We start from the raw sequence: 72,089 nt of genomic DNA on the forward strand, positions 1-72,089 counted from the left end.
ACCGGATCATTTTTTTTTATGTTGCTAATGACATTTAAATATTTATAACAAAATGATTTATATTTTTATATAATTGTGAATATAAATTATAATAACATTTGTAGAAATATAAAGCTAGTCATCAGACACTTTACATCTGTATCTGCATCAAACCATTTCCAAAAAGAATATATTATCAATATAATTTATATTATAAAATATTATCAATATACAAGTTGTTCTAATTGATTGAAATTTTGTTAAATAAATATTTTCTCTACTTACCAGCTACTCTTTACTATTATTTATTTATTTATTCATTTATTTATTTGTTTGTTTGATTGATTGATTTTGGTGAGGCGGGATTTGGCCTTTGAGTCTTCAGCTAATGTTTAGTTAGCAATATTGTATAGTTAGCTATGCAACACAAACCAACCTGTTCTTGCTGAAGTTAGTAAACTCACTTTATAAACTGGATTGATTCCTTCATGCTCCATGCACACACACATTCACACATAGGAGCAATTTTTTGTGGCCAATCCACTTCCTGGCATGTTTTTTGGTGATGGGAGGAAACTGGAGAACCCAGAGGAACCCCATATGGAACAAGGGGAGAATATGCGAAACTCTGTACAGACGGTAACATGAGCTCAGGTTCGAACCCCTGGAGCTGTGAGGCGACAATCTATACACTTTATATATTATATATATTATATACACTGGCCCTCCTTACCCTACTGTACTAATGGGCACTTCAGCAAAATATTGGCTAAAGTTAAATGTGTTCAGCTGTCAACAACAAATAAATAGCTATCTAGTTAGGTTTCCGAGAAATAGCTATAATTTAATTATCCTGGAAGAATATTGTAAAGTAACTGTTTTAAATATCATTGTAATAATATAAAATGACATTACGTTTTCTCGGACAGCTGTAAGTCATATAAGATCATGCAGCAAGGTAACTAATATCTGAATTAAATATCATATGTAATTGGACCAGGAAAACAAGTAGCGTCAGAACAAAACGATATTGTAATTCCAGACTCTAATCACACTGTCATTAAATTATGATTATGATTGTCAGAAGGGAGCGGGTTTATATGAGTGGCAAGTAGATCTGAGCTGTGGCACTATAGCTTGATGGAAATGTAAATCACAGCATGGCGTAATGATGATAATAATAATGATTAAACTGACATAACTGAGAAATGTAAGATCTGGCCACCGAACGACGGTTAGCTAAATTCAACCCCGAGGACAGAAAACAGAAACAGACATACTGAGAACATATTTGTCATAATATTGGTGTTGAGAACTCCAATTAATAACATTGTCACACCCATGAAAGAAGCAGAGCACCTTCACCTCCTGAAGCCCGATTTAACCTCTGGTGATAATGGGTTTTATTGCTGTTGCTGGTAGGGGTGTTTTTGCACTTTATTTTAGAAATCCGCATACCTCCAGTGCAGCTCCAGGATCAATCCAGAGCCTGGGTTTCTGTTTGTGAAGAGCTTCACATGTTCTTCCCATGTCCGCATGGGTTTTCTCTCATTCTGTAGGTGTGAATGTATGTGCGTGTGTGTTTGTGTGTGTGTGTGTGTGTGTGTGTGTGTGTATGTGCACGGCACCCTGAGGTGCACAGGCATCCCATCCAGGGTGTATTCCCACCTTGTACCCAGTGTTCCCTGGATAGGCTATGGATCCATCATGACCCTGACCAGTATAAAGCGGTTAATGAAAATGAATGAATGAATGAATGAATGAATGAATGGTATAATGCATCCCATTTAAGACCAGAGCAAAAGAATGTACAGTTCATACGACTGTACTCTCTAGTATAATGGGGATTCAAAATGATAATAGTAAGCATTTTCATAAGCAAGTCCAATCCCAAAGTCCCAGCATTAACATTAATTAAGAGTTGATATGAGCTGGATAAAGGTGTTGCCGTTGCTCGAGTGAAAGTAAATGAGTGGTGAATACGCAAAGAGTGGCTCGAGCAGGATCCTCACATCAATAATAAATACAGCCAGCCTCTGTGGGCTCTTAAATTTCTCCCTTACATATGAATTATGGATGCGCTTTAGTGTTCGTCGGTCCATTTTAGACTTCAGCACTGGTGTTTGTGACAGGAAAGAGCCAAACAGTCTGTGTTCTATTTGCTTGGGAAGAATGAAATGTTATTGAGGACACAGCCTGCACAAACCAGAGAGGGATGACACTCTGTAGGAACGTGGTTAGATAGCTTTGCTGTTGATATGTTCCCATACATACTATTTCACTTGTGTACACATTGCGGTAATCTCTTTATATAGCCAAAAGTGAGATAATTGGGCCTATTTTTGGCATAAGACTGAAGACAGCTCAAAATAAATGATAACTAGGGGCTGTATCACAACCTGCTGCACTTGTTCCCTTCACACAGCCCTCCTGAGGTCTCATGGGGAAACAATACTGGCTCTGTGATGGAATTTCTATAAGGGAAATGCAATGTGCTCAGCAGCTGCAGAACATTTTATGACTTTATGACTGTGAAGTTTCCTGAACAGTTTTGCCATCTCTCTTAGGGCTCAGCTTACTACTGCTTTAAACTTGGCTGAAATTCTCCTCATTATCACTTCCACAGCCCATAGGGGTTTGGACCGTGTTAATTACCTCAGGATACAATATGGATTCCAGTCTTGCTCATTTCAGAGTAGCATTCTGACCAGGGCCTGGAGCACATCACCTGCTATAATTGTGATCAATGGCCTGTGTCAACCTATTTCACAGACAAGTGCTTCTCCCTGTGGCCAGGGTCAATGGCACAAATACTGCTGATTTACATAGCCAATACTGAAAGTTGCAGAATCGCTAAGAGCAAGATGCCTAATCTATGAGATTAAATCTAACAAAAAGGCTACAAGACTGAATTAAAAAGGCAACAGGATTAGGCCACTTAGCTTTTAAAATGATCAATTCACCATCATAGTGACCGGGGTTCCCTATAAACCCTTGTGTGGGCTACTGCTGATGGTAATCCCACAATGCAGGCCTTTTGCCCATGACAATATACTGTAGCTTTATACGTGAAATGCTATATGTAGCTTGATAAAATTGTAACATGTATAATACTCAAGTAATAAATATTAAGTAAAAAATCAATAATACTCAAGTAAAATTTAGATTTATGCTGCCCACTGATACACTAAAAAAGCTCAGCTGTTGATATTAAACTAGTTTCTAGTTTTGAGTTAAACTCACAATTTTGTACCTTTTCAAATCCTTAAAGTCATATTTCAATATTTTTTGACTGAACTTAGATCTTTCCACTGTAACACAGTGCTTCCAAGGTGTTCTGTACAGGATCACATCATAAGGACATTCTGTACTTCCATAGAAATGACACTTCGATGAAGACCATCTCTCTTTAGATTTTTTTTCATGGAAAAAAATAGTTTGGAGTCGAAAATATAGTTTTTAACAGTGTAAAAAATGCTGGCAATCTGGCAATCCGACTTCAAATAGATGGAGAATTCACACCGCCTGAGAACATAATACTGCTGAATTATCCTTATGTTTCTAACATTGCTGTCTGCTTTTTGACACAAACTACTTCTGGGTGCACTAACAGCCCAGAGCAATCTAAAACCTGTGCAATATAGCCTCTTCTAAAGCTATGATTGTCTACAAAAAATAATAATAAACACCAGGACCATCTGGACACAACAAGAAGGAGGCTGAAAATATCTTAAATTTAATGCAAATTGACAGAATATCATTAAGATATAGGAAACAAAATATAGTTGTTTCCTATATTTTAATGCAAATATCCTAAAATAAAGAACTCTCATATTACTCTCATATTATAAATCTTATTACTTAAAAAAATGTTTATTTGCTCTATATCTAGCCTGCTCAGATTTTTTTTATAACTTCATTATTCCCAACGGCAGCTCTCCTTGACTTTTTTTTTTTTTTAAATTCCACTCATAATTTGACTACCTCATCTCATTTCCGCAAAACTGCCACAGTTTGTCACTCACTCACAAATACTTACGTACATTCAAAACTGGCTTACTGCACTTCTCTGCTATCTGGCACCCTACCAAGCTCATCAATAAACTCCATCTGTGCCTTTTCTGTCCACACCCACAGCAAAGTTGGTGATCAATTCAACTTTTTTTTCTCTACCACATCCACTGCTTCATGGTAAACTGCAGAATTTACTTCAACTTTCTTCTCCTTATCTTTAAAGCCTCCTGATTGGCCCCCTACCCACATCACAGATCTGCCCTAGTACTGCACGCTGTGCTTTTCACCGCAGCCCTCACGTATGCCTCCTTACTGCAGCAGGAGTTCACTTACGGTTCTTGAACTCTCGAGCATTACCATCTTCCGATGTCTCTTTTCTATCTCTTTTTCATTTTTTCACTTATGGCTTCTGTTCTTCTATTAGTTTTATGCTATGCCCTTTTCTCTATGCTCTCTGCAGCGATCACTTTTGTATCTTGAACAGTGTAATTTGAAATGACAAAAAAATAACTATTTTCTCTTACATATGATCAGAAGGACCATTAAGACACAACAGCTCCTTAAAGTTAAATAGGCATCCACATCGCCTCATTTTTTTTTTAAAACTCATTCTGAGCAAAACTAGGCAATATCTTTTAAACAGCATCCTTCAAATCTAATAATTGCTAATCTTTCCATATACACACAGGTCATGCACAAAGCTCATCTGGAAGTATGGAAATCAACAAGTACCATCTGCAAAGCAGGCATGAATGCCTTTCTAATCGTCACCCTGAGATCGGAAGCTGCCCTTCGGATCCATTTGCACAAGGCCAGATTCAGCATATATCACCGCAGGAATCATTTCCAGACTTGCCAGTGGAGGCTGGGTGATAGATGGCACCAATGAGGGGCAACTCTCATCTCTCCTCCATTTTGTTTGGATTCAATTTTGCTGAGCGCACGGAGTGGGTGACACTTCAGAAGGGGAGCTTCTTGTTAGCATGCCTTTCACAGAAGTGTCAGAGAGGCAGATGCTAAAACGGATATGTTAGATTGCAATGTAAAAAAGATGGGGGGAAGAGGTGAGAATGTGTTGAAAACATCATCACACCCATCTAGCCACTCTTATTTTTCTGAGGATTGGGAGCATGTGTGAGTGTCGTGGTGGGTGGTAAACAGTGCAAGATCTAGATGCATAAAATAAATATATATATATATATATTATAAATATATATATACATAAAATTAGCACACCTGCCATCCTAAATAATTGATATATTTCATCTACGACTCCACAACGAAGAGTTTTACATAAACACTTAATCGTGATGCATCTTGCACACAGGTTGTTTTTTTTTATCCCAGGTATGACTACCTCTAGTTTTCTAGACTGAAACCTAACAGTGAGAATGACTAATCACTCAAATGTGTTTAAATGTCAGATATACTTATCTGAATAAAGTTATGAGAACTCAGTAAGTGAATATTGTTTAAAGAGCTCAATTGGATTGAGTTACTTCATTTGGGTCTGAAATTTTCAATAAGCACAACTCACGTGACTCAAGTTTTAAAGACTCAAATAATATTAGTTTAAACCTAGATCAAACCTTATTCTCTTAAATTTCTCCTCAACAACTCATAGAAAAATTCCTTACTGGTGTGTTCTTGCACTTAACTTCAATTCACTTAGTTAACAATTAGTTAGAGTAATACAACCCAGAGGTATTCAGTGATTACTGTTTTATTTTGGTGACGCTGCGGCCGGCCCTGGGTTCGATCCTGGCATCAGGTGACTGTTTGTGTGGAAGTGTAAATTAGTGAACCATGCGTTTTAGATCCAGGCCTTCAACTTATTCCGAACCATTTAATCTCAACACTGCAGATTCCTAATGCACCACTGCCTTAAAATAAGCAAAGGACATTGGCTTTCGGCAAGCACTCATGCATAGCCACCAACAAAAATAATTACCAGAGAACCAGTGGACCTCCAGCCACCCAGATGGGAGTTAAATCAGGTTAATTAAAACCGTCTTAAGCAACAAATCTGAAAATCTGTGATCTGAAACATAAGAATGTGTAAAAATAGTAATTCACTAGTGAGATAATGCTACACTGCTTATCAAGTGAAAATATCTTGAATATAGTCAAATGTATCTAGTATTTCCTATTACAAGATTACAATAAACCAAATTATAAAATTATTAAACCTATTTCTAGGCATTTTTACTAATTTCAAGCATGAAATAGTCTTGTTCTATTGGCAGATACATTTGCTAATTTCAAGCATTTATTTCTAAAAAAAAAAAAAAAAAAAAAAAAAAGAAGCAAAATTATCTAGCAATAGTAAGAAAATATAAAGTTTGAAATTACTAAAAATCTCTAAAAGTAGGTTTGATAATCTTAAATGATCTTAAATCCAAATATAAGGTTTGATAATCTTATATTTGGTTTATTGTAATGTAATAGGAAATACTAGATACTATATTTGATACTATATTCAGGGTATTTTCACTTTCTAAGATGTAATTTTTTGCAGTTGTAACAGTGAATTAACAGTTTAGCATTTCCTAATTCCTTAATTTTTGAGGTCCTGCTAGATTTCCGCTCCAACTGCAACACTTTCATGGGTTAAATTTCTTTTACAATGGACACTATCTCTATGTAAAATGCATCACGGTGTAATACAAGGCCAGCCAGAGTTTGAGTTGTGCTCATGTTCGAAATCAGTGATGTATCTTGGTCCTCCAGAAAGCCTGGTGTGAGTTTTTTTCCCCAATGACTGTATATACTGTAAAGGTAAAGGTCGTGACAGGGATTAAGAAGTGAAGCCAAAATGTCTCTGAGGCCCTCTAGTGGCTGGCTGCAGTAATTTTTAACCCCGCCCATTCCCACATTAGTGAATGCGAAAAGACTCAAACTTACATTTTAAGTTACATCTCCACAAATTCTTTTCAGGAACAGTGTTCTGTCATTTTAATTTCGCTTGACCCTGATATCGCCCTCAATATTTCTCCTTAAGATAAATGTGTTTAATAGGAGTTATTTTGTCATAAATAAAAGGGCGTGGTTGATAAGGTGATTGACAGGTTTGGGTTGGGCTGGAAATGACAGTCATGAACACGCACTTTCCAACACAGACCTGAAGCTCTTACTGAGATTACAGCCCAACCAGCTTCATTTAACATCTTTAAGACATGTTTTAAACATGTTTGCAGACGTACAGTGTCGACAGCTTTGACAGTTCTGTAGCAAAGCCATGTCTTGTGCTGTAAACTGTTGTAACAGACCTTCAGAGGGCAATCCTTTGCAGTTCTTCCAGGCTGTTGCTCATTTTGATGTCTAAGCTAGTTTACTGTACTGGTATAATAACTAGCAAACTAACATGAGCGATGGCATAAACCAAGGCAGCTAACACTAGCTCAATTTCATAACAATTTACTATTGACTGTATCACCTTAATAGTCAAAGTAGCTTGGTAAGGTTAGCCAGTCACTCAGTTTTTCCTCAAAAAATATGTTGTCTTGAGTGTAAATATTGACTGCTGTTTAGCAGTATAGTTAAAGTTGGTATGTTACATTAGCTACTTACTGTACATTACTTTGATTAAAATGATGGATTGCTAGCTAGCGAATGGTAGCTCAGTCAGTCATGACTCAAAGCTCTAAAATCGTTTCCTCACCACGGTAAAATCAAAATACTTGCGAGCATTATACAACTACAATGTATAATTTAACATACTACTTTAATAACGCTGTACTTGCCACTTTGTGGTAGGTGATGCGCTATCACAAATATTTGTGGGCGAGAGATGGACCCGCTGTCTGACCAGCCACATCTACTGCACATGCTCTGGCTCCAATTTGCACAAGATGGGGATGCATTTTGACCAAAAAAAAAAAAAAGGCTTCAAAACAACACAATGGGAGTAAATGGTGCCATGTTGTCCACTTATAAATACAGGCATTGTTTATTTGCTCATGAATCATTTGAAAATCCAAACATGATTGGTTCATTCTACTGTCAAATCCTAATATATGTTGGTGGTTAATCAGAGACTGTAGACCTGGAGGCAGGCAATCAGATTACTGAATGTGACATTGCCCATGCTATGTGTGTGTCATGCCCATGCTCAAGTCAACCCACACATGAAAATGTGTAGTGCAAGATGGAAGAGCAACCAATCTATGATTACAGCAGCACAACAACACTCTTAAAGTCAGGTTTTCTAGCCCCTCAAAACAAGCAGGGAATAACTACACGACTAAATGTAATGTATTCAGAACATGAATGCTTGGCAAAAATGCAAATATATTCAAAATATGTGCAAATATTCAGCAGGACACTGGCTGTAGTTTAATCCATTTTCAGAAACACGAATATTACAAATCATCATCATGTCTGATCTGTCTAAACATCTTTTCTTGCTCGTGCACAGAACAAACCTACAGCTCTGCATGCACTTTACTCTGGATAGCTACACATGCTCGAATTTTAGCTACACACCCCAAAGCAGTCTGCTGCAAGAAAGTGAAAATGTTTTGCTTCACTGCAATGTGAAAGTACCACTGTGGCCTCTGGGAATGCACGCTCTGGGAATCTCATCTGATTAACTGATTTTACTTTTGATGTTTCAAGACTTTAACCCAGCCATTTACAGCTAAAAATTATCAGCTGAATGTAAGCATAACAATTCCAAGAAACACAAATAAACTAAAACTGTCAGACAAGTAACATTTTTATTATTTTTAGTTCCCAGAATTTCTCTGAAAGAGCCCAGAATGCCCTGAGGGTTCCCCTCTGGTAAGTTTCAGTACAAACTGGAACTTTCGGTCAAAAATAAGTCCACTCTGGTATTGTTTCCATAATCCTGGGTATATCTTCTATTCATCAAGCTAGCACATGTCTTCTTGTTCATTTATAGCCTAGCCTAAGGGTTAAATACATGTGCAATTCAAAAGGAGACAATAGATTGATTTATTTCACATGAAGATGGTTTTAATTTCCTACTTCTGTAGCTAACTCCTTTAATTATGTATCATACAAAACAAATTAAGATGCTTTCCATCACAGGCTTCAGCTTTATGAATACATTTGCAAATGTTTGCATATATGTATATATGAATATATATGCAAAAAAAAATCTAGACAGCACTGGTACTGCTGCAATGGGTCATTCATTTAAAAGACCAGCGTAAATATGACATTATGTGTAGTAAGGTATGAGACAATTTACCATAGACTAACTTCTGGTTACAATAGTGGTTCCAAAAAGGTACAGCTATAGACTAGGTGTACCTAATAATGCGGATGCTGAGTGTAATAAAATAGTGTCTTTGAAAAAGGTATCACCAGACCGAGCAGATTTAGTCATGCAAGAGCATTGTGAAATATTATTCATAGTAGCGTGCGCTGTACTTCAGACGAGAATCAAACACATGGCTGACACATTTGTGATGTATGGAAAAACCTTTACAACCCTGTAATAATATTTTACAGCAAAATGCTCAGTTCTCTGGCAGAAAGCAGCCCCAGACTAGATAAATTACACATAATTTCCAACTTGACATTTTTAGATAAAGGATCTTGTGTGCTGTTGTTAGTGTCACTAAAGCATCTATCAAAAAACATAATTCTTCCATCTCTGGCCACAAACCATTCACAATTGTGTAGCCATTATAAGGTGAAGTGTTGAGTCAGTGTTTGATATTCTTTCAGTTCTATTACAAAATTTAATAAAAACAGATATAGTCTGCCTTGTGATAGGTTCCCTTAACTGACAAAGAAGCCACATGAATCTCTCAAATCTCAAGCCCACATATATATCAGAGCAGATTTCCCCCAGGTTTCTCCACTGAGAGCTCAGGATATAAGTATCGGGAGACTTGTCAGGAGGAAATACCCCTCCCCGCTGAGCACCACGCTGACTCCTGCCAATACGGACTGTGGGACAATTACCAGGTTCCAAGCAACAGCTCCGGTGAGACAGCCAGCTGACGACCAAAAGGGTGACATTTCTAGCTCATGTCCCCTTCTTGTGAACAACATTAGGGATCGATGCATCAAAACAGTTCGGATTTGAACAACACAGGCGAAATGTCAGTAACAATTAGCCCAGTGGCTTGTTGGCAGGGGAAGAAATGACCTGCTGTTCAATGGCCTTTGGTTGGAGTCTGGCCTCAGCGATATTAATTCTGTCACAGAAGAAGAGGTAGTAAAAGAGACCATAAGATACACCACTGAAGAAATGTTTCTGGCTTTTAGCTTCCTTTAACGAAGGAGCAAGACTAATGTCTATGGTTCTATAATGAATGGTTTTGCCCTTGTGATTTTTAGACCTCTGAATATATTTTCTTATATCTTTGAGGCAAGTAGTGATGCATGCAGGCGAGGTCTGTAATCAAATTACAGTTGAATGATAGCATGACAACCGAATTCAGAGTAACAAACGGGCGTGCTACTGCGACTGAAGCCTGGAGGTAGGATTCTCAGCCCAGGCTGAAGAAGTAACACAAAGAGCATCCATCTTCATAACTCCGTTCCTGTGAGTCTGAGTGATGAAGCTCAGGAAAGCAGCAAAATGCAGGTGTTAATGAAATAACATGGTTAGATGAAGCTTGGTACGGTGTACCTTGATGATCCTAAAAAGCTACACTCTGGAACATTGAGACAGGAATGATTTTCCTACATCTCTCTTACTTTAAACATCAAGTTCTGTACAGTTACCCATACAAAAGAAAAACAGAGAATATATTCATTCAGCTTCAGTAACCACTTTATACTGGTCAGGGGTCATGGTGGATATGGAGCCAATCCCAGGAACACTGGGCCTGAGGTGGGAAAACACCCGGATTTAACACCAGTCTACCACACACACACACACACACACACACACACACACACACAAACCTAGGAGCAATTTAGAGTAGCTGTGTGCACCTATCGGCATCATTTTGGGAGGAAACCCACGTGGACACGTGGAGAATGCGCAAAAATCCAAAATATTATCCAACACCTCTGAGTAAATAAAAACAGCCAGGAGATATTTCGCTGTAAAAGACGTGCCTTTGTAATAACAGAGATCCAGTTTCGTATCTGTGTTGTACTAAGACCTTATCTTCTTGACGTGAGCTGCTCAACACTACTGGCTCCATTCTGAGACATACCTGAAATTGTATTTGTCTGCTGTCCTGCATATCTTTCTGGGAAAAGAGCTTTCCTAGAGATCCCTGCAGTGTAGACACATTTCAGCACTAGTTGTCAGCTCTCAGCTACAAGAGGCATTAAATATAATTTAGACAACAGTCATTCACTGGAACTTGAGTGCATATCAGGTTATTCTGACCAGACGAGACAGAGAAAGGATGAGGAGACTATAGCACTGTCTCTCCACCAAATACACAGATTTAAATGACGACGTGAACCACATCATCCTAGCGTTCCATTATGAGCCGGAGGAAGTTAATTGCAAGCCATATAAAAGTGGTAAATTGCACTGCAGCCAAAAGACACTGAAATCATACATCTGAAAATGAAGCAACACCTTTTCGTCTGACAGCTCCAGACAGATCCGGGTTTATTTCAAGCCGTTACGTTTTTTTAAGTACGACACTCCGTGCTACGCTCTAGAACCTTTGTGCAGACCCTTGAGAGTGGCGCCAGGAGCGTTTGGAGACATTGCGCACAAGGCTTTCTAGTCTTACCAGGATGAAAAGGTTAATGAACCCCCATTAATTGTATCAGTGTTATCTTGATGGCAACTGTTAACCCAATTGATCTCATCTCTGATTACATTACACTAATAGCAGACTCACGGTATGGTTCTGCTGATTAGAGAGACAGACTGTATGGGGCCTGGCTAATTGGGAAAAAATTGCATTTCTCTCTTTTTCCTTCTCTCTCTCACAACATTTGGGCTGTGCATGCTGCGTTCAGATATCAGTCAGCTATAAATACTTGATATGTTGCAAACAACAGAGCTGGTGACAGTGTTTGATGAGGTGAGGAGGAGTCGGGAATATTTTACATAATCTTTCGAAACAAATAGAAACAAAATGCCAACTGTATCCAAATGAGTCACAGTGACCGGATTTCACCAGAAAGTGCTCATCTCAAATTTCATCCAGGATTGTCATCATTTATATAAATATAATCTGCACATTCAGTGGTTTTTTTTTTAATCAGACTCGACCTGGTGAGAAAGGAGTTAGTCAGAATCGCTGACGGAAAAGCTCAGCGCTCGCTCAACAAGTCACTCGAGGTGCCATAAATCTGACATCAGGGTGAAGTATTCTCTCGCGATCACGCCAACTAAAAATGGACACGCTGAAGTGGAGCTTAATAAGGAGCGTCTGCTCTTAGCATCAAACCTCGAGGCTTCACACTAAGTCCTCCCAACATGAAACCCTTGTTACAAGGATGTTGCCCGTGCGAGCTTAAGCCTCAGCTGATACAGTCTTTCCACAGGGGAATGAGACCTGTCGACTTTAAAGCTCTAACGAAATACAATCCAGTGGAAAAGCAGCAGATTAGATCATGAGGATTAAAGGGTCTTCGAGCTTATTTGTCTTGATGTCTTGATGACTGTATTCGGAGACAGAGAGAGAGAGAGACAGAGAGAGAGAGAGAGAGACAGAGAGAGAGACAGAGAGATAGAGAGAGATAGACAGAGACAGAGAGAGAGAGAGAGAGAGACAGAGAGACAGAGAGAGAGAGACAGAGAGATAGAGAGAGACAGAGAGAGAGATAGAGAGACAGAGACAGAGAGAGAGAGAGAGAGAGAGAGAGAGAGAGAGAGACTTCCTTCTCTCTTTTCAATATCTTTCACCTTAAATGTCCTTTTCAGGACTTTCTTCTACTGTCTCATAGATTGTCTTCAGGGAGAGAGACAGAGTTTGATAGTACTCTCTCTCTCTCTCTCTCTCTCTCTCTCTATCACACACACACACACACACACACCTTACTGAAGATGTAGATTCAAAATGAAATGCCTCATCAGTAAGGGAACTCAGTGGCACTGATGATGTAGAGGCAGTTTTGGATAAAGATGCCAGGACACGTGTACAGCGTGTAGCTTTAAAAACACAGACAAACGCGCAAGGAATACGAGAACACGACGTGACGTCAGGCGTCGTCTTTAAGCGTGTGCCAGGCGGTGGACGCGTGTCGGAGCCGCTGCGGAGAACTTTGGAGGAGACGCCACGCAAGCCGGAGGACGCGCCGTGGCTTTGGGACGACATGTTTTGGGAAACTTTGAGGGAGAATGGTTGTTTTCAGAGCGGGATATTCCGTCCCCAGCGCGGATTGTGTGGATTATTATGCGTAGCAGGACGACGCGCGTGGTCGTACCCGGGGAGTATCGCGCATCTTGCACACGACTGCAGCTCACGTTTAAAAGTGCACGAGCAGAACTGGGCTCTCCTGCGAGCACATTTAAAGTAGACCGCTTTTCCTCGCGCGGTGCGAGTGCGCAAGACTACGTGAGTTGAAGTGCTTTCAGCAAACGTGTCACTTTGGAAAGGTTGCTTTGGTCCAGCTTGCAGAATGAGATTTAAGTTGAGGTGGCACCGCCGCGCGCTCGGAGTTTACTCCGCAGGGAAAATGTGGCGCGCGAGAATCAAGGAGCAACTCGAAGGCTAAAACCATGCTGCGCTTTAACCCATGGAGAAATGGCCTATAGGGTTCTGTCCATCCGCGCGGCGCCGTCCTCCAGCTCCAGGTTCAGCAGCAGGTTCATGTTCATCTTCACGCTCTCGCTGTCCTTCACGTACGTGTGCTACAGCGTGCTGTTCTGCTCGGCTCCGGTCATGCCGAGCAGCCGTTTCGAGGAGCGGCGGTGCGCGCGCGGAGAGAGCGCCGGCGCCAAGAAGCTGCTGCAGAGGTCAGCAGCGTGCACGGAAGCGAACTCGAGCCGAAGTGAACTCAGAGCCACGGCGGCTCCACTGCGTCTAGCCCTGAACCGGAGCGAGCAGTCGAGCACGCGGAGCTCGCGTGCGCGCGGTGCCGACGCGGCGCGCTCTAAACCGGCCAACGCTTCCACCATTAGCGCGAGCGCGCAGCGGTACGGCAACAAGAAGCTGCCCAACGCGCTGATCGTGGGCGTGAAGAAGGGCGGCACGCGCGCCGTGCTGGAGTTCATCCGCATCCACCCGGATGTGCGCGCTCTCGGCACCGAGCCGCACTTCTTCGACCGGAACTACGACAAAGGCATGGACTGGTACAGGTAAGCACTGAGAGCGCAGGAACCCATGCACTGCCCCAAACTGCCCCGTGAATGAACACTTGCACTGTGCGTTTGTTTGCTTGTTTGCTTGTTTATTCACTTGTAAAATTTCATATATTATAATATGTCTTTCTAATTACAGGAGGAAAGTCATGCACGAAAATAATCAATTTGCTGAAGTTATGAAATATTAGCACCATTTATTTATTTGACTTTAACTTTATTTAACTGCAAGTTAAAAGGCTAAGAATGTGCATATTTATATGCTCTAAAATAGGTAGTAAACTGTACCATTCCTTTTTGCAGACCTGGAAGCCTTTTCTGCATCTTTTACCTAGAAAAGTGGATTCTGTGTAGCTTTCAGGTAAAAGGTAATTACAGTCCAACTGTAAATCTTAAAGGTACACTATATCCACATTTCCAGGTAAAAGCTATATAATAAAGGTACAAAAGAGCAGTGTACTGCCTCAGCTACGAGGAGAGGTACCCTTTTTCCTGTGTTTTATACACATATAGATGTACATAGTGTATGAATAAACAGTTCGAAATGCATGAGCAGAAATGAAACGCAAGCTGAGCTGCAGCTGCTGAGGTGAAGTGACTCGTGTTAGATCATACCAGGAAAGGTGAAATAATGCCAAATTATTGCTGTGTTGGATGTCAAGAGGAAAATAACATTTTTTGCCCCAGTAGTAAAGTTACTGTCCATTAAACCCCACCCCGCAGTGGAAGTTGTTGAGCATCATTCTGCGATCCAGATCGGAGCCTTCCGTCTTTTGTGATGTGCGGCCATTGAATTGCACCTTCGGGAGCCATCGGGCGCGTAGCTGGGCCTGCCATGGCTGTGTGGTATATGAGGCTAGGGAGTATGATACTCTGCGAGAGTGTATCAGACCTCCCACTAGCAGTGCTGCCCATGGCTCAGGGCTCAGTAATTACACATACATCACAGCCCTGCCGAGACCAGCATGGAGAGAGCTAGCGAGCATTACAATCTATCGGAGTCTTCAGGATGCTTTAAAGAGAAATGAGTCCGTTCAACTGCTAATGGACGCTCAGTCAGGAACACATTCTGAGGTACTACAGGGGCCACTTTTCTAACCCCTAACCTGCTGCGCTGAGAACCACCGAGACACGGGCGGCTGCGAGGTGCGCTAAACAGTGTCATTGTATTTGGAAACATCTACGATTGCAAGAGAAAAACTGTGATTTTAAAAAAGATGGAAATTTGCCATACCGTGTGATTAAGACACAGTTGAATGTGCTGGGACACAGTGGTGGCTGAAAAACAGGAAATGCACTTTTCAGTGGCATTTAGAAAAACATCAATGCGTCAAATGTAAAAAATGAGACTTATGTCTAGGTCTAGGTGTTACGAGTTGCAAAATAAATGCCACCAAATAATAGATATGCTGGGTAATGTAAATATGATATCAGTATCATGCTAAAATAACACATGCTGAGAATATTGTGCGTATCATCAGTTCTTAGTTCATCAGTTAATACAGTTTTGTGAAGGGTTTTTACATGGGCCCCGCTGTTTCGCAGGCCAACCTCAGCAAATCTGAATATCATGCTATTTTTGCTATCTCACCCACTCCAGTCCAGTCCAGTCCACTCCAGTCCAGTCCTGTCCTGTCCTGTCCTGTCCTGTTCACTTCTGTTCCTACACCTATAACTAGATTTTATTTTTTCTAAAAATGCACTAATCAATACACTGTTTTTCTTCCAGATATTCCACATACTTACGACACCTTTACCACCTCTTGTTTCAGGAATAAGCACACACACACACACCCAGTCACACACACACACACACACACACACACACACACACACACACAAAGCTATCAATACTATTTGTGGACTGCTTAATTAAAATGCCACAGAGGCCAAGACACTGAAACAGTTCCTCTAATTGTCCCTGAAAGCAATTTTCTTTTAGCTTGTGACATCTTGTGATAAAGGCCATAAGTAATGAAAAGATGATTGGTCGATTAAGTGAAAAGTTCCTTAGAAAGTTCCCTAACAATGTGTTTCAATCTTGTTATCCATTTTACTCCAGTCTTGTTAATGACAGCCGTTAAATTCAGTGTGCGATGTCCGGAACGGTTTTCATGGGACTCACCTATGAGCCGTGCTCCCTGGTGCTACTTTGTGAAATAATGAGATCCCCTTAAGCTCGAGAATGGCACGAGGCCCATTTGGTTAATTGTTGAGTTATGAACAAGACAAATGCTGCAGTGTTTATTGGTGTCTTTCCAGAATAGGAAAATGGCCCTTATTTTATTATTGGTGTTTCTGGACATCCATCACCTCCCTTTCTGCGGTCTGGAGAAATGAACATTTGTGACAACGATTTTCCAAAAGTTAGATTTTCCACTGGTTTATAAAATGAAACAAATAAATAATGCTGCACACCATGGAAAACTTAAAAGGGCATCATGCTTCTATTGATTTTTACTGAAGCCCTTCAAGTAGATTTTCAGAAAAAGTGCTCAAATTGTGAGAGAAGCCTTTTAACATTTGCTGCAGTCTGAGAATTTCCTCCTGGTCTTGCGTTAATTGGCTCGGAGGAGGAGGAGGCAGGGGAGAAACGCTGCAGTCAGGGAGGTTGACAAGGACAGAAAGTTTGGCGAAGCTCATTTAGCAGGAAAAAACTACATATCCTTTCTCAAACATATAACTTAGCCTGCCACCTTCACTAATGGGAATTCCTGATCTGAGTAAAAGTCAGAGAGATGGTGAGATTACTGGGAAATAACCAACACTACTCGCTCGTGGATATGCTCGTAGCACTCTGAGATATTTTGATATGGTGGGTTTTAGCTTAAATTACTCATTAGAGCTGAGTGGCATCATTTTGTTCAAGAAGCTTTTTCTATATCATAAAAAACCCATCACACTTGTAATATACAGCAATTATGCTGCAATATCATAATTTGCTCATATTGTGCAGCCCTAATAGCTACAAGTCAACAACAGTGCAAATAACAAACTCATCTCGGTAAACTCATCTCATCTCGTTGTTTTTTCGTGCATCTACCACAAATGCTGCGCGCATGTGCCATATTATCAAATAAGATTGTTAGTGTAGCGACTAAATACATAATGAAACTGTCAGTTCTGCATCTCATGAATGTGCTCGGTGGCACTCAGAGCTCAAGCATTAAATAAAGTACAGGCATTAATGCATGGCTCGCACGCTTTTAGGTGGCCCTGCCAGGCATTTGCATTTTTACCTCGCAATGAGTGAAGCCAGTCTGCCTCTCATTATGCCATGCTAATGTTCCCATTATTTTCTGCAGCTTTGCATCAAGTCTTAAGCTGAGAGCAGGGAAGGAAAAAAAAGCCTCTAAAGAAGCAAGTAAACAGTGTGAAAAGTTTTACTGAGTCCTCAGTAAAAGTGTGAGATTTATATAGCATGCTGCTTTATGAAAAATTCATCTATAATACTGACATAATTAGCCAAAAAGCTCATTGGACAGTATGCAGCCTGTGGGTCTGTGCTGTAGAAGGCCATCCTAAGAGCTCTGTTAGAAGATGAAAGGAATTTTGTCTGTCGTCACTTTTCTCCTCATTCAGTCTCCAAAGCAGGTAGTCTGTATGCCTTTTGAAAAGAAAGATTAATATATCCCATTATTTAAGACTACAGCACATATATACAATGCTTTTGATAATTTTCCGCAGAAATGAACTATCCAGAAAATATAGCCTTTTTGTTCTTTAGTGGGAAAACGTCTTCTAGTATCATATCTCAGCATGGATATGCCGTACAAGTCAGCAGCTTGGACCACGGAAAATCTATTGACTGGATCGTGATTTAGCTTGACTCTATATTTCAGCTTGACAACAGTGAGAGCAGTTCTGTTTGTTCTCACACAATAGACACAGCGACTGCATTATTAGGAAGTTAACGCTACCATGGCTACTGAAATGTTGGTTATTGTCACTCATTTGCTTTCTGTTGAGCACAGATGGCTCAGTATATCTTTCTTTCTCTCTACGCCCACACTCACACACAGATGTGTCATGACAGAAATGATTAAAAATTATGATTTTGTTGGACCAACGATAACCAACCTACAGCACGAAATGTTTAGGTTTGTCGCTGTCAGGTTTTGTCAGGTATTGATATTTCTATATATAAAACTCGTCCATTTTACACTGGAAAAAAAATGTCTTAGCAAGTGAAAACATCTTGAGTATAGTTAATGGACCTTGTATTTAATATTATGAGCTTACATTAAACCAAATATGAGATTATGAGACTTATTTCTTGACATTTTTAAACTAATTTCAAGATTTTCTTATTCTATTGGCAGATAATTTTGCTTTTTTCACTAAATACATTACAACAAACAACAAAACAAGAACATTTCAAAGCGTGAAATTCATTTTAAAAATGCCTAGAAATATACTTAATAATCTTACATTTGGTTTATTGCTATCTTATGATAGGAAAGACTAGCCAGATTTCAGTATATTCACAGTATTTCCACTTGCTAAGATGTCATTCTTGCAGTGTAACCAGTAGAAAATCACTGTCATACCATAATATAATGAAGAACATTATATTATATATAGTTCAAAGGAAATAATGTCCAAAATATGCATTTTCATTGGACTGACTATATTTTCTTAATGGTTCAGCTCTGCCATCCCTTTGGAAGTTGTGCTGTGGTTTGGGTGAGGGCACAAGGGCTCTACTGACACGTAGAATATGCTTAATGATCAAAATAATTTGGTCAAAAACATAGTTTGTGATAAATTTGTTTAATCAATATATACATTACAAGCCTCATACATTACATCTCTGGCTCCATTCCATCATCCATCACATCTTTCTGCTTACTTTATAATTACACAGAATCTGAAAAAAGCTGAAGTATTAAATACATTCGCACCATCAAGACCCAGTGAAATGTCTAACCACATGTTTACTGTAGGCAATTCAGCTCTTGCACTGTGTGTGTGTGTGTGTGTGTGTGTGTGTGTGTGCGTGTGTGCGTGGCATCATTAGAGTATGACAGAAGAACCAAAGCATACACATGTGAACATAAAAAAAACACTGCTGTCGTTAGCTATTAGACTGAAAACGATGAGTGCTGTTAGGCCTGTTAGGTGTTGGATGGAGAAAAAGATGGAGCAATTAAGTGAGGAGGAATTAGTACTGCAAAGTGGAAGCATCTCTCTATTGGCACTTCAGTTTTAAACGAAATGGCCATCTCAGTCAGAGGTTTTTTTTTTTTTTTTACTGTCTCAAGCAGCACTGGCTTTTAAAGATAAATTGTAAGAGTAGGTTTAATGGGGATTACATTTTAAGCTTACATGAGTACGTGTATAGATGAAGATATACTTTTAGCACATGCTCTTATATATATATATATATATATATATATATATATATATATATATATATATAGAGAGAGAGAGAGAGAGAGAGAGATAAAATCATCCATTTTATTAGGAACACCTGTATACCTGCATGTTCAGGCATTTATCCAATCGTGCAGATACAGGTAAAGAGCTTCAGTTAATGTTCACATCACACATCAGAATGGGGAAAAAGTGTGATCTCTGTGACTTTAACCGTTGCACAGATGTTGGTATCAGAAGGATGGGCTGGTTTGAGTATTTTAGAAACTGCTGATCTCCTGGAATTTTCACACACAACAGTCTCTAGAGTTTACACAGTATGGTGCAAAAAACAAAAAACAGAGGTGTGTGGCGGGTCTGCAGGCTGAAACACCTTGCTGATGAGAGAGATCAGAGCAGAATGACCAGACTGGTCTGAGCTGACAGGAGGTCTATACTAACTCTATTATTTTCTATTCTTATATATATTTTCAATCAGTATAAACAAATAACTTGTATTGTTGGAAGTCTGTTATAAGATTAGTCAGGACACTGTTGGGTTTCTGTGTGAAGAGTATCGTGACTCTGTGTTTAGCTGCTGGTGAGCAGGGGGATGGGAAAGGGGAGGGGTGTGAGCCTCCTGCTGCGTAGACAATTCACACCTCTTCACAATACCATTGGTACAGAGATAAAACAGACAGCACAGCTAAAGCTTTTATGATAGTAAAACATTGCATACAACTGCCACAATTACATTAAACCTAGTAGGCTAGGTAAAAAAAGAAATATGTATGAAAAACTGCAAATTCCTAAAGCCCTGAGTGTCTACTTTCATATGAGCCATTAACTGTGGAGTGTGACATCACAAATATATAATATATTTAATATTTAATTATTGCTGATAATATCATTTGTAATGAAAAGGTTGTGTGTTAAACTGAAAAAGAATGCCAAACAGAAGCATTTTCACTAGTGCTTTCACTAGACTTTTAAACCCCATTGTATGTGTGTGTGTGTGTGTGTGTGTGTGTGTGTGTATACTTCTGCTGTGCAAAAGTCTTAGTCACCCCATTATTTTAGTACAAACTTTGTTATAGATTTAAAAAAATAGGCTATGGGCTAAGAATAACATAAGGCTAAAACTCTGTTACATAAGATTTAGTACAGCAAAAGAAACAGTACAAGGCTTTTATTTATTTATTTATTTATTAACGTTTCGTTCCAATGTGTATAAGCTATATAGAGGAATGACTAAAATCAGTCATAGGAGCATTTACACACAAAAAAATGGAATTCATGAAAATCCTGTAAGTTTGGAAAAACGTCCACATCCATCTCATGCAAATTATGCAGTCAGGTTTAAATAGCTTATGTATTGACGTTACACGTAAATTTAATGAAAATTTTGTGAAGACAGCAAGCCAACATAAATCCATAAATTAAGACGAATCATGCCAGTCATTCAATTAAGAAGAAATGCTGACGTATAAGGCGGTTCTGTTTGCCGTGGCATCTTTTAATGCTGTGCTTTATCTAACTTTATTAGAGCTGTCACTAAGTGACCGATAAGTGACCGATCTAGTATGCCTCGAGCTGCAGTGTGCTGTATACTCACTAGTGTGCTGCGTGCCATCATCGTGCTTCCTAAGGCACATACTTTCCTGCTCTTCCAACATGGCATTGGCGCGGGCACATTAGTGTGCGAGGGATGTCCGGCCGACAGGGGATGAAACGTTTAAAAAAAAAAAAAAAAAAGCAGTTTCCCTGTGTGATGTGCTTGGTGTCCACAGTCACCTGGGTAGAGTAGATATTTTTTCTCCATTTTTATGTCTCATTTTCACTTCACTTATTTCACATAAAATTCACCTTTTCTGTAATCTGGCTCCAGATTTTGGTATTTTGAGGGGTTCTTAGGCTTTTAAATAATATAATGTTTAATTGGCATAGATATGAGTTCCACTTCTTCCTCTGAGAAAGTCATTTTTTGGCATTTACTAATGATTTCTGTGCTGTGAGCTTTGCTGTTTCTTAAGTTTTGTGGTCACCACCAAAAGCAAATGAATGTGCCTGGTAATTTATTGGTGTTCAGTAATTTATTGGTGTTCATCAGCATATGCATGCGAGTATGAAGAAATTCGCGTTTCTGAATCAAAAATTGTAAATCCGGCAGAAATGGTTAGTTCAGTTTGGCTTATGCAAACATTTACACAAACTTTACTAAAGGATTGATAAATCTGCCCAATGTTTTTAAATAAAATTGTAATTTAATAATTTTCTATTGAAAATTGGTATCTCTTTTGAATAAATTATTTCAACCATTGTAATTAGCATTGCTAACATGTGTGGTGTGTAGCAGTGATGAAGCAGTGACTGGATAAGAGTAGTCCAAGAGTTATTATTATGAATGACAGAGTGTGTGTTAAAGTGTGTGAAGTTTTGAAGTGTTTAGTTTGATGGGGTGAGCTGTGTGTTGATCTGGCCCAAACGGTATTTGCTCCACAAGAACTTGGCTCTAGGTGAAATCTAACTGATGACCCCTGGTGTATAGTTTCTCACATTAAACAGGAGTAATGCTTATACAGTGTGCACCACAGTGCATTCCCTAGAAATAACATAGCAGTGTTATTATATGTAGGAAAACTCTTCTACGATTTCAGTTTTAACTTAAGTTCACTATCTTGTACTGAGAGATTTACAACTCTTGTGTCTATCACCAATAGCAGTGTAGTGAAGACTATGCTGAACCAAAGACAGAAAAGATTTCAGATGCCAAGCTTCTCTAATTGCTGCAGGTTTGGCAAGGCAGCGCCACACAGAGCAAGCAAAGCTACAACAGAGCAGAGGAAGTGAAAAACCCCCACAGTAGCAGTGATCAGTCGATGCCCGGAGGATACGTACCAGCCTCACAAGCTTATCTTCTTCCTATGCTTCTTTGATTGTGTAGAGAGCAAGGGCGTACACTCTACCCTGGTTCAGCTAGGATCGTTCACGGCCCTGCTCTGTGTGGCTCTGCAGCTCATGTGGATTGTGTCTGATGTGGCAGCTTTAGAATGAAAAAAAAAAAAGATAGACGAATGGAAGGAGACTTTGAAATGTCTCTGTCAGAAAGTTCACAACTGGGTCTACTGTCTTCCAAGTTTACTTTCATCATGTTCTTTTTGTGAAAGAACTTCTTATTGACAGGAATGGGTAATAATGTAGACGGTACAAGGAAGACATGCATCAAGACTCTTCTCTGTCCTGGCACCCATGTGATGGAACGAACTGTCGAACAGCCGAGTCACTGTCTGTCCTCAAACAAAGACTGAAGTCCTCCCTCTTCACCAAGCATCTAAATGTTTTTCTCTTCATTTTTTCCTTTGCTGTAACAGGGTTAGACAGTTGCATCTGCTGAATGCTGTAAATGTAATGTAAAACTTTTATTATGGTTAAAATTTCCTATATTTTCAATTGTTTGCCTAGAGAAGATGGGCCTGGCTATAAAAACACATCACCTAGACCCCCTATTTCAGGACTATCTTGAATACACACAAGCCTTAATACAATTAATTGATGCATAAGTGTACATGTTAAACTTTTCATTTTTAACCTTAATAAATAAAAATAAATAAGTAGTTTAAAAATAAACCTTGACTTGTGCCATTTTGTTGCTGCATTAACTCTTACTAACTTCTCTCTAACTGCGTTTTAGCTTGATAGTATCCTTATATACAGTATGGTGACCTGTGTATACTGCCAAATGCTGCAAATTTAAATGTATACAAGGTGTAACCCTTCCTACAAAAACAGAATCTGTCCAAAATCTCTGTGATGGTGTCATTCTAGGAGAGAAGGCAAAAAAAAAGGAACAGAAACATTATATCACAAGTTCACCATAGAAACTTTGACATTATCCATTGACATTGTGTAAAGTGTAAACAAAGCACAATCCAAACCAATCAATACTGATACCCAAAAGATCTTGAATAAGTCAGATTGTTATACGAGCTTGAGCTTAATATTCCCAGTGACCACCATCAGCGGGTAAAGTCCTTTGACCCTGAATGCACTCCGAATGCTCCCAGTTTTGCACAGCAGCTCCATATGGCAGGAGCTTTTGGCTTGATTACAAACGTTTGAGTAAATGTAGGGAAACGGTTGCAGACTGCTCCAGTCCCAGAAGCTGAAACTGACTCATGAGTCTCTTCCTGTGTGGCGATCTCAGTGTTCAAACTCTCCACACAAAAAAGCCCTAAATCGGGTGAATATTTCAGGAGGAAACTGTGCACAGCATCATACGGTGCCTGGAAAAGTATTCAGCACCCTTCATCAGATTTGTCTGGACTATGAATGACATTTACACAGATTGTTCCAGTCAGCATTTCTATTGCAAACCAATATGCTCTTAAAGTAAATTTTCAGAGTCAAAATTCATTATTCTTCAACAGCTCTTTAGAAAAATATAAAAACTGAAATATGCTGCTTGCATAACTATTCAGTCCCTTAAAACTAGTACTTGGTAGAACCACCTTTTGCTGCAATAAAAACTTTATGTCTGTTGGGGTAAGTTCCTACCAGCTTTGCCCATTCTTCCTGGTAGACTTGCTCCAATTTTCAAACAGTGAAAGATGAAATTACTCCCAAGCTTTAGCTTGTTAGCAGACTGGAGCAGGTTGTCTTGTATTATCTCCTTGTATTTTGCTTCATCCATTCTCCCTTCAATTTTAACAAGATGCTCAGTCCCCGCTGAGGAAAAGCATCCCCACCACATAATGCTGCCACTCCCATGCTTCACTATTGGGATGGTGTTTGTTGATGAATGGACAGTGCTAGGCTGATGTTGGTGAGGAGGTCTGGGGTTCAGTCGGTGTTCCAGTTCATCCCAAAGGTGTTCAGTGGGGTTGAGGTGAGGGCTCTGTGCAGGACACTCGAGTTCTTCCACTCCAACCTTCACACACCATGTCTTCATGGAGCTCGCTTTGTGCACAGGGGCATTGTCATGCTGGAACAGGTTTGAGTCTCTTAGATCCATTTAAGGGAAATTGTAATGCCACAGCATACAAAGACATTCTATACAATTGTTTGACCACAAATTGATGGCAACCATTTGGGGAGGAACCGCATATGAGTGTGATGTTCAGGTGTCCACAAACTTTTGGCCATATAATGTACCTTGTGCATGTCTATAACTTTATCTGTAATTTCCTTAGAAATGTTCTTTGGTGTTCATTTTCAAGCTTTCCTTCAGATTCATATTCTGACCAGTGGTGCTTGAATTTGTCTTTAATCCCTAAAAGGTGAACTTTTTAATGATTCACAGGTAGAAGCCAATTGGGTCCTCATTAGGGCAATATCTTTCATACGCATAAACTTGGAGCTTCGACAGCACAGGGGTTGAATACTTATGCAAACAGCATTTTTCAATTAATAATTTGTGTCACAGGCTATTTTCTCACATAAAACCAATATAACTTTTAATTAATTATTTTTGAGGGTCAGTCTTTTACAATGAAATATGACACAGCACAACATATTGAAGTGTCATTTGTAATCCAGATGAATCTGATGCCTTGTAAGGGGGTTGAATACTTTTGCAAAGCACTGTATGTTTATGGGAAGCAGCTACCACTCATTCTTAACACATAAAATGTTTTCTAAAAGCAAGTGTACTCCGTCAAATACGTATTTCTTTTTCTTCACATCTCTTTCTTCAATTCCACTCCCAAACAATGATCACATCACTGGAAAACATGATGTCTTAGCAAGTGAAAATATCTTGAATATAGTCAAATGTATCTAGTATCTCCTACTGTAAGATTAAAAAATAATAATAATATTAAACTTATTTCTAGACATTTTTACTCATTTCAAGCTTGAAATATGCAGATAAGTTTTCTAATTTTAAGCATTTTTTTTCTAGAAAGAAGCAAAGTAATCTGCCAGTAGAATAAGAAACTCTATAAGCAGGGAGATTAATCTTATATTTGATTGATAATAATCTCATAATAAGAAATATCTGATAAATTTGCCATTCTTTAAGATATGTTCACTTGCTTAATATTTTTTGCAGTGATATGAGAGGTACCTTTAAGTTGCCTAAGCAACCATCAGGTTAAGTTATTCATAAAAAAGTAGAACTTCAGTGTCAACAACATTTGACCTTGCTGTGACCTTGACTATGTTTGGATCAAGTCCAATATTGAAATCAGGCCATCTGCTGGTTACAATGATAATTCCATATAAATTCCATATAAATTCAACCAGTTGTTCTTGAGATATCATGCTAATCACGGATGGACAGAAGGACAGAAGGATGGACAACCCAAAAACATCATGACTTCACCACCTAGTTAGTGGCAGAGGCATAAAAATGAAGAAAAAGGTGTTAAGTATTATATAAAAAAAGGAAATGTTCATATTTTTGCTATTATGTTAATAAGGTATTATATTTTTTCACTAATGCACTTTCTATATATTTACTGTAGCACTGGTTAAACAACAGCACAGTGATGAGTCCCAAATCCTTCGCTAACATCATGGGCTCGCTCTTCCAAATTCATAACAGTTATGAAGGTAACGATCAGGGAAATAACACTTCTTCCATCTTAATATGATTTAAATCGAACATAATCCAGCTACTGTCATGCTCGCTTATAATATATAATCTGCTCGTATAATCTGCTCGCTTGTTTGAATTTTGCAAATTCCTGAAAAGGTCTAGATGGCATGCTTACATTACAAATCATACGATCTATAGTTCTCTAAAGGACTGTTATCTCAATGTGCTGTAAGTCTGAGTCATGACGTGTTATTGTACAAGCACCCATTTCTTTGAAATATGACTGTGTGAGTCCAACCTACATGGTCTTCCATCCATCATCCATAGACATCAGCTCTTCGAGAGCTTCCCATCTCTGGGACCGTAGCTGAAGTAAATGATACCAAAAATATCACAGCTGCACCAAAGAGCAAAAAAGACATTTCCGCTCCAGCACAAATGAGTTTGCGGGTTGACAAGTTGAGAACCTGTACATTTTTATAGTCTATACTGAAGAGACTCGTTGAGTAAAAACACATGGATCCTTCTCTCATCTGAGTTAGAGTGTTGCTTAAATGCAAAGGGAAATGATTCACAGTGAAGTATAAAGAACTCTCAGATCACTCAGTTTGTCAGTGCAGTCTCTTTTGGTGGAGGCAGCAGTACAATTGTAATCTAATTGGAAGAGCAATGAAACCATTGTTTTTTGGTGCATATGTTTCAGTTAAAATATAATTCATACATACATTTCATTAAAAATCTAATGGCAGACTTACAAAACGCTTTTATTACAACACCTGTATATGACGTGACATGAATCATTCTCCAGGAGCGTGGATGATGATGATGATGCTGATGATGATGATGTATGGTATTAATATAGTTTTTTATCAATCAATAGGACACAGAAGTCAGTGCTGTCAAAACAATTAAGGCCAGCCATTAAAAGCACTTTGAATTGTGACGAATGGTGCAGGATGAAATACTGCTTTCTTCGCTAAAGGCAAAATATTTGTCAGTCACACTTCTCTTCTCTTCTCACTTCACTATTCACTTCTGTTTTTTTGGAAAAGGAAAAGGTGATATATTGCAGTTCCTTAAATAACTGCAAGTTTTTCCCATTTCAACGTATTGGAAGTTTATTGCTTTTGCATAATATTACAAATGGGAAGAAGAAACATTCACTGATATGAGATAAGTTTAGCTTTGAGTTCATTTATCATGCCGTTCAGGGTAGCATTTCCACCTCACAGCTCCAGCTCAATCCTGAGTTCAGGTTACTGTCTCCATACCTCTGAGAGCTCAGGTTTCCTCCCATCCCATCTCCTAAAACTTGCCAGTAGGTGGATTGGACGCATTAAATAGCCTCTTGGTGTGAATGTGTGTTCATGGTGCTCTGCAATGCACTGGGGTCTGGTCCTGGATGTATTCCCGGCTTGGGGATAGGCTCCGGATCCACAGCGACTCTGATCAGGATGACGGTTACTGAAAATGAATGACTGAATCGCACTATAGCCTGCATTTTCTAGACCAACTCACATGATGTAAAAACAGATGCATGTCTAAGATGTATTTACCCGAATATCTCCAAAAGCTTTGTTTGTGGCGTGTTGTAGTCTAAGTCTGTCATGTGTGTTGCGGTTATATACAGTATATGGCCAAAAATATGTATACCCCTGACCATCATATCCATATGTGGTTCTTCCCCAATGTTGGAAACACACAACTGTATAGAATGTCTTTGTATGCTGTAGAATTACAATTTCCAGCATGACAATGCCCCTGTGCACAAAGCGAGCTCCATGAAGACATGGTGTGTGACGGATGGAGTGGAAGAACTCGAGTGTCCTGCACAGAGCCCTGACCTCAACCCCACTGAACACCTTTGGGATGAACTGGAACACCGACTGCACCCCAAGCCTTCTTGCCCGACATCAGTGCCTCTTGTGGCTGAATGAGCACAAACCCCTACATCCACGCTCCCAAATCTAGTGGAAAGCCTTCGCAAAAGAGTGGAAGCTGTCCATATTAACGCCCATGGTTTTGGAATGGGATGTTCAAGCACAGATTGAGGTGTGATGATGAGATGTCCACAAACTTTTGGCCATGTAGTGTACTTTCCATCTCCAGGAAGAAAGGACCTCAACATGATTTACGAGTGGTAAATATTGTGGAGGAACCACTTAGGAAATGTGTGCTAAATGGTGGCAATGGAATTTTTCCCAAACCACCACAACCGGCCTCAGTTCCAGTGGAATGAGGAGTCTTGCTGTATTGTATGGTCCCTACACAGTATAGTTTCTGTCCAGGGTGTGTCTGGAAGAGACCATGATTGTGGAAATGGTGAGTTAGTGTAGGCCTTACCTCACAGTAGATCTTCTGCTCACCACTCTTTCTCCAGGCTCTTCTTCAATAGTGTTTGTTCAGGTTCCAGCACATTCAAATGTGACTCTTTTAATATACATGGCAAAATTCTGAGAGGTGTGTGAACCGTTTAACACATTGTGCTTCCTGTGTTGTGTGCTTTATTAATTAATTTGAGGGAGAAATGTAAACGAGTTATGTGAATGTGAGAAGATGTGAGTGCCAGTTCAATTGAGTTTATTGTGCTTGAAAGATAGCACAGAAGTATTTTTATTATTTGTTCACATACTTTTGGCCATATAGTGTATCTTAAGAGTTTTAGGTGGTTTTGTGGCATTTTTTTGTACTGTATTTGACAATCAAGGTGTATGTAGTTTGTAATTTGTTTAAATGCAGTATGTGTTTTGTAAAATTATTAGCGGTTCAGATGGTTGTGTTTACTGTTTTGAGAGCATTGATGTAACTCCGGAGAAATGTGTTATGCAGTATCAACAGAGAAAAATGATATAATGCTTAATTCATTTTAAAAGTCTTCTTATTGTTATAATGACATTTCTGTTTATATTCATATTAAAGCTCACCTATGAGCTGTGTGAATGACTCCAAATTGACTATTGCTGGATTTTTTTTTTCCACTGTGGCTCAGTGGCTGGTGATTAATGGTCAGACATCCTCCCAGAAGAAAATGTGAGTGAATGAAATATTAATGAGCTAATGTATTCCAGAGGAGCCAGAATTAAGCCATTCCTCTTTATCAGTCCAGGGGAGTGTGGACTGCAATTAGTAATTAGTTTGTTCACTGGCTGCAGGATTATTTCAGACCTTGTTTATTGGAGCATTTCACAGCTTTTTTTCCCCCCACATCTTCGTGATTTGTCAGGTCCAGGCTCGTTTCAGGTAGTCTCGAGCACAATCATTCTGTCATATCCTTTGTATATTTAACAAGCTGCTGCTCAGTGGCAGAAGCAGGAATAGGAGGCAGACGCTTTGCATGTATGAGGGCTACATTTATTACCACAAGAGTAGGTTTAAAATACAAGTAGGGTTGTATGCTAATGTCGCAGTCCTTGAAATCAATTTATTAGAATGTTCTATTAATCTGTTTAAAATTCTGATGAGACTTGATACAAGCATGAAGATTTACAGATCAAGTGTGGATATGTGAAGAACAGCTTGAAGGCAGCTTGTACACAGTGAATTAAGAATGCCACCAGTGTTTGCATAATTGCCTGAACCTTTATTCTATGATATTGTTGGGCTCTGTGCTGTCTGGTTAATCACTAGCATCTGCTCTCCTACAGGAAATGGAGGACACTGTTTAAGTCTCAGCGTGCCTCTGCTAACTGACCATGATTGATGCTTTCCAATTTAAATAACAATCAGATCAGTAGCATCTTAAACATGACTGCTCAAACCTCTACCTCATCCACATTCATTCATTCATGAACCACATTCATTAGCACAGCAAGGTTCTGATTAATTATGTAGAAAGACTGTCATTGTTATCTTATTCACCGTTCGGCCTGCAAATAATGCAGTACTGCTAAGTCTATAGCACTCATTATCCAAATATGCCAAGGTGAACCTCTGGCTCAAGGTACAACATTTTCTGTGTATGTGTTTGCCTGAATAAGACCAAAACAAATGCAGAGAGTAGTTATCCATAAATTGATTTAAAAGCGTTCACAGAGAGGCATATTAAAGAGGAAAGAGCAAACACCGTCCTAACACGGCTGTAGAGATTTTACATAGAATCTGTGTGCCAGGCTAAAGCTAGTACTACACCAGACTTCAGAAATCAGAGGAAGCTTTAAAAGGCTGTGCTATTTAAATCTCTCAGCTTTTACCAACTACTGTTTTATCCCAATTCCAGCTATGCAGTCTACAGCTACTGAGACTAACCTGGATACCTACTTTTGCACGCAAACATAGACCTTCCAGCAAAGTCACATTAAATACAGATGTCGTACATCCATCTTTCACTTTCTCTTTCTCGTCTTGTACACGTCGGACCACATGTACACCGTATGGAGCTAACTGAATAGCGACTTATGACTACAGTCAGCATTAAGAGTAACATATCCTCCAAGGCTGGAGCTGGAGGAGTTTCCTCTCATCTGTTCTGGTGTGGTGAGTGTATTTTTATACATACGTAGCTTCCCTTATTTCATAGATTGCTAACTCCATGGCACCTGTTGGCTTTGGGTCAACCTTCCTTCATTAGCTATCATTCACAGATACCACACTGTATCCTACACCCCTCAGACCTCCCAAACTAAGCACCTCAACACTTCATACACTTGAACACAAACACTGCCTTGTTCATACTCCTACTTCTTGGGCACTCTTATCCAATCACCCACTGTTTCACATAGCACATGTTAACATCGCTAATTATAATGGCCGTTCATGCACTACACATAGGGTATAATATACAGTAAATGCCTTGTGCGCTCTACCTAGTGCAGTGCATGAACAAAATTTGGCGGAAAAAAACAGAGCTGCAGGTGAGGCCATGTGCACAAGGACTTTTTGACATCAATCAAAAAACACAGGACTACAGCGTAAAATTACCAGAGTTAAATTTTTGATAGAATGTCTGACATATTTGTGTCAGCCAATAGGAGACAGTCTTACAGAGGCTTTAGTCGTGCACAATACATATTAAGGTGGATGAAGCAGAACCTAATATTGATTGTGAAGATTGCTGGGATTGCAGGGGGTGGTGCCGCATGGGGGCCGTGGAGATGGCTTGGGGATCTCATACGGGCAGTTGTACTGTGATGGCTTGGGACTGTGGTTGCTGTGGTGGTTTTGGGGCTGCGGTTGCCGCGAGCAGTTTTGCACTCAGGTCTCCATCGGTGGACAGTGAATAACTTCAACAAAACAGACTACATATGAAAACTATAATGAATTTACTGGTTGCACAACTGCACTATTTGTCCATGTAGTACACAGAAGAGAATTATTTATACTCGCACTATCCGTTAGCACCCAGATGAGGATGGATTTCCTTCTGAGACTGGTTCCTCTCAAGGTTGCTTCCTCATATCATCTCAGGGAGTTTTTCCTCACCATTGTCGCCTCTGGCTCGCTCATTAGAGATAAATTCACATATTTACATTACATTACATATTTGATTTAATTTAATTTTTAAATCTGTAAGCTGCTTCGTGTCAATGTCCATCGTTAAAAGCCCTGTACAAATAAAACTGAATTCAAAGCTTGACAATTCAGCGGTAAAAATACTGTACATGTGTCGCTCACAGCAAGCATCAGCTCTGTACACTGGTTTGTGTCCAGATAGCATAAAAAACATAGATTTCACCTAATATCAAGCTCTGCCTGGAAGCACGTCTGGTATATACAGTATACCGGCAATGCACATGTAAGTGTTTTTTGACAGACACCAAAAACTCCTTCTGAATGTTGCTTAATGCAGTAAAATGTACTTGAGTAAGATTTAAAACTAAGCTCCATTCAAACTACTCTTACTAGTTTTTTTTTTTTTCTTTTTTTTCAAAAGCCACTGCTGCTGAACATATTGTGTGTTAAACTGATGTGACAACAGAGAAGTGCCTCTGCTTTTCGGTACCAATTCCTCCTCACTTACATTCTCACTCCTCACTGTTTTTCTAACCTAACAGCACTCAATGTTTTTCAGTGTAATAGCTAATAATAACTGTGTTTTTGTCTGTTAACGTGCATATTTTCACGATGCTATCCTACACTAATGAGGTCACCTGCAGGCACACACGTACGCACACACACACACACACACACACACTCACTTTCTTTTACGTGACCCTTCAAAGCAACTTGTTATGTAGATGGCATCTAATAATTGATTTTGAAACTTTTGAATGATTCTGTGTAGTGTTTATTCATTCATCTACAGTAAGCACTTTATCCTGGTCAGGGTGCTGATGGATCTGGAGCCTATCACAAAAACACTGAGAATACACCATCAGTGGGAGGCCACGGCATCACAGAGCACCATGCACACACACAATCACATCAAGGTGCAATTCAGCATAGCCAGTCCACCTAATGGCATGTTTATAGGAGGTGGGAGGAAACCCACATGTACACAGGGAGAACAGAGACAGTATCCCGAGCTCAGGATTGAACCAAGGATGCTGGAGCTGTGAGGCAGAAACACTACCTACTGCACCACTGTGCCGACCTGCAAAGCTTATTTTATAAAATTATTTTTGCACATTCTCATAAAGGGTGCCAATAATTCTAGATTTGACTGCATAGCCTTAAAGCAATAAGCTTGATTGGGCAAAGTGATCATTTATATTTATATTTATTAAAAGAGCATCATGTTTACCCATTTGAATTTGAACAAAAGCCAACAACCTTTTTAAAGCTGCCTTTGAAATAACAACTTAAGTTACTGTTAATTCTGGTTACAGTCTAGTGGCCTAACCAAATCTAAAATTTAGTATTAGTATTAGACTAAACAAAGCAGTTTTTTCTAACTACAATAAAATGCAAAACCATAGAACAGCATAGTCTATATGAATCTGTACCATATTACCATATAACCATACAGTGGATATAAAAAAGTCTACGCGATGTAAACAAAATCCAAGATAAATCATGTTAGATCATTTTCCACCTTTAATGTGATAGAGCAACCAATACAATTCGAGTGAAAAACAAATATAAATGTTATAGAGGAAAAAAGAAAAAGAAAAAAACTTATAATAACCTGGTTGCATAAGTGTGCACATAATGGGGCATGTGACTGCTCCGAATAAACTAATCACATTCAAACTCGTGTTCAAAAGTAAATATCATACAGCTGTCATCAATCATGTGATTCTGATTAACCCCAAGTAAAGATCAGCTGTTTCTGTAGGATTTTCTTCACATCTTCGTGGTTTCATCAGACTGCTGAAGCCATGGGCCTCAAAGAGTTTACAAAGCATGTACAGGATCTCACTGTTGAAAGGTATCAATCAGGAGAGGGGTACGAAAGAATTTCCAAAACATCAGATCAGTACCATGGAGCACTGTGAAGGCCATCATCAGCAAGTGGAGAAAACGGGGCACCACAGTGACATTACAGAGAACAGGACGTCTCTCCAAAATAGAAGAAAGGACAAGATGGAAACTTATCAGGGAGGCTGCCAGGAGACCTACAGCAACATTAAAGGAGCTGCAGGAATAGCTGACGAGTGCTGATCACTACCTGCATGTGACAACAATCTCTTGTATTCCATGGGGTCTGGGCTATGGGGTAGGGTGGCTAGAGGGAAGCCATTTCTCATTAAAAAAAACAAAAAAAACACCCAAACCTGCCTAAATGTGTTACAGTCTGATGAGACCAAGGTAGAACTTTTTGGGCATAATTCTAAAAGATATGATTGTGCAAAAACCAGACAGCTTATCACCCAAAGAGCACCATACCAACGGTGAAGCATGGTGGTGGCAGCATCATGCTGTGGTGCTGCTTCTCTTCAGCTGGGACTGAGACTTTAGTCAAGATAGAGAGAAACATGGATAGCTCCAAATACCAATCTGTTTTAGCAGAATACCTGTGGGCTTCTGTTAGACAGCTGAAGATGAAGAAAAATTTCACATTCCAGCACAATAACAACCCAAAGCACAAATTTAATCAACAAAGGAATGGCTTCAGAACGGCCCAGTCAGAGCCTAGATCTAAATCCTGTTGAAAACCTGTGGAATGACGTGAAGAGGGCTGTGTACAGGAGATCCCCTCACAATTTAATAGATCTGGAGCATTTTTTAAAGCAAGAGTGGAATAAAAGTTCCAAATTAGGATGTGCTAAGTTGGTAGACTCTTACCCAAAGCAAGTTTCTTTAACAAGGTATTAGTTAAGGGGTGTGCAGACTTGTGCAACCAGTTTATTGTAAGGTTTTTTTGTTTGTTTGTTTGTTTTTTTTGCTTTTTTCCCTAAAACATTTCTCTTTGTTTTTCACTTGAATTTTGTTGGTTGCTATTTCACATTAAAGGTGGGAATAGATTTGACATGATTTATCTTGGTTTCATTTTTTCACATCACAAAAACCTGCAGATTTAACAGGGGTATGTAGAATTTTATATCCACTGTATGTTTGAAAAGTGAAAGAACAGCATGGACCATCCAACATCAGCAGCATAATGCCCAGATATTTTGAAGCAGCATGTGTTCTTTGTGCCATCCAGAGTGCAGCACTCACCACTAAGGCTGGAGCAAGTGAGTAGATCGCCAGGCACTCAAATTTTAAATTACTGGGACAGCCCTAGTTCTTTTAGCTCAGGTTTTCTTACTGCAGTCCTGAGGATTGACTGCCCTGCACAGTTTCAAGTTCTCTACTGTCAGCACGCTTATGAAGCTTGACAATTAGCGGATGACGTTTTACCTGGTGCAGTAATCCGATTTAGTCTAAATTATGTCAATACAATACAATAATTAAAACATCTCTCAGTAGTATATTAGCTTAGGATCCTGTGTAGCATAAATGATTTGCCCAGCTAACATATATACAAATTATGATAATGACTGAAGGACACATAGACTTATGTCATAGCTATGTACATATCTACTGAATATCATAATCTCAGTTTACATCAACCGGCCAATTCAAAAGTCCAACTTTCTGCAAGCCAACTACCATAACTGAAAAAGTAGGGGGGAAACAAGGGCATATAAATGGCAAACAATTAATGCTGCTGTATCTTATACAGTCAGATGTAATATCAGACCATGGCCTGGTGTCAGTCCTCATTACATTAAGATGGTAGATGTGTCTGAAGTAATGAACTGAGTAAGCATTCGGATGAATTGCAATGTCAATCTCTATTAAGAGAAAACGCCACTGATACCATCCATCAGGAATCCCATTTTTTGGATGTTGTAGTGATACAGTACATGGCCTGTGGTCTCGGAAGTAATTGTTTGAGAGGAATTTATCTCGGAAGAATGTCCAATTTCTAAAATGACAGCTTTTGTTTATAGTTAATTGTATAACTTGTTGATGAAGGAAATTCAATTAAGGTTTAATCCATCCTACCGCTATGAAAGACCAACTTCAGAATAAAGATAAAAAGGTTTGTGCACTATGTCTTGTGTGCTTTCATGATAAGCTAATTGGGTTTTTTAATTACTAACAATTTCTGGACAACACAATTTTTAACACAATTATGACCAAGCACTTTCTCTGATGTGAATAAATTGAATAGTGTCTTCTTTTGGGAATCCGTTTGCTCTGTGCACTGTACCACTGAGTGTCTTATTAAAGAGAATCTTCCTTAGAAGAGAGAAGAGAAATGTAATAAAACCATATGAATTTTTTTTTTAAACCCATTTTGTTTTTAGAATCCACTCAACTCAAATGATGTTTTATTATCCTTGGCTGTAACATCATTCCCAGAATTTAATTGGAGCTGTCAGTGACATATTCAACTGCTTCTCTGAGAAACCAATCTTCAGTCAAAACAGAGCAAACAGATGTGCACAGATGAGTCAGGAACAGGTGCTGATCATTAGAAGGTTAGTGATGCTGAACAGTGATGGGTCAGTGAAGGAAAGAGTGTCTGGCTGTTCAAACAGTTTGTCTTGGTAGTTTTGGATAAAACCTTGACTCACATGCAATCAAGATCACCTGACTACTCAGCTAAACTGTGTCTTTGACCGAGGAGATAAATTATAAGGACAGAGTAGGGTGATGATAAATCTCAATTCTCCTTTTTAATGAGAGTAATCAATTATATACATCTATGACTGTTTAAGATGGTGATGAACAAATTGAAACCTGGGGGCTATTTAATAGAAAATCAATTGTCTATTTACATAATTGGACTTTTCAGTATTCTTTTAGGATTATTTAATCGTGTAGCCTGGTCCCTAAAAAAAAAAAAAAAAATGATAATTTATAGCCAGACTACTGCTGCTGTTTTAAGAACACACAAGTTCTCACATTTACCCTCAGGACTCCTATACCATTCTGCCTAAAGAGGATTCAGGGAAGACAATGTGCAAAAATATCTAGCCAACATTTTGCATTGTAAGTGCATGTTGCTAAGGTTCTTACTTTTCTTACTTAGGCAAGTGAGAATATTTATTCAGTGTGTCATTTGTTACCTGCTTAGCTGATGCCCTTAAAAGGATTGAACTCACAGATTGTGAAGGTAATTAGATGAATCTGCTTATTTGCATGGCAAAAGTATGGATATTTAATAAATCAATGACAAATCACCAGGAATGAGTGAGTACTCTGGTGAGTGTCTGCTGGTCTGAGACAGCAGACGATCAGTAAACACGATGGCACGAGTTGCCTGTCATGTTATTAATGCTGGGGCTGTAGAGATGAAGGTTCTCTAATTTAAACAGGAGTTCATGGATCAAGATGTTAGAACGCCAACCACAGCATATAGCAACCAGTATGCAAAGAGAATATAAAATTGAATCTTATAAAAATTTTAAAAAACATATTGTAGGATTACACTTTAGAAGAGTTTTGTGTACAGCATGTATTATTGTAAATATTATCTGAAGTCTCCTCAGGTGCAGACTACACGCATGCTAGACGACATGATCACCTGGTGTACCTGGACACTAACACCTTGACATTGACTTTTCAGTTTCTGAATGAGCTATAAGCATACCAGAAATCAGTTTATTACAAAATATACGCTGTCCAAACTAGTGAGCAAAACGATCAGAGAACTAGCCTTCAGAATCAGACACATTTTTATTGTTGGCTGGTTACTATCCTGAAGAAGTGTAATACTATAGGCCTAAAAATAATACAGACAGATGAGGGACAACGTAATGCTGTGAAAAACACAAATTAAACTCGCCATCTCTCAGCGTCAAGGAGTAGCCGTCTCTGTATGAAGTGCGCATATAGATCACTTGTCAGGTATTATAATAGTTTAGTTATTGAACAGAACAGTTCAGATGTTTAAGTACTTATTAACTTAGCAGTAATTAATCAAGTGTTACCAAAGACGTTCCACAATAATTACTACTCGTTGTAATAAACTAGTACGTTGGTAAAATGGTAACAACAATTTTGTATTTTACGTCTATCAGTATTGTGCATTGTCCTTACTTTGTCATTACATTAAGCATTAAATATTGATTAATTAATTAATGTTAGCTACTATCCTTTGTGATAAGTAAATGCCCTCACCATACTATTAAACCACTAATAACTAGTATCTAAAAATTGGATAAAAAGTCATTACACTTTTCTCAGCATAGTTGTGATGAGTAGACCAATTTATTTAGTTACCACAAAACGTTTTATCAGAATAGTAATGTGACATTAGGTACTAAATCATAGTCAGCATAGAGTTTTATTATAATGATTAGTAATTATTGAGAAACTACTGTGATAACAGCTAAGTTAGTAAGTACTTAAGCTTTTATTTTTATTAATTATGGAACTGTATTGTAAAGTGTTTTTGACCTGCATTTACACTGGAGAACGAGATATTACTTACCTTTCTGTTAGCCAGTGTCACTCGCTGCTGCTGCTTCAAATTCACAGTTACACATGAGCTGGCGGTAGTGTGCTGAATTTCTATTGGCTAATGCGTCCGTCATTCAAAGATGGAAGGGGATGCGCAAACAGAAAAAAGATTTAAAAAAAAAACCCTCAGCTACCAGCGACTTCTCTCTTCAGCTTATGGACGTCACCCCAACATGCATGATTAAGACATATAAATATTACCCACCAAGGTTTGTGTGCTATCTGGGAACTTGACTAAAATGAGGATTTATCTCTTTCAGCAAAATCATTTCATTAAGATTTAACACAAGCAACATGACCGATATGAGTTACGAGCCATATGAGCTGCAATAAAACTATAATTCAAAGTTACAATTATGGTGTACACATAGCAAGACAGACCTGACTGATTATGCTACTTTATTGTGTATTCCATCAACATAGTTATGATTAGTGGCATGTATTTAAGCATGCAGTTAAGCTGTTTGGAGAAGAGCTATTGCTCCATTCTGTACAAGATTAATTGTTGCCTCTGGCCTTGAACTGGTAAGGCTAACTGAGACAACCTGGCCAGCAGAACACTGTTCATAAATCAAGCTAAACGGATCGATATTTCTGTGGACCGTGGAGGTAACTTATAGTCATTCCCATCCCAGGAAAGACTATTAAAAACTGGGAATGACTCACAACTGATGGAGACGTGAACTTATTCTCTAACCTGTACTTTCATTGCCATGAGACGGTCAATATAATATTAATTTATATTATTGGGTTTTTTGCTAATAATAAAAAGATCCCTTAGCATACACTGACCTATAGCAATAAAGCTTATCTTAAAGTCTGTGTGTAAATGACACTTCAAAGGACTAAAATGGAAAAATTGGCAATGACATTACATAAATGGCTACTGTGGGCTTAAAATCTGTCTAATTAATTGAAGAATGTTAAGAGCTGTCAGTACAGCCTGTACAGTATCATGTTCTGTGTGACAACTGGATTATATACATATATATATATATATATCATGTTCTGTATATAATCCATATATATATATAATCCAGTTGTCACACAGAATATGATACTGTACAGGCTGTACTGTATCATATATATATATATATATATATATTCAGCTAGGGTAAAGCTGCTGCATGTAGCATTTGGGGCCTCAGAAGCCCTCTCTGGTAGAAAAATGCTATTATAAGCTACTTGTGGAAGAACATTTCTAACAACATTTGTACCAAAGTCCTAGTAAAAATCTGTCCACTCGGTGGCCATCTTGGCAATGTTCCCAGGCAGTTATTTTCAGTCATTCAAGACCAGGCTCTTATCTACTTTAATAAATAAGAAAGAGATCGACAAGATGAAATGGCAGTTACAATATGACAAAAGTGGTGTGAATAATATGAGACCCTTGGCACCAATATGTGATCTCAGGCTTTTTTTTTCAGGTTCGTTCAATACGAGGCTCTCAGTTCGATATGTCTGTATTGAACAATACATTAAACAAACTGAATAATAAAGTAGGCTATTCGTCATTAAATTCCACTTATATTAATATAAGTTAATATAAATATAAGTCTGGTTCCTCTCAAGGTTTCTTCCTCATATCGTCTCAGGGAGTTTTTCCTCACCACCATCCCCTCTGACTTGCTCATTAGGGATAAATTTATACATTTACAATTTATATCCTAAGGGCTGTTAGGTGAGCAGCTAGGGTATTAGCCTGTGAAAACAGCAATGGCTCCCGTCAGCAGCAAGCAGGAACTGGAAAATTCAAAGCTCAAGATCTGATGTAAAGGAGAGGGTTCGTACCTTCGCAGTAAGTTACAATGCTGAGTGGTGGATGTAAAGATGGATTGAAATCTGCCAAATATGTGTAGAATGCACCGGTGCTAATGCAGCCTTCAATTCTTCCTCAGAAGCTTGTGTGTAAGTAATCTGTGTTCAAGTAGTTTTGGTCGAAAAAAAATGGTCGGTGTAAGAAAACGTCTTTTTTATGTATCATCAACGACAAGAGGGGTTATTAATCTTTACTGAAAGGAAATGAAAAAAATGAACAGCTAACATGCCAAATTACCACGTTCTATCTTACTGTCAGCTGTAGATGTCACATTTACGCTGGCAGCCACCTTGACTTTTTGTTATCGACATGCCCCCAAACTCGGAAAGTCAGGGCTCGTGGAAAAATATGAGCTCTGGTGCCATTCGTGTGTGCTCACCTCATAATTATGATATTTCCGACAGGAATTGAAGGCAGCATTATTGTACTACAAACATGCTACACATGCTACTCCTGAGATACCAGTGATCCTGACCCCTTCTGCTCTCCGCCCCTGCCTGATCCATCCTGATGCCCTACTTCTGGTTGGATTTCTCATCGGTTGGAGATTGCTCGCTGCTGCTGGGGGTGGCCCCACATGGATCAGTGGGATTGCTGGGGATGGTGCCACTTGGGGACCATGGAGGTGGCATTGGACTGCGGTTCATATGGGGAGTTTACTGCGATGGTTTGAGACTGTGATGGTTTGAGACTGTGATGGTTTGAGACTGTGATGGCTGTGTTGGCTTTAGAGCTGCGGTTGCCGTGAGCAGTTTTGCACTCAGGTCTCCATCAGTGAACAGCGGATAGGTTCAACAAAACAGACTATATATGAAAACTGTAACTAATTTCCTGGTTGCACAATTGCACTATTTGTCCATGTAGTACACAGTTATAGAAGAGAAATGATATATAATCGCAGTATCCGTTAGCACCCAGATGAGGATGGGTTCCTTTTGAGTCTGGTTCCTCTCAAGGTTTCTTCCTCACGTCATCTCGGGGAGTTTTTCCTCACCACCGTCGCCTCTGGCTCATTTATTAGGGATAAATTTATACATTTACAATTTATATCCTGAGTTTATATATTTCTGTAAAGCTGCTTTGTGACAATGTCTATGGTTAAAAGCGCTGTACAAAAAAAATTGAGTTGAATTGAATCTTTTACCATGACCCTTCTGTGTCCGTCTCTAAAACTAGAAAAAATGACGCAACACACACAGACACACACACACAGACAAAAGCAATCAAACTCTCTCTGCTGCATTCAGGCAGCCTTTCCTTGCTAATTCAATCCAGGCAGCGACTGGGAAGTTCATAGCTGCAGATATGAGACGCTACTTGGTAATGGAGAACACAGGATTGAATCTCTACAGAGAGCTACGTGACTTTGACAGCACAACTAGCTAACAGCAGAATCGGAAATGAAAAGCCCCACGGTTCCGAGAGTCACACCAGTACAAGCTTGGCTAGAGAGCTAATGTTTACGTCGCCATGTTTAATCTTGTTGCATTCTATTGCACAGCTTTTGTTTTGGAGCACACAAACACTATCATTAATGTACTTTTGTTTTACTACTGTTGAATGTTTTATTCAATTTAAAATGGAAACCTCAGGCACATATTCAGGCATTTCTAACTTTTGCTGTATCGAGAATATTTTGCTGTATTGGGGAAAGCCCTCTTCTATTTTAAAGAAGTCAAAGGAAGGTTTAATTTTGGCATCCACGTCATCTAAATAACTGTAAATCAATGCCTTGCAACTGATTGTTTTGGACTATTTTGGTAGCAGGGACTTTTGTAGCAACACCAACGGTCATAAGAACATAGAAATAGAAAGAAATAGAAATACCCTACACTGCGAGTGGGCTAATGACTAAGCACCCTCTGCTGACACGAGGACACATTTCAGACGATGGCATTTGGAGTCCAGTTTGGAGCTGCAAATTAGCAGGAATCCCAGCTAAGAATAGCAGACTCAGCTTGTTTTCCAAGTGATTCAGACAATGGGCTTCATTTATAAGTGTTTTACTAATGTTGTGTGAATGTTTTCACATGTTTTCACATGTGTATGTTGATAAATACCAATCACCCGTAAGCGTATTCTTGGCACACAAAGTTTACAGAGAGCTGAAAGCAACAAAATGATGACTAAACAATGGAAGAGTACCTCCTAAGTACATTCATTCATTCATTCATTCATCTTCAATAACTGCTTTATCAGGGACAGGGTTAAACACTAGGTACGAGAATTCACACACCTTCACACACTCATTCACACTTAGAGGCTATATAGCATAGTCAATCCAGCTAGCTGCAGGAATTTGGGAGATGGGAGGAAACCAGAGAACCCAGAGGAAACTCATATGAACCCAGGAAGAAGAACTTACAGTAACCCGACTGTGAGCCTGTGAGACGGCAACACTCCCCTCCGTGCCATCATGCGCAGCGTGCACTAAATGTTTCAGTATTGCTCATCATTGCAGCATGTCAGCTACAACAGACACACACAAACAATTTACTTCTTCCTTGTACAGGGTGCCATTTCTTTTGTCCTAATAGCCAAACTTATTTGTCATAATTTATGGATTTGTTTTTGCATTGGTTTCTTTCACCTCGTTAATATGAGATGGTTTTCATAGAATGTTTGTGAAGTGCCGTTTGGCCCAGTGTTTATTAAATTTATTAAACAGGTTAAACTTGACAGCATAATCCATGTATAAAATTGAAGTAACTCAAGCCAAGTATATGATTTGAAGCTTAGTGTATCAGTCGAGCTTTACGTTAGAGTTTCCTTATGCATAAATTTACACAAACTCAGGAGCTCTCGTACGAGACGAACATATCAACTAACTGGATTTTTCCTGTGTAAGTGCTCTTATAAACCATTTTTATGAATAAATACATTCATATCCAGCTAATGTAGGAAGTCAGATGTTTGTGTGCTCGGCAAGAAAAATGAGCAATATCATCCCGCTCACTCAACTCTTACCTGAGACCATCCAAGGAAATCCGCTAGGAAAACGTAGCTACTACGGTCTGCTGCAGTAACGTACGGATTTAAAAAATATGGATATTTGTCACTTATAAAAAGAAGGGAGTGAGAATCGTGATTCAATTCTTAGAAAAAAATTGTGATTCCTAGTTCATCAAGAATCGTGCAGCCCGAGTGAAGCGCAATGCTTAAGCAATCTTAGCAAAGAGTCACCGTGTCATTCAGAATGTAACATCTGAAAATTAGAAATTAGAAATTAGAAATAAGTGGCTGCAATGCTATGACCAGTAAAACAAACTTCATTTTCTATCCAGACATGAACGTTCAGGATCATTTTTTTCCACAAACAGAAAAAAGACTGAAAATGAAATGATTTGAAAAATGTGAATGATGTACCATGATGAAAACCCAGTAGCTCCATATGACGTCATGTGTAGGTAGGCTTTAGTAGTAGTAGTCAGTAGTTAATTATCTAAATTAGTTTAGTACATACTCAGTTTTACTCGATTACTTTTGATGGGTTTGTTTCACGTGATTTGTACCCTAATTCTGCTTAATGACGAATAGAATAATAACGAAAGACACAGTAGGACTCTTTATTTGAAGATTTTGTTCTCTCTTTTCATATGCCTTGCAGCTCTCTTTTCTCTTAACAAACCCTTTCACTGTGATTGGTGCTCGCTACCAGTCGCAAGGGGTTTTGGGTAAGAGACCGCTGCTGAGTCCGCTTTAATTCAGGCGTCTCCAAAGGGTGCATGTGAGAATCTTTTGGATCTGTAAATGAGAAATGGGACATCCTACAGCTTCATGGGCATGCACAAACGAGGTCCGGGAAGCCGCAAGTGCGTCATTTGGGACATTCGAACAGCTCTGGTACATCTTTTTCAGAGTGTATTATTCTTTCCTGACTTTTTCTTTTTCATTTTTAACAAAAGCGTCTAACACTCTGCAGTTTAAAGTATTGCGTTCTAGTATTTCAGTATTCTGAAAAATACCCCAATGTAGTTTATTGCCTACATAAAATGATTGTGCTCCATCTGCAGCACATGCTGTTTGTGATTGTCCAAGTGTATATTGGGTGATCTTTGAGACATATCAATAATCAATAATGTTGAGAAATCTATTACTCAATTTTTTGAGAAAACAGAGAAAAATTGATCAGGAGATAAAAATGTCCTTCAGTTCAGATTAATACCAATGCAGAAAACTTGTATGGCACAGTACTGATGATTACACTGTTTAAAAAAAAAAAAAAAAAGACATAAAAATCCTCCCTTTCTGTAGTTCACCAGTTCATGTTTCTACAACTTTGAAGTTGGAGGATTTGATGGTTTTCTACTGGAAAACTTTGTGATAATAATGACCTATTTCAAGTGTCCTAGATTTCCCAAAGCCTCTCTCGGTATTGTGCATCTGTAATGCAGGTGATGGTGATTTATGACTAAGAGTGCAGGATGTGGCTGAGATTTGATAATTTCCCCATGCCCTTCAGCATCAAACACACTGGGGAGATAAGGGACTGAAAATATTGGCTGAAAGTATTAAAAGCTTCTGTGTGTGTGTCTGACTATGTGCACTGATTTTGCGACTGTAACAGAATCTCAATTTTTCAAGGAGGCTTGTACCTATGTGCACTGGCTGTTTTCTTTTATCCTCCTGATTTTTTTTTTCCTTCTATAAATAAAACCCAAAGGCCAGAGTTATTTTTACCTCTTCATCAGGAATATTGGCCAGAATAATTACTTATTCTGCATATCGCATAGTTCTATGGCTTTGTGAAACATGCTACTTGTAAATGTTACCGGCTGTGTCATCTATTTCCTTCCATTTTTAATAGCTGAAATTTATTTTTGAAGTAAGCAATTCAAGCAAATTGGTGGTATTTCACTGTTTAGTGTAAATTATGATGCAAAGAAGCACATAATATGAAAAAAAATGTAGTGATTTCTGTAATTTCTATTTATTTGTCATTATTTAATTTTTTATTTCCCTAATATGATAATAATTCCCTAGATTTTTTTTTCTGTTTAGATTTTTTCTATTTTTTTAAGGATAAAATTAGCGGTTTAAAACAGGACTGTACCCAGGTCTTTCATCACTGCCATTTCTTTCTGTTCCTCTCTAGAGGCCTAATGCCACGAACACTGGACAGCCAAATCACCATGGAGAAAACACCCAGCTACTTCGTAACGCGTGAGGCTCCACGCCGCATCGCCAGTATGTCCCAAGACACCAAACTCATTGTGGTGGTGCGAAATCCAGTGACACGAGCCATCTCCGACTACACACAGACACTGTCCAAAAAGCCAGACATCCCCAGCTTTGAAGAGCTCGCTTTCAAGAACAGGAGCCAGGGTTTGGTGGACACCTCGTGGAACGCCATACGCATAGGCATGTACATCCTGCACCTAGAGAACTGGCTGCAGTACTTCCGGCTCTCGCAGATCCATTTTGTGAGCGGCGAACGGCTCATCACGGATCCAGCCGGTGAGCTGGGCCGTGTGCAGGATTTTCTGGGACTTAAACGCATCATCACAGACAAGCACTTCTATTTCAACCGAACGAAAGGCTTCCCTTGTTTGAAGAAGCCTGAGAGCAGCAGCACTCCTCGGTGCCTTGGCAAGTCCAAGGGCAGGACACATGTGCAAATCGACCAGGAGGTCATTGAGCAGTTGCGTGACTTTTATAAGCCTTTTAATGTGAAGTTTTATGAAATGGTAGGACATGACTTCAGATGGGACTGAAGTGTTACGCTTTCTTAAATGATGAGTGAGTCATTGGATCAAACCTTTCAGTCAGATCAGGCCTTTGACAGAAAGAGTAAATGAAAACAGAAAACCTCAAAGGACACCTTAAACAAATGAAGACCAAATGCTCTTAAGATACTAAACTAGCTTATAAGCTTACTGAATGATTCTACACAGGCAAAATCCATAGCTATTCCTACTGTAGCTCAGGACACTGTGCCATCCACTTGAAATTCCTTTACTACATTTAGGATTGACACTTGCTCATTAAATCAGGAGAATAACTGAGACGCTGTCATTCGGTTTCAAAGTACTTATCATGCACAGCACTGTGTCTGTTCACTGTCCTCCTGTTACTATTTAAAATACAAAAAGCGTGTCATCTTGTTATGAAACTGAAACCCATACAGCATACAACTGCAATGTGTTATTAAAATGTAAAATGGAAAAAAAAATTAAACACAGCCTCAACAAACTTAGCTTTAAGGCTATTCTTACCAGAGAAATTGATTGGTTGAAGGTTTTCTGATCCTGACAATGGGAAATAGCACACCGTGTTCTGAGCTTGGTTAACAAATTGATCATGTTTGATTTACTTGTGTGTCTTTTTTTAATGCGTATGTAATTTTTTCTCAGCAGATATCTCAAAACTGCATGCCATCAGCAGATGTTTTGCATCTGATCACAGATGTGATCTTCAAAGGCGATTGAAACCACTGTCACACCCTTGTGGGATAACTGGCAACATTCTAAGGGCTGTTTTTTTTTCCTTTTTAAGCTAGCGAGAGAATCCCAAAGGACCATCCAATTTAGTCTCAAGCTATGCCAATCTTTGTACTGAACACTAGTCCTGCATAAAGCATTCCAAAAGATGAATTTAGAGGTTTTAAAACTTGACTTCTGTGTCCTGTTAAAGGATGACCAAACAAGAGCTTTTTTTAAGCTACTGTAATGCTTTGGAGCCTGAATAATTGAATTAGACACTGATATTAATTAGCAGCACTGCAGATTGAGCCTTGGATCTCTAAAACACCTCTGAGTCTTCCTTAAAGGTCTTCCATCGATTTGATATGACCATGGGGGAGGCAACAATGTAATTACTGCTACAGGCCAGTTTAACCTTCAAAGTAAATACCGAGAAACAAACAGGCCATGTTATAAATGTCATGAACTTTGAGCTTCTCAGGAGCAACTTGAAACTCCACCTTATTAGGCTGCATCAACCAAAATGACGTACGAAATGATGTTTTCACTGCTCCGTCTACTGCACAGCATCATACAGGAGATTCTGAATAATATCCATGTATTGCAATTGTGTGCAGCCTTTGTATGGGTATCAAGATGTTTAAACAGTTTATGTCACTAAATAAGGTGATCACAATGTACCAGAAATCACAAGCAAGCCATTGTAAATTAAAATAGTTATTAGTTAACATTTAGAGCAGGTCCAATATTGTTATTATTCTGAGCCACACATATCATCCCAGGAGCAAGCTACGGTTTATATTATTCATCACTACATGATATTGGAAGGTTTCATATATAACCTTGATTCTACAGTTGAATGAATGACTGCCATTCAACAGGATCTATGGTTTCTTTAAGAGCTATTATTTCCAATCACTTGTTTCCTTGCCAAGCACCAATAGCAGAACTTCTTCACCACCTCCTCACCATGAAAACACGTGGGCATCCTATCAACTCAAGTGATCCAGGTCGCCTGCCTCTGACTTCCATGTAGTGTTAGAGATGTACTAGCCTTGGTGCATTCTGCAGCAACAGATAGAATGAAAGGTTTATTGATATACCACAATGCCAATAACTCCACTCCCCAGAGCAGACAATTTACCGTAGTGATAGACAGCAAAAAAGAAAAAGAAAAGCTGTGTTAGGTGAAAGACATTTTATATCTGCATCTTCCATTGGTTAATATGGAAACTCGTACAGAAGGTTTAGCAGGAATTATAAGTAGGAGACAGGACCATAGGAGACATTCCACCTTTAGGAAAAAGTTTTGAGTATGTTATGCTCTCCCAGGGGTAAACCATCAACTGTACACAATGCTGCCACATACACTTTTATGGTAGACCCAGAAAGAGATGCTTCTAGCCAACTCTGCAAAAAAAAACTCCAGAACATCATTCCCAATGAAAGAACAACATCTCACACATACTGAAAAAAGTTTGCATAGAACTGGCGCATAGATGGAGCACACTCACTCACCCTTTGCATTTTGCTAGGATCCCTCCCAGGGGACAAAGCCATAATTTGGTCTTGGTACACCACCTTGCTAGTGCCTCCAGGCCCTGTCTGTCAAAGACCTGCATGGTATTAGCAGCAGATGTTTCAGTGGGTCTTTACAAGGCTTCCGATGATGATGATGTTATGCCAGCAATGGTGTTATACCGGCCAACTTGCCTTCTCATCTGCGTTAACAATTCCATTGATCTACTGTGCTTTATTTTGTTTCACCATAGTGTCATGCAATTCCTTGCATAAGTATTCAACCCCTTGAACTTTTCCACATGTTCTTGAGCAACAACTTGGGATTAAAATGGATGTATTTAGGATTTTTATCATTTTATTTATACAACATTTGGATTATTAAACTTAAAAAACAGACATTTCTTGCTTTCATAAGTATTCAGATCCTGAGAAACTTGGTAGAACCACCTCTGGCTGCAGTTACAGCTGCAAGTCTTTTGGGATATGTTTCTATCCACTTTGCATATCTGGATCCTGATATTTCTGCCAATTCTTCTTGGCAAAATTGCTAAAGCTCTGGAGACAGTTGGTGAACAGCAACTTCAAGCATTGCCACAGATACTCAATCAGATTAAGGTCTGGGCTTTGACTGAGCCATTCTACACATTCAGGTTCTTGGGTTTGAACCACTCCAGTGTTGCTTTGGCAGTATTCTTAGGGTCATTGTCCTGTGGGAGGGTGAAGCTCTGCCCCAGTGTAAAGTCTAGAACAGGTTTTCTTCTAGGATTGCACTGTATTTATGTCCCTGCTGATGAAAAATTGCCCCACAACATATGCTACCACCACCATGCTTCACTGCAGGAATGGAGTTCACAGGATGATGAGTAGTGTTTGGTTTCTGACAAACGTAGGGCTTTGTCTAGGCTATGGATGTCCTGTGAACAGCGTTTATCATCTGAGCTGTAGATCTATCCAGATCCTTCAGAGATACCCTTGGTCTCTCGGTCGCTTTTCTGACTGATGCCCTCGTTACCCAGTCACTGACTTTTGGTGAAAAGCCTCCTTTAGGCAGTCATGGTTGATTTAAGGTAATCCATTAAATGTTCAAAGCTTGAGATAAATAATACCTGAGATAAATAAACCTTGATTGTCCTGGATTTGTTTTAATAGCTTCATTATGCTGTTTGTTTAGGTATGTTTTCTAACAAACTCTGGGATCTTTTGGGATCATGTGTATTCATATCATGTGACACTTTAATCATGCACAGGTGAACTTCACTCAACTAATTATGTGTCTTCTGATGGCAACTAGTTGTACCAGTACTAATTTAGGGATAAAATTACATTTTTGATTATAAGTAGATTATAAATAAGTTTTTTCACTATTATGGACTATTTTGTGTATAGTACATTCCCAGTTACATCTATTTCAGTTCCAAGTCACAATACAAAATGTGGAAAAGTTCAAGTGCAGTGAATACCTATGCAAGGCACTGTACACTGTGCCAAGTGTTGTGTCAGCTCCTTTATATTCAGTGGAATGGGTCACAGATTTACACGCTCATCAGCCTTTATCAGCCTTACCACTAGCGTCTGTACTGGAGGCATTAATCTCAACTTTAGTGCTTCTGCATCTGCCACTGCAGCCAGTTTACATGCCCTTTTCTAAGGTCTCAGCTTCAATACAATTTTTTAGTATACATAAGGGTCCAGTTGGGATAACCCAGTCACTTGATTGGGCAACTATACTGCAATTTGGGCTAGGTGTTCAATTAGCTGTGTTGAGTGGAAGATCCAGCTTCAGTTCCACTAGAGCAATGTTATTATCAGTCTGCAGCACTTTCACCACTGCTGCTGAGGCACACTCCTGTGTTAGTGTCTGATTAGCACAGAGTCCTCCTTATAGCTCGATGGCTGGCCTTCTTTACATGGAGGATGCTATGTCTACAGCAGCATCTGAGAGGAGATTACCAAAGTACATTTCATCAGCTACCTTTACCATCTGCCTGCAGCTCACGTCATACAATATTACAGAATTTAGGATTTGTTGAAAGTCATTTATGTTGTAATATTAGCTCACTGTTTTCTTTTTTATTATTTAAATTTCTGAAACTTACTAATTCAATAATATGCATTGAAATGAGCAGTATTAAACTGCTGCTATGTGGACCTTCTTGGGTAATTTAACACAAATGTGTTCATTTCAAGTAAGATGAACATGTTATATTTGGTTAATGGGATATGGTTTTAATTCATAATTTGAAGCATTACTCCATAATATGATTTGAAATGATTAATGTTTGGGAAAATTAGAACTTTAATAGATTTAAAGTTTGTGAGAACTCCAGTGTAGTTACAAAGCAACTTAAATTGAGTTTTACTTGGTTAAAAAAAAATTTTTAAAAAAAGCACTGATTTATGCAATCAAATTGACTGTAGCTTTTCATATTTTACACTGAATCACAGTAAAAGGAATAAAGTAGATAGATATGAGGAAAACCACTAACCCACAAACAGAATTAGACAAAACAGTCAAGTTTATTTCAGAGCACAAACTGCATTAAGGGGTAGTTTTTAAAATTGTAAGGGATTCCTATTTCATTTGAATAATCAAATGTCAATTAGATTAGACATATACTAGGGCTGCACAGTTAATAATATTTTAATCATGAGCTCAATTTTTATCTTCTTCAATTTATTAAACAATAGACTGTAATATTGGTGAGCTTAGTTTATAGGTAGTTGGTGTTTATTGAGATCCCCATTTATATCTTTCAGCTGCCTGGTTGCTTATAATAGTTTGTTCATTCATTCATTCATACATTCATATATATATATTAGATATTTCAGCAAAAAGGAAAGCTTATGGTACACAATTAGAAGCACAAAGCAGTAGTAGCCTGGTATCCACTTCTGCTTTGCAATACAGCAAGTGAATCAACTCCCCGTGTAAACGAATATCTACATCTAAGTACCTTGGTGTTTTATTCACATCAGTGTTTAAAAGGTGCATCAGCTGTGGCTCCAGGCCAACTCTCTTCAGACGCGGTGTTCTCCTTTCTGCTCTTCATCATTATGCCCTCATTATAAAAATCCTTGCATCTAATTACAGAAATGCAGTTCTCTCAGAGACAGATGCTTCGATCACTTGACTCTACTGGAGTTTGTTTCTCATGTGCCATACAAAGGCTGACACTGAGCCCTGATGCACTGTCCTGTCCTGGCCACAGTAATGACCCACCAGAATATCCACAGGTCATAAAGCCCACGTTCTGGCCATCACATGCATCCACACTCCCACACTAAACATGGAATACAACTGCCACCTCGTCCCGCAGTTAAATGGTAAGAAGAAATGCAAAAGCAATGCATTCTCCACTGTTTTAAAACATGACATTTAAAGCATGGCACATAGCTACTGCTTCAGTTAAATCTTGTTTTTGTACATACACATTGTATCCAAACCTCAAACAACTCACAACTTACGCCTAGCTACGCTGCTCCAACACTGTCATACGCAGTGTTTTTGTGAAGGTTGTAGACATGCCTTCAACTGGGTTCAAGGTAATATCATTAACCAGAGTTGACAGGTTCCAGCAAAACTAGCCCAAAAAAATCAGACATTGGAAAAGGGAGATACATCTTAGCCTTTGCATGGAAAACAAGGTCACCGTAGTGCACACGCATTTCTGATGTCCGGACATCGTCCACCCTATAACCCTCCTTTCACTCTCTTAATTTTTGAATTTTTGAATGTTTCTGTACATTTGCTATTGTTTGTGGAAATTGATTGATTTAATTGTGACTATTTGCTATAAAGCAAGATCTTGGAGTATTTTTAAACTAGCCTAATTTGAGGTTAATTGTCATTAACTGTCCTGTTTATGGAGAAAAATGGGGCAGCGTGATTCCTGCCTCAATGGGCCTCCATTAGTGGTTGTTGCAGTTCTCATTTCTGACCACTAGGCTTAGTAATAAATGAGCTAAACAGTTAGAAAAGGTGAGCAAATCAATGAAACATCAGCTTATATCTGTTGAAGAGCAACATTTTTTTGGAATTGCTGAGCACTCAAAAGAGGTAATTAGTATTAGTATTATAATTTAAAATGTATGGAGATGTGAACCATGGACTTTATGAAGATTAACATTTGGCTCTTTGGACGAGCCACCAATGATTTTGAGGACCATCCATTGACTTAATTATTTATGCAGCTAATTAACGCAAGGCCTAAAACCTAAAGTGAACCCTAAATTTCAGCTCAGTAACCAGATGGAAACATTTTAGTTTTTTTATTCATCAAATAAATGCTGCAGTATTTGTAACAAAATCAATGGAGAGGACCAGCCAAATGTCTGCACAAGATCCCCACCAAGATCAAGATATTAAAACACACACACACACACACACTAAGCATAGTGACAGAGCTGATAGGGGCAAAATGGTGGATCTCAACCTCTTTCACACCAAAACCCCATATCTCTATGAAATGTGTTAATGAGGGAGAAGTAAAAGCAGAATGTAGCCAGCATGCGAGACAGCAGTAGAATCCAGCCCTTGAGGAATCATCCAGTTATAGCTTTTGCTGGAGTTTATTTATGGCTCAGCTTCGTTTGTGAAATCCTCACTTGAATAGGCTAACCTTTGTGTGTCTCAGTCAAAATGCAGAAATATACCAGGTTTAAACTGTAGTCTAACACACGGATGCATAAACCAAATAGTTTTCATTTAGTTTCAATGCCCAAATTCCCAATGTTGACCAAGAAGAGTATTTAAACATGAACGAATCTGTGAGATTCAAACATTCAAACATTCTAATCTTTTTCTTGAAAGCTGTTTTCCAATATATGCAAATAGGAGCTACGCATATCAACCTGAAATGGTATCTCTCAATTAGCATTCAGGTTTCATGCACTACGGCTGCCTCGCTGCTACATTTTCCTGGTCAGGGCCAAATTGGTGTCCTGCAGCAGTTGCAGTATTGCGAGCTCTGACTGCTATACGGCGAGGGGCTGAACCAGTGTCACCATGCTGTCTCACTTAATGAGCAGAGAGTCTGAAAAATATCTGTTGTCATTTCATATTTGTCCATCCTTGTTAAAAAGAAGCTGCATTTTCACCTTAACATTACTGCCGTATGTCTAAAATCTGCCATTTGACTCTCAGGTTGTGGGTAAATGAGACAAATAAGTTGAGTTAACAGTTTAATTAGAATTAATTAGATTAATTACAAAAATTAATTTGAGTTTACTTATGCATGTACAGTATAACATCACACACACACACACACACACAAATACACACACACTATCTTTTTAAGGGCCTTCCATTAACATGAATATTAATGCAGTTAATTAATGTTTTGCCTACACCTTCGTCTAACCCTAACCTTAACTTTAGTAACCAAAAGGAAGACTAGGCTCTTTAAGGGGTTTTTTTTTGTTTGTTTTTTTGATTGTTTGTTTTTAAAATACAAGCTGAAGTTTTTCTCAAAACTGTCAGATATTCCTACCCTGCTATCCTCATGTGGATATTTGGTCCCCACCAAGATATCAAAACATGCTGAAGTTTTAAACATAAACGCAAATTATGATTTGATTTAAATTTTTAATTGGGTCTTTTAATGTTTACTGTTCAATAGGAAGTAACATGTCAAGTAACAGATCACTTTTCAGATAGAAACATGGAGGCTGACTGAGATTATCTTCTAAGACAAGTGAAACAGCCCAAGTCTGTTCCAGCTGAGTTCTTTACCACGTCTTGAGACATCCATCTGATTTCTGTGGGGTTCACAATGTACAGTACACAAGGATAAAGATACAACTAAGAGAGTCTGAGACTGTTCCGTTTTTTTCCTTATCTTCATTACACTAATTTGCAATGCGCAGCCACTAGCCATCAGCAGAGCCAGTGTTTGGTTGCTGTGTTTTTCTCACCTTGCTCTTCCTCTCTCTGAGGCCAGAAACCAGAAGATAATGAGTGTAGCGCATGATTTATAACATGCAACAGATTTCTCATTATGTATTGAAAAACCATGCTAGCAAAGCTTCCACCTGCTTCAACAAGATCAGCATCATCGACTCCTCTAAGCCTCCAAGCACAAAACAACGGCATCAAAATGACATTTTTAACTACAAAGCAACGGACGAAAACGAACACCTTATAAAGCACTGTGCTGGCGAAATTACCCGATAAGAGAGTGTGATCGAGACGCCTGCTCGTTTTCCCTTTTGCTTGGCGTAGATTAGCCACATCTATCTGACAGGTCTCATGAAACGCTAATGAAGTGTGAGCTATTAAAGCTGCAGCACAACGGGGCAGCCGAGCTTTGATGAAGATCAGCACTCAAACATGATCACGTAGTGAGAGGGAAACACAATTAAAAGTGCACAGACATGTTAGACGATGCAGTAATGTGGTAGCAATGAACCAGAGCAATTAATCTTAAAGCTGCTATAAGCCTATAATTCAGTCAGAACACTTTAACTAAACTGTCTTTACTTCTCGATAGCTAAATCACTAAAGTAGATGATTTGATATAAAAACTCTCTGTGAGTGCCCTGGGGTCTGTAATCGGTATTAACCAATTAAGGAACTTCTTTGCAAGCAGGTGGTTGTTCCTGCCTGTCAATTATTTTGAACGTGCAAAGGCTGTAAATGAAACAGGTAGCAAAGCACTAGCTTTCAGGAGCCGATCAGGCTAGAGCTATTTCTCAAATTGAGTTCCCTGCAATATATTCTCATACTGTACAACCTTTGTTTATATTCTGATACTAGCTGAATGTTTTGTAACTGGATTTATGTAGAGTAGTAATCTTACAGATTAAGGCATAGTCACTGAACCAGGCAACATTAAAATTAAGAACAAACACCAACATTAAAACTTTGAAACTGTTTGTCCTATTTCAGCTGCAATGATCATTCTAAAATGCCGTGACCTCTGATGGCTCCTTGTCTTCTTCCTCTACATATAACAAATGAAAAAAGTGTATTACTGTAATAGGATCCTACATGTGGCTGAATTTCCCAGTGTAACCTTACAGTAAAAGTGGCTAGTGCACTATGGACTGCACTGAAGTCATCTAGGAATAGGACTTCATAGATAAAACTGTTACCAGGTGTGCTTTACTGCTTAAATATTTAACCTGGTGGGCTCTGGTGTAAATGATTACCCTTCTACAGAACTGATTTTTCTGCCAAACAGCAACATTATACACTGATTAGTTCTCTCACTGACTCATTATCCTAATCAGGGTTGCAGTGGATCAGAAGCCTATCCCGGGAAAACACTGGGAGTGAGGTGGGAATACAGCCTGGATGAGACACCTGTCCATCTCAGAGCACCATGCACACAAACACACACACACACACACACAAATTAGTTGCCTGGAGAAAAACAAAAGCATCAACAGTGCCAGTTTTAATTAATCACTTAACTTATTAAGTTTCGTTTTAATCACATATTGAAGCAGGTTCGTGGCAGCTTTACAAATGAAGTGGTCGTGTTAGGGGCTTTTATCCAACTAAGCAATTCAAATTCAGCTAATTCTACAAATTCTATCCTTCTAGGCATGTCTTGTTCTCGAATCTGGTGTATAACTGCTTGTGTGCAAAAACAATTTATCGAATATGATGCTATATCATGATATTATTGTACACAAACTGTGTCTTTTAGGTTTAGGCCTTACATACAATCTAAGTAGCTAAGAAAATGATTGTACATTAAGTGAAATGTAAAATGTGTGGACATTATTTATTACAGAATCGTTCAACAACTGCAAAAAAAAAAAAAATCACTAATAAAAAATTATTCAAAAGATTATTATGAAGCTGTAGTGCGCTGGTGGACTAAAGCCAGCCGTGTGTCTAATCCTGGTATATCCAGGCTAGTTTAAACCTGTGATAACAGACTCAGACAATCTGTAACATTATTTAGGAATGTGGAAACAGTGGTAACAGTGATGCTGAATAAACATTTCTCATTATCTCCATCCTCTGTCCATTGTGATTCCAGACAGACTCAATCTGCAACTGAAACATTGGTTGGTTACTTGTTTTGTTTTAACAGACACATGCTAACATGTCTAGCTAGTTCACTGACTCTCTGAGTCTCATGATCTCAACACAGGCATTGCATGTAGTAACCTAAAGGCCAGATCATGGTTAGGTTTTGTGATTGCAGTTTGTAAATGAGTACCATGCAGTATATTCTCTTATACCACAGTGAGGTGGAATTCTCGAATCTGATTGGTCAGAAGGTGCGCGTTACTTTTGTATAACCGTCCAACTCGGACAGTAGTTCCAGCTGTAACATGAACGATGTTTATATAATATTAATGCACTTGCTCAAATACATTATTAGTTCTACAGTAACAGCTCATGCACTGATTAAAAAAAATATGTTGTTTAACGAAGCAAAACATATAATCATTGATATGGTGATGTTTTTATTTGTTAGGAGACATTTATTTAACATTTATGGAAGGAGTCTCAAGTGTCAGCGCATTGTAACAGTCACAGTGCTTCGTTGAGTTTCCCAGCACAGGAAAGTATACAGGACAGAGAAGTTTACATTTCCAGTTTCTCGGTAAAATGACAATCTGTGTTTCTTTTTTTCTGAGAGAGAGAGGGAGAGAGAGAGAGGGAGAGAGAGAGAGAGAGATGCTGGTGAGGCAATGACTGTTTATTGCAGCTATAACCTGAGTGACGAGAGAACAGGAAATAACTGACATTAAACAATAAACTATAAACCATTAAAATGCATGACATGTCGTTCATTAATAAATTAAACAGTGTGTACCTTGGCAGTGCTATAAGTAGAATAATACACTCCAGACCATGCTGTTGGAAAAGAATCCACTTCCAGGTAGTAACAGATCACACCACTGTGATGTGCATGATTTTTGTATAACCACAGAGTCTGTCATGTGATATTCCTTCCATCAGTACACCATTATATGGCACCTTGTTTTGTTTTGATTCAATCCCCTTAGAATTGAGACTTTAGTCCTAATAATGGGTGGGTTTTCCAGCGTCTATCTCCAGATAGTAAAATGACAATAATGAATAATGAAATAATGAAAATAAACTATTATGTACATTACTTTCAGAGATCAAATACAACATGGTATTTCAATACAAATGAACACAGACATGTACATTTCAGAACATTTTTGCCAACCAATCTATTTCAATGTTTTAAATAAGATTTTAATTGTTGTTGCATTTAATTGTTCTTTTTATTGGCTTGCTTAATAAATTAGACATGTTTTGTAGCATATTTTATAAACGTTTAATGCAAATCTTAATGAACCAGAATAGTCTGATTTGTGCTTTTTCGATTTGTGTTGTTAGGACATGATAACATATAAAGCTACCAATAATATTGTTCATCTTAGCAGCTGATTTTCTGAAATATTGTGATAGCTAAACAACGACTAGCACGTGCTAGGTTAGCCTGCGCATGCCACTGACTTGTGAAATGAACACAACTGGAGTGGAATAGGCTGAGATCCAGTCATGAGGAAACTCATTCCAAGCTTCAGTAAAACCTGCTTCTCACTCTGCTTTCACTCCTCATGCTTTTCACATAAGTATAATAACACATTTTATTTAAGTAGCACCTTTCTCACCTCCAAGGTTGCCTTACAGTTCAAAGGAATGTCAGCACAAACACAGACACAAGCCAACTAAACTAAAACAGAATAATTGGCAGAGTTCTGCAAAAGTTGTTGTCCTTGCATGTCACAGTGCTACTGATGACCAACACCTCAACGACATAAACGGTCTGCATGGCCACAAGGCCAAAGCCAGAAACCAAAAAGCTGTTCCATGCAAAGAGAGCACAGGCACGCCGCAGCATCGGGAGCTGAGTGACACGACAGTGGTAATTCTTCACCTTCGAGAAGAGAAATGGTGCAAACATAAAACGCACATTTATACACACACACACACAGGCACATTTACATTTGTTTATTTGGTACAGGCTTTTATCCAAAGTAAAAAGCATGTCATCTAAATGACAGCACAAACATCATCTGAACACTCTTTCTACCTGCTAAAATGCTTTTGGAAAGTGGGATGAGAGTGGCAACTTGGCAGTTCCTGAGTTTAAACCTTCAACCCTATGGTCAGTAGCCTAGAGCCATAAGCACTGAGCTAGAAGAAGAAGCCTTTATTTGTCACATATACATTACAGCACAGTGAAATTCATTTCTTCACATATCCCAGCTTGTAAGGAAGCTGGGGTCAGAGCGCAGGGTCAGTCATGATACAGCGCCCCTGGAGCAGAGGAGGTTACGGGCTGTGCTGAAGGGCCCAGTAGTGGCAGCTTGGCAGTGCAGGAGCTTGAAACTCCCGACATTCTGATCAGAAACCCAGAGCCTTAACCACTGAGCCATCACTGCCCCAAAAGCTGCACTATTCCGGAGGTACTGCAATATCAAATATCGATGTGTGGATCGGACGGAGAAAGCTCCTCTTCCAGCTCCCTGCTCTAAAAATCTGTTTAATATAAAGTCCTCATACAGAATATATATCAGATATTAAACTGATAAGAACAGATACTACACTTGATCTTAGGCAAAAGGCCGAGAAGTTACTGTACCCCTGCCCTCACATCATGCACAGAAGATGAAGATCAGAAATACGCTGCTCGAACTCAGGCCTGTTGAAGCTACATTATAATCAGTAACCAACGAAACCTACTTTCAATGCCTTGCAGTCTCTCAGCAGGAGAACAGGTTTGTGCAATAATCTTCTGACGGAACGATAAACTAGCAGTGTTCATTAATACAAATTTGGAGTATATTTGTAATTACTGGATTATGACTTTTTTTGTAATGCTTTACATAACAGTAAACCAAGTTAACATTATTTACTGCGTTATGTTAACATTAACAGACCATAAACATTTACGATCACGGATGCAGGACGGTGTTTTGCATTGAAAGTGCTGGAATTTTAAGCAGCACACATGTGGCATGCACTGTGACATCACACCTGGATTAAAGTCAAAGCATATTTCTTTAAAAAGAGAACGTGTGCTGATTACAATGATTTATATCACAGCACAGATGAATTCTCCAATCAGAAGGTATTGATTCATTTTTTTAATAACAGCACGGATCTGAATATTTATGACTGTAATATAAATTATAGGTTTATATTAATGCGCTCGTTCTAATGTTATTGTTCCTATAACAGCTCATACACAGGGACATGTATGGCAGATGCTCCACATAGTCTAAGAGTAATAATAAATGGATTTAATACATGCTGTTGTTTAATTAAAAACATTTTTTAAAAAAGCCTACAGCCAATCACTGATATGCTGAAGTTTTCTGGGTATTTTAATTTAACATTTAGGAGTCTAGAGTTTAGTTTTCTGACATGGAAGTTAATTCCTATAATCACTTCCATTATAGCAGCTATAAACAGTCCTTCCCCCACCAGCCCTTCTTTTTTCTCTCTTGAAGTTAATAAATAAATAAATAAATAAATGCTGTTTGACGTTACCAAAAAATAAAAATAAAAAAAAAAAACAGAAAACTCATATGTACTGAAGACTTGAGCATTGTAGTCATTGAATAACATTAAAAATTTTTTTACAAATGGCAAGACATATAATTCATTAATAAATTAAAAAACTGTAATTGCTGGCAAATCACTGTGGTATGAGATGAATACTATCTCTCAAATACAAACACAAAAACTACTGTAAATACTACATTTTAAAGTTTTTTTTTTTTTTTTTTTTTTTTTTTGCTTAGCTATATACACTATATGGCCAAAAGTATGTGTTCCCCTGACCATCACATCCATATGTGGTTCTTCTCCAAACTGTTGCCACAAAGTTGGAGGCACACAATTGTATAGAATGTCTCTGTATCCTGTAACATTACAATTTCCCTTCACTGGAACCAAGAGGCCCAAACCTGTTCCAGCATGACGATGCCCCTGTGCACAAAGCGAGCTCCATGAAGACATGGTGTGTGAAGGTTGGAGTGGAAGAACTCGAGTGTCCTGCACAGAGCCCTGACCTCAACCCCACTGAACACCTTTGGGATGAACTGGAACACCGACTGCACCCCAGACCTCCTCACCAACATCAGCGCCTGATCTCACTAATGCTCTTGTAGCTGAATGAACACAAATCCCCACAGCCACGCTCCAACATCTAGTGGAAAACCTTCCCAGAAGAGTGGAGCTTATTATAACAGCAAAGGAGAATAAATCTGGAATGAGATCTTCAACAAGCAACACATATGGGTGTGATGGTCAGCGGTGCACAATCTTCTGGCCGTATAGTGTATAATATTATGAGTTGCAGTTAAAGGCATCATGAAAGTTGGACACTCCTCAGCACCCTACTTCCCTTGTCCTTGTTTACATTACAGCGTTTGGCAGACAGCCTTTTGCAGAGCGACTTACAAAAGTGCTCTGAAGTCTCTATCAAAACATATCCTCGTGCTAGTACAAACAGTTCAATGTCAAAGACTACTATCAGGCTAAAACCTTGATAGAGAGGAGTTATTACAGCATGTCAAGTTGTTCCTATTTTTATTATTATTTTTTTACTTGGTGCTCATTTGAGTGCATAGTGAAGAGCTATGACTTCATTTGATGACAGCCAGTGGCTCAGCAGTTCAGACAGCCGGGGGTAGTTCATTCCTCCTTGGGAAAAATAAGACTTTCTTGTACCTTGTGGGATGGTGGGTCAAGTTGAGCCATGCTTGAAGGGAATATGGTGAAGGTAAATGCCTTTTTGGTACATTTTTGTCTTTTTAATCAAGCATCATTGTTTAAATTTAATGCAGACAGCTACAGGCAACTTCAGTACTAATACAATATAAATAACATTAACAATTTAACCAACATTTGTATTAATTGGTTTTTATAATGAACATCTGCATAATGTTGTTTCATTTTATAGTCAAAACAAGTTCACATTAACCAATTTGAACTAATGGCCTAATTATCTCTGTTTGTAGTGATTGCCTACGTTTAGTAACATGATATAGTTTAATGTGTGCTGATTCATGTTAGCTTGGTTTTAATACTGGTTGGAATAGGCATTAGTAAATTCAGGTGAATTTATTTTGGACAAGATACTACAGGTGAGCTGATATTTGTAATTTGTATATTTTTAAATGTTTAGACTTAATAAAAGCAAAACAAGTAAGCAGATAAAAGGTCTAGAGTAGATTTCAAGTGAGAGATTTGCATTTGGAATCTGGTGCTGTTAATTGTCAGTATGAAATCTAAAGAGCTGTCACTGCCAGTAGGCTGAAAAATCAAAACACACCCAACTGAGAGATAGCAAAAACATTAGGTGGGGCCAAATTAACTATTTGGTACATTCTTTAAAAGAAAGAACTGGTGGTGAGATCAGGAACGCCAAAAGGCCCGGAAGACCACAGAAAACAACTGTGGTGGATGACAGAAGAATTCCTTCCCTGGTGAAGAAAAAAAACCTTCATCATAACAGTTGGCCAGATGAAGAACACTCTCCAGGAGGTGGGCGTATCTGTGTCAAAGTCAACAATCAAAAGAAGACTTCACTGGAGAAAATACAGAGGATTTATCACAATATGTAATCAGGAAGATGACATAAGAGTTGGTCAAAAAAAAAAAAATCTAAAAAACCTGCAGTTCTGGAACATCATCCTATGGACAGATCTATGTAGCAGAATGATGGGAAGAGAAGAAAAAGGAGAAGGGAAGGAACTGCTCATGATCTGAAGCGTACCACCTCATCTTACGATGTGGGTGTGTATGACTGCCAATGGAACTGTTTTCCTTGTATTTATTGATGATGTCACTGCTGACAAAGCAGGATGAATTCTGAAGTGTATGTTATCTGCTCACTTTCAGCCAAATGCTTCAAAACTCATACTTCAAAAGCAACCGAAGACCGTTTTTCAGGCAGAAAAGTGGAATGTTCAGCAATGGACAAGTCAGTCACCTGAGCTGCATTTCTCTTGCTGAAGGCAAAACTGAAGGAAAAACACCCCAAGAACAAGCAGGAAGTGAAGACAGCTGCAGTAAAGACCTGGCAGAGCATCACCAGGGACGAAACCCAGCATCTGGTGATGTCTGTCGGTTCCAGACTTCAGGAATTCTGAGCAAGTATTTAAAAAGACAATTTAATTTATGATTGTTAATTTGTTAATGTTATATAATTATGTGATCGTGCCAAGTGGGAGGAGCTTAAAGCCTTGTTCAAAGCTGCTAAATTTCAGAATGTAAAACAATGAATTTAACATATTTCAGTTGAAGTCTTTGCAAGACGTTGCAAAAGAACATGTTATCTATGGAATGTATCCAAATATTTATTTCTCAGTCATGTTTATGAGTAAAAGCATCAAATCTCCATCTTTTAATGTATATATGTTTATATTGATACAATGAATATCCAAGAATATTATTCATGAACGTGATTCATCTTATTTCTGTTGAACTAATGGTAATTTAGCTTGTTAATTATGACCAATAGAAACATTTAAATGATTTAAACGATAATGATTTTAATGGTGTTTTGGTTAATGATATCTTTCTTTTCTGGCTTGCTGAAAATTAGATGAAAATACGTTGTGGACGTTCGAAGCAGTTTAATTTAATTATAGTAGGAATAGGTGGATTTTTAGTTTATCACCATCATTTGCAAAAAAAAGTGTTTAGTGTGAAATAGCTAGCAGCGCCTTCCATCACAACACTGCTGTAACTACCACGTTATGAAGGACAAGAGAGTTAAATTAACTCTTTTCAAAATGTCTGATGCAATTTCCTACCCAAAATTCAGCCCATATCTATGGCCTCGAGCTACAGATTGTGGAGATGAACGCTGACAGAGATGAACGCTGCTGAGGAAGAATGAGGCTTCACGTTTACGGATGTGTCCTTGTTCAGATAATAATCCAGATAGATGCCCTTTTGGAAATATCTCTCTCTCCATCACACTATTTAGTCAGGCTCTGTGTGAGCTGTGGGCGCAGTGGCATGCCCAAGACAGACTTGTCAGCTTCCTCCCCTCTGCTGCTCATTTTCCTGTGGCTCTGTTGAACACGCATCGGCCGCTTACCTTTAGGAAAGGTCAACCGCAGAACACTTCTCCCGGCACACAGACAGGCTAATTAAGCTCCGGCTGGAGAGAATACCGAATCCCCAGATACTCTGCTCAGAAAGAAGACCTCTGTGGGTCATGGCCATCTTGTCCCAGATTCGTGTCTAAGTGTATAAGTGTGTGTGTGTGTGTGTGTGTATTCCATTTGCATGCTATTAGAGTCAATGTGCTATTAAGTCCCCCTGGGCTCTCAGGTAAGTTGGGAACATTTTTATGACAAGCAGAGAGGGATTGCACAAGCTTAGTGTGAGAGATAGCTGATGAATGAGAGAGCGAATATTTTCTGTCACTGACTACATATTGAGGACGGGCGCAAAACTACAATGCAGCACAGGCTTTAATAATCTCAAAGAGTCTCCTCACTGCTGTCTGACCATTTTCTTCTCATCTTTACACATCACTAAAGAATCATGAAGTGGATCGATATTGTAAAAGATCAAGGCTATTAACCATGCCCTGGTTAAAAAAAAAAAAGCAATATTTACTGTTCACATGATACCTGTATTGTGTGAGATATATCCCACCGGCCATCTATCTGAATTATTTAAGCAATTAGCTATGAATACTGAGGATTTGGTATGCTATCTTAATAAATGCCATTTTTTTATACCAATTCTTTGTAATGTAAAAAGCATACACTTTTTTTCTAGGCAAAATTATACTTTAATAATTATACTTTTGGTGCCATTATATAAAATTGATTTTAGTCTATCTTACATCTATCTTATGCAAACCCAAGCAATTCCACACCATTTGCTAGGCTCCGTTTTCAACACTACATACATTTTCACAGACCCATTCCAGCCATCTCTCTTCCGAATGATGCATCAACTCATTACACAATAGAGGTAATGCCAGCACATTAGCTACTTCCCACATTCACTCGTCTGCTGAGAGACTGTGCAGAAGATATTCTCACATTGAAATGAAGCACAGCAGCTGGGTACTCTGCATCATCCACGTCGCCGTGCCTTCATCTTCACAAATTTGCAGCTTGACCACCCGCAGACACTCTGCCCTACCCTTTTTCTGTGTGATGCTAAGGATTTGACAAATGAACTTACAACAAAGCTTAGTCATAGCATAAAAAGTGTGCAAGGGATATTTATGCACCTGTTATGGCTTTGTATTGTGCAGCTAGAGAATACATAATGACCCGTAGTGATACAGCAGGACCTGCGCTTCAGTAATAAGTGTCACAGGTAAAGTCAAAGCTGAATGAACTTGCATTATTAGACAAAGACTAATCAGAGATCATCATTGTAATGCCTAGATGTACTGTATAAATGCAAGCTATTAATGTGAAGTAATAAGTTCACCATTACTTTCTTGAGGGAGTGGACAATAAACACGCTGGAAATAATCTATGGTGCCATTACAGCTTACTCATTGACTGTTATTGTGTATGCATTACTGCACAAGCAACTACAATTCAGCAATATACTGCCCATAACAATAGGTCTAATGGTTTTCTTTGCAAAGTTGGGAAGAATGAGGCTGAATGCACAAAGCATCCTGATAGATCAGGCCCTGCAGGCAGCGAATTTATTGTGGACCTTCACGGCCCATTTTACGACCAGCAACTCCTGTGCCGTGCTGTGTCCTATCAAGGCTTTCTTTTTTGTGACATTTAATTTCCTCACCTCAAAAAGAAAGAGGATTCATTTCATAGAGTATCCAGTTTCTCTGAAAGACGGATGACATACATTTAGTATCACGAAGTCAGATTCGAACTCTCGGAAACTGACAAACTTCGGTAATTTGCTTATTTCCATGCGGCAAACTGCAACAGCTTCTCAGAAACTTCTTTCATCTGAATAAAAGTAACACTGACTGAAGTTAATTTAAAAGACAACAGTCTTATTTTTTTTCCCCCAAGCATTCAATACATGAAAACTCACAGAAGCAAAATTCTTAAGTAATCTCACTCTTTGAAATCCAATTTAAAGCATCCGGAGAGTGCGTCTGTTTTTGACTGCCATCACTCGGGTCTTTATTGTTCTGCCAGATTTATATAAGACATTTTTGAGGTAGGGTGGGGTGGAAAATGTACAGAATAAATAAAAGAGGGATAATTCAGACTAATTGCTTTGTTGACATAGAAAGTGACATAGGAGATGCTGGGCTAGTGGCAGGATGAGATAGGAAGTGCATATCACTCTTCTGAGGCCTTTGAAAAACAACCCCTGTGGTGAGACAGTGAGTCTTCCACGTATTCCACACACACACACACACACACACACACACACACAAACTCAGGGCCTGAGGACATGTCGATAAAGCCCAAGACACAGAGCCTGGCCCTCAGATGTGGAACAGTAGGAGTATCAGTACCCAGCTCGACACAAGGTCAACACTATACTCAGCTAAAACACTGGTTCCTGTAATTTATCTCTCTTTCTGTATCACCTGTGTGTCTGTGCAATGCAGGAGAAGTTGTCAATAATACAGCGTCTATAAACAACTTGTAATAATCTAATAAAATTTCACGACTCAAGGCTAAAACAAAAGGGACATTAATTATTATAAGCAGATATCACATTCTGCTGACAGGCAGGAAATAATCAATTCTGATGAAAAACATAAATTTAATAATTCAAACCATAAGCAAATTTGGGATGTGTATCATATTTGGAGTGTTGGAGAAAAGCTGTTAACCATCTAAGCATGAACTGTACGAATAGCGAGATCAGAGTGATTAAGATTAAGTGCTTTTTTTTTAATGCGCATGCTTGACGCTTGATAGCCCACTCTGTATTAATGTAAATAAACCATTATTCACATAAAGGAAAGCCTGCTTTCTCCTTCAGCAATGATCCTGCCTTTTGGAGGGTTTGAAAGGAAAAGAGGGCATTCAATTTTCCAGGCAAGTCGCTGAAATATGAAACATGCCATGAATAAGTTAGAGCATGCAGATCTGGCTTTAAATAAACAAGCATCTCAGATGGAGAAAGTGCACTCCAGTGTTCCTGCACTAAAAGGAAGTGCAGGGCAATGGGAAAGCAGGGCGAGCAGTGTTTTGTCTGTTAAAGACAAGGTAACCTCAGGTTTGTTTGGGCATGTAAAATTGTACCGCTCACTTCAAGAAAAAAAGAAAACATTCTAGGGGATATAGAATGTAATAAAAGCGTTGATGTACCTGTCTGGCCGTAAAGGACACTTTAGGTAAGAGAGAAGCTGACATTCTTAGCAAACAGGGAATGAGTTTCAGCATCAATGTTTCGGCATCTACAGTATTTTCGAGGATATCTGCTCATTTAACCTAAACCAAATAGTGACAGATTGTATTGTTTTGGTTTCATGACTCTCGAGGCTATAGTGGAAAAATGTAAGCAGTCAGAAGTTTTGCTCTCTGCAAACCGAGGCCTTTTTAAATCTCTGAGTGGGTGTAAGAGAGATAAATAGTGGCCTTTGCTATGCCCCAAGCCTCTTCCATGCATCCTTGCACTGAGGAGGGCCAGAGAAACTTCCTGCCACATGTTCCCAAGACAGAGAGACATGTCAGCACTGCGGTTCTCAGTGCTTCATCATCTAAAGGTCACAAGCGTTACTGTAAGGAGCCAATGACAACGTACAAAGAGAGATACGCAGCCATTTGCCGCTGCTGGAGCTGGTGTCATCACTGCAAATGGAAGTTCAGTTAATCTGAAATCATTGCGGAAATTTTCCTCAATATTACTTGCCCTTCTCAGCCAGCTCCGCTCCATTCTGCACATTTATTCCACACGAGAAAAGGGCAGCCGTTGTATGAGAATAAGTCGTTCATTTCCACCGTTCAGGAAGCTTAATCCAGCCTGCCAAAAAGATCCCCGATAAGACATCACAGTGAAATTATTTAGTGTGGTGCTTCTCCTGCTAGAATGCTGACATTATCATTTCTCTGTTTGCAAGCTCATAGAATATAGAGCAGGTTATCATGATATGCCATCGCATGGGGCGCCTACAACAGCATGATTGAAATTCCACCCAGGTCCGTATCTACACGCAGCACGCAGGGGGCCTGTTGGGACACTCGGTTTTATTCACATTTGCCTTTCTACTAACGTGAACACTGAACAACTCCATTGTAATCAGGCTATCGTCTGGATAATCCTCAGCATCCCGTATACAATAAAGACAGAAAAGCATCTCGCATGCTGCAGTCAAACCAGTCCGTCCTTTAATAAAAACTATCTCTGGCCACACCAGTGTGAAGGTTGCAGGTTCAGTCGTTCACACATGACTCACGAGGCTCCATCAGTTTCAAAGTCAGCTATGGACAGCTTTTGATCACACGAGATAACTGATCTTTTGGTCTTCAAAGAATACTGCAGCCAGGTATATCTTCTTATTTTTTCTTTCTTCACTGCTTTGGGCTGTTCACAGATCCACTCCGCTGCTCACTGCCATGGAGCATGTGACGTGTTATCAGTGTCGCTGAGGAGAGGGCTCATTAGCAGCCTGCCTCGGCTGCATCTCGTAGCAGGACGGGTACGCAAACATGCGCTGGGGCTGCGTTCCCACTGAAAAGCACAGAATAAACAGCCTGCCAACAAATTCTAGCAGAACAGTCGTGTGATTCAAAGCTGCAAAAATAATTGTTGCAAATTTTTTTATAAGACGTCTGTAGGGCATGGTTAAGCTCTACCATCACTGACATCTGAGCAAGTGAAAATGTCTTTAATATAGTGAGATTTATCAAGTATTTCCTATTATACGATTACAATAAACCATTAGATTTATTTATTTATTTAAAAGATTATTAAACCTATAATATTTACAGGATTATTAAACCTATTTATAGACATTTTACAGTCACGGGAAAAAGAAAGTGCACCCTCCTTCAATTTTCTGTTTTTATTTATCAGATCCTAAATAACGTGTGTGTGTGTGTGTGTGGTCATCACCAACTTCTATAGACAAACAAATAAGCTCAGGTGACAACAAAAAAACACAGATTTCAGTATGTAGTCATTTTTTCCTAAAAAGTAAACTAATGTTCAGAAACCAGATGGGAAACAATATGTACACCCAATAATTCAGTAACATTTAGAACCACCTTTAGCAACAGTGATTGAAGTAAACGTTTTCTGTTTTCTCACGTTGTTTTGGAGAAATTTTGTTCCACTCTTCTGTACAACATTGCTTCAGTTCATTGATGTTTGAGGGCATTGATTTATGCACAGCTCTCTTAAGATCCAACCACAGCATCTCAATGGGGTTGAGGTCTGGACTCTGACTTGTCCATTCCAACACCTAATGCTAATTACTCGCTTAATAATTGTGGAAGAAGAAGGATGTACTTATTTTTTGCCACATGGTTTCTGAATATTGATTTACTTTTTCGGAAAAAATGACTTATTGATGTATTGAAATCTGATGTGGTTTTTTTATATTTTTGGTGACGTCCACACAATTGTTATTTAGACCCTGATAAATAAAAACAGAGAAACAGAGGAGAGTGTACTTTCTTTTTCCTGACTGTATTTCTAGAAAGATGCAAAATTATCTGCCAATAGAAGAAGAAAATTTAAAGCTTGAAATGAATAAAAAATGTCAAAAAAATAAGTTTAATAATCTTTTATTTTTATTTGGTTTACTGTTATAATAGTGTTGAAATACTAGATAAATTTGACTATAATAAAGATGTCAAGATTGTGAAAAAAAGTGAACATTCAATACTCAATATTTTTCTATTTATGATGAATGTCAGTCAAGAGCAGGGATTGAGAGGATAGACAATAAGTTCATTCTACTGTTGTAACATTTTATGACAAGCTGTAGTTATTTCATTGAAGGCTTTCCCCGTGTCCATGTGGGTTTCCCTCAGGTTCTCTGGTTTCCTCCCACCACCCAAAAACATGCCAGTAGGTGGTTTAGCTACTATGATTTGCCCCTGGATGTGAATGTGACCTGTCATCCCATCTGGGGTGAATTTTCCTGCCTCATGTCCAGATTTCCATGGATCCACCGCAACCCTGACGAGAATTACTGAAGATGAATGAATGATAAATAACTATAGTTAAGGGTTGTGTACTTTTTCCCTTTTTAAAAAAAACTCTATCACCAGCTTATGCAGTGAGCCATACGGTGTAAGAGACTCCACAAGGTGAACTCGTCGCACAGATCATTCAAATCATTCAAGATCTGTTCTCGCTTTGCTTAGATTTAACCATCTAGATGCAGATGTACATGCAGAACATGTTAATGTGACTGATGTGACCTTCTACATGAAATATAGTGTAGCACCTTATTTAAGCTGTTCTATAGAAATGGGAGAAAATCACACTGTTCATTCAGCGGCTCATTGACTCTCTGCGCCGAATGGGTCACGCTGTAGTGACTGCGATGTAGTGACTGCGAGACACTCACACAATGTACTTAAGAACTATTCAGGACGAGTGTTGTTAGCGTCTGCAGTTGCTTATGTTGGTGCTCTGTGGTAGTGTTTTCATTTTAATGATTCTGTATGCAATGAAGGTTGAACGGTTTCAGTATAACCTTCAGTGCGCATTTTCTTCCGCTCTCCCATCAAACGTTTTACTCTACATCATTTAAAAAAATCTGTAAACTCACAGAGAAACTTTATGATACTTAAATAGCATTAATCATTCAAATCATTCAATTAACAACTAGCATTTATAAATAGCTGATAAGCGAAATTCCTTATTTCCAATTTTATGGTATTTTTTATGAAGCATTAAAAAAACAATATTAAAAAGACTTGCTCATGAATATGTATAAAATTTGTTGAAATTAGTTTCAATGGTAGCGTTAGGGTTTAAGACCTATCTTAAATCCTTTGACAATCCTAAAATCCTAAAAAAAAAAAAAGCTTGGTAAGGGTTACGTTACGATCTGCTTCGTTGTGTTGATGCTTGTGGACAGTGTGGACAGTTTACTTTCACAAAACAGGCTGGAGTTTCTGTCTAATAATATTGTTTGAAATTATTTTTCTTCTCTCTGCCAAAGTTAATTATTTCACTAACGTTAACATTTGTAAAGTAACTGGCTACTATAACGTTACTTAAATTAAATGCTAGCTGTTTTGGGTTAGCGTGTTGATTAGCTTGTTAATCTTAATAACTTAATAAAGTTATCAGCAGATAAACTGCAGGTTTGTTAGAAGAAAAAAACATGTCAGAGAATAAAAAAGCACATCATGACATATAAAAACAACTAGTTTGATTGATTCCCAGTGGTGATGTTTCACTGTGCACACGATCATTAGCATACTCTACCTGTTTGCAAAAGAACAGCAACTCAATCACAGTGCCGAAGAATTCACCATCAAAAGTCATATTTTGAGGCATGAAAATAATTTGGAAAATGTTTTGAATTACATGTTCATTTTCTATACAGATGAAAGCAAAATAAGCTCGTTATGATCACTGTCTGTTAGCATGATTGACAGTTAGCAATGCTAAGCTGATTTTAAACTGGCTGGCAGCACGGGGTCAGTCATTACAGCGCACAGCAAATATCTTAACAAGTGAACATATCTCAAATATAGTCAGATATATCTAGTATTTCCTATTACAGGATTATAATAAACCAAATCTAAGATTATTAAACCCATTTGTACTAATTTCAAGCTTTAAATTTTCTTGTTCTACTGACAGATCATTTTGCTCATTTTAAGAATTTATTTCCAGAAAGAAGCAAATGATCTGCCAGTAGAAATAGAAAATTTAAAGCTCGAAATGAGTAAAGAAACGTCTAGAAATAGGTTGAATAATCTTATCGTTGGTTCATTGTAATCTTAAAATAGGAAGTACTTTTTTTATATTATTATATTATTATATATATTTATATTTTTTAAGTGATATTTTTCACTTGCTAAGATATTGTTTTTGCAGTGTGTTACTAATACAATATTTAAAATATTTAAAAATTAAGAAATAATAGAAAGATATTGAAAAATTGTTTCCTTCCTGGAAAACCTCATGCACAGACCTGAGCATGTCAGCTGTTATTCATGTGCTTGATGTACACTACACGATATGGCCAAAGGTTTGTGGACACATGACCATCACATGCATATGTGGTTCACACAAGTGTATAGAATGTCTCTCTGTGCTGTAACATTACAATTTCCCTTAAATGGATCTAAGAGACTCAAACCTGTTCCAGCATGACAATGCCCCTGTGCACAAAGTGAGCTCCATGAAGACATGGTGTGTGAAGGTTGGAGTGGAAGAACTCGAGTGTCCTGCACAGAGCCCTGACCTCAACCCCACTGAACACCTTTGGGATGAACTGGAACACCGACTGCACCCCAGACCCCAGACCCCAGATATATCACCTGTCCATCACCGGGCGCCACGCGTTAATTAATATAGCAATATATTAAAATATTAGTGTTAGCATTTGCTGATGAAATGAACATAGACAAATTGAATATGTATTACATATCTACTCTTCTTCCAAATCATTGTGCTTCAGACATCAGGGGTTATAGCAGTAAATACTGTACGTATTATATTATATTAAATGTATTATACTGTATGTATCTAATTAATGCTTGTGTATATATTTCCGCTTTGTGTTGCGTTTTGTTGCGCATTCCTCTGTATTCAGTCTCCCCACGTTTCGTTTGTTAAACGTTGACACAGTCGTACTGTCTGTTTTTTGTCCTTACGATGTACTTTTCTCAAGTTTTATTTTCCTCTGTCAGTGTTATATTTTTATTTTTAATTGGCATGAGTCACATTTCTGCTCAAATCTCCTCAATGCTTTGAATGTTTTTTAAATGTTTTTTTTTTTTATTTACATTGAGGCCTTTCTTTTAAAAAAAAAAGAACAGTACTGTAAAATAAGTCATTAACTGTCTGGAGGTTTTAGTGTAATATAACATCATTTGTCTTTTTATTGCAATAATAATTGATGGAATGACAATTAATCACATTTGAATAGCAACAATCAATACCTCTTGTTATTTAATAACATTGAATGAAAATTAATAACAAATATAATTAATAATTAATAAACAAATAACTAATGAAAATGGAAATACTGTGAAATTAAAATAGTAAATTGTCCATTTTCCTGAAAGGTTGCTTAGCATAATATTTTACGGTTTATGTGTCAGTTTTCTGACGGTTCTCTCCTGGCACTCCTGCTGCCAAGCTTTTGACTGTTTTTTTTTTTACCAAATTTTTTTAACAGTGTGCATTACGATATACTTGGTTCCATAAAAAAACAAAACAAACAAACAAAAAAAACAGGTATCTAAAATCTCAAACTATCAGCAGTTACTGGCAGGAAGTCAATCCGACACTGTGCTATTAAGTGATCTAAATTGCCCTACAGACATTAT

General features: G+C 38.6%; 1 protein-coding gene and 1 non-coding gene across 2 annotated transcripts; one reads left to right on the forward strand and one right to left on the reverse strand.

The window, feature by feature from the left end:
* The first annotated feature begins 12,905 nt into the window (after positions 1-12,905).
* Positions 12,906-45,925, forward strand: hs3st2 (heparan sulfate (glucosamine) 3-O-sulfotransferase 2). Its single transcript, XM_026929959.3, has 2 exons — positions 12,906-14,194; positions 44,843-45,925. The coding sequence occupies exons 1-2, from the start codon at positions 13,641-13,643 to the stop codon at positions 45,459-45,461; spliced, it is 1,173 nt and encodes a 390-aa protein (XP_026785760.1). The 5' UTR covers positions 12,906-13,640; the 3' UTR covers positions 45,462-45,925.
* Positions 45,926-58,076: 12,151 nt separating this feature from the next.
* LOC113536356 (U2 spliceosomal RNA) lies at positions 58,077-58,268 on the reverse strand. Its single transcript, XR_003403677.3, has one exon. It is a non-coding gene; the product is annotated as a U2 spliceosomal RNA (small nuclear RNA).
* Between the last annotated feature and the right edge of the window lie 13,821 nt (positions 58,269-72,089).

The sequence above is a fragment of the Pangasianodon hypophthalmus genome, chromosome 23, assembly GCF_027358585.1.
Source record: "Pangasianodon hypophthalmus isolate fPanHyp1 chromosome 23, fPanHyp1.pri, whole genome shotgun sequence".
Taxonomy (NCBI): domain Eukaryota; kingdom Metazoa; phylum Chordata; class Actinopteri; order Siluriformes; family Pangasiidae; genus Pangasianodon; species Pangasianodon hypophthalmus.

Excerpts from the sequence above, each read along its gene's own strand:
- hs3st2 (XM_026929959.3), top strand. The coding sequence starts at position 13,641 with ATGGCCTATAGGGTTCTGTCCATCCGCGCGGCGCCGTCCTCCAGCTCC. Across the intron at positions 14,195-44,842 it reads AAAGGCATGGACTGGTACAG|AGGCCTAATGCCACGAACAC; the intron begins GTAAGCACTGAG and ends GTTCCTCTCTAG.